This window comes from Lolium rigidum, chromosome 5 (genome assembly GCF_022539505.1).
Source record: "Lolium rigidum isolate FL_2022 chromosome 5, APGP_CSIRO_Lrig_0.1, whole genome shotgun sequence".
In the NCBI taxonomy this organism is placed as follows: Eukaryota; Viridiplantae; Streptophyta; class Magnoliopsida; order Poales; family Poaceae; genus Lolium; species Lolium rigidum.
Window position 1 is genome coordinate 34,818,437 of NC_061512.1, and position 72,089 is coordinate 34,890,525.

At 47.6% G+C, this 72,089-nt stretch overlaps 1 long non-coding RNA gene across 1 annotated transcript; it reads left to right on the forward strand.

Moving 5' to 3' along the window:
- The first annotated feature begins 16,587 nt into the window (after window positions 1-16,587).
- Window positions 16,588-17,698, forward strand: LOC124655473. The gene is made up of 2 exons (XR_006988696.1): window positions 16,588-16,631; window positions 16,758-17,698. It is a non-coding gene; the product is annotated as an uncharacterized LOC124655473 (long non-coding RNA).
- The last annotated feature ends 54,391 nt before the right edge of the window (window positions 17,699-72,089 follow it).

Genomic DNA, 72,089 nt, shown 5'->3' on the forward strand with positions numbered 1-72,089 from the left:
TGTTGCAACTTATGCTTAATGCTTGTCACTAGGGCCCGAGTGCCATGATCTCAGATCTGAACATGTTATTATTTCATCATGATATTCATTGTTTATGGTCTTACTCCGCAAGTTGTATACACATGTCGCTGTCCGGAACCAATGGCCCCGAAGTGACGAAATCGGGACAACCGGAGGGGATGGTAGTGATGTGAGGATCACATGTGTTCACGGAGTGTTAATGCTTTGCTCCGGTGCTCTATTAAAAGGAGTGCCTTAATATCCAAGAGATTCCCTTGAGGCCCAGCTGCCACCGACTGGTAGGACAAAAGATGTTGTGCAAGTTTCTCATTGCGAGCACGTACGACTATAATTGGAACACATGCCTATTGATTGCTTTGTACTTAGACACCGTTTTATTATTATCCGCAAATGCCCTGCTTGATTGTTACATGAGTTTCTCTCATCCATGCAACGCCCGTTATCCGTCCCCGTGCCTACGTATTTTAATCCTCGCCGTTTACTATAATCACTACCGCTGTTTCTGTTACTCGCTCGTCTGTTATTTCACTATCGCTATCGCTATAAAACTGTTACTATCGATAAACTCTTGCGAGCAAGTCCGTTTCCAGGTGTAGCTGAATTGACAACTCCGCTGTTAAGGCTTTCAAGTATTCTTTGTCTCCCCTTGTGTCGAATCAATAAATTGGGTTTTACTACCCACGAAGACTGCTGCGATCCCCTATACTTGTGGGTCATCAATGCACCGCTAGGTGACCCTCCTGCAGAAACTGAAACCGATGAAGTAAAGAATGTTTACGCGACTCGGAAAACTTGGTACTCTCAAGTTCAGTGTGCCATCCTGTGCAGTCTAGAAGCCGATCTTCAAAAACGTTTTGAGCAGCACGATCCACATGAGTTAGTCAATGAGTTGAAAACTATCTTTGAGACTCATGCGGCCGTGGAATGCTATGAAGCATCGAAAAACTTCTTCAGCTACATGATGGAAGAAGGCAGCTCCGTTAGTGAGCACATGCTCGCCATGACCGGGCATGCGAAGAAACTCAGTGATTTGGGAATAGTGATTCCTAACCGACTGGGGATTAATCGTGTCCTTCAATCACTGCCACCTAGTTACAAGAACTTTGTGATGAACTACAATATGCGTAACATGAACAAAGAGTTACCCGAACTCTTCTCCATGCTAAAATCTGCCGAGATTGAGATCAAGAAAGAGCACCAAGTGTTGATGGTCAACAAGACCACCGAGCTAAGAAACAGGGCAAGTCTAAGGGAAAATTCAAGAAGGGTGGCAAGAAAGCTGCCACGCCTCCCGTGAAACCTAAGACTGGCCCTAAGCCCGATGCTGAGTGCTATTACCGCAAGGAGAAGGGACACCGGAAGCGTAATTGCTCCAAGTATTTGGCGGATCTCGAAGAGCGGCCTTGTCAAGAAGAAGAAAGAAGGTATATCTGATATACATGTTATAGATGTTTATCTTATCGGTTCTCGCACTAGTACCGGGTATTTGATACTGGTTCGGTTGCTCATATTTGTAACTCGAAACAGGAACTAAAGAATAAACGAAGACTACTAAAGGATGAAGTGACCATGCGCGTTGGAAATGGATCCAAAGTCGATGTGATCGCCGTCGGCACACTTCCTCTACATCTACCTTCGGGATTAGTTTTAAGCCTCAATAATTGTTATTTTGTACCCGCGTTGAGCATGAACATTATATCTTGATCTTGTTTAATGCAAGACGGTTATTCATTCAAGTCTGAGAATAATGGTTGTTCTATTTTTATGAATAATATCTTTTATGGTCGAGCACCTGAAAAGAATGGCTTATTTCTGTTAGATCTCGATAGTAGTGATACACATATACATAACATTGATGCTAAGCGAATTAAATTGAATGATAATTCTACTTATATGTGGCACCGTCGTCTTGGTCATATTGGAGTGAAACGCATGAAGAAACTCCATACCGATGGATTACTTGAATCACTTGACTTTGAGTCACTTGATAGATGCGAAGCATGTCTAATGGGAAAAATGACTAAGACTCCATTCTCTGGTATTATGGAGCGAGCTACTGACTTATTGGAAATCATACATACCGATGTGTGCGGACCAATGAGTGTAGCATCGCGCAGTGGATATCGTTATGTTCTAACCTTCATAGATGATCTGAGTAGATATGGGTATATCTATTTCATGAAACATAAATCCGAAACTTTCGAGAAGTTTAAGGAATTCCAAAGTGAAGTAGAAAATCAACGTAACAAGAAGATTAAATTTCTACGATCTGATCGTGGAGGTGAATATCTGAGTTATGAGTTTGGCATGCATTTAAAGAAATGCGGAATACTTTCACAATTGACACCGCCGGGAACACCACAACGAAACGGTGTGTCCGAACGTCGTAATCGAACTCTCTTAGATATGGTTCGTTCTATGATGTCTCTTACTGATTTGCCGTTATCATTTTGGAGTTATGCATTAGAGACAGCCGCATTCACTTTAAATAGAGCACCATCAAAATCCTTTGAAACGACGCCGTATGAATTATGGTTTAATAAGAAACCTAAGTTGTCGTTCCTTAAAGTTTGGGGTTGCGAAGCCTATGTAAAAAGGTTACAACCGGACAAGCTAGAACCCAAAGCGGAGAAATGCGTCTTCATAAGATACCCTAAGGAAACTATAGGGTACACTTTCTATCACAGATCCGAAGGCAAGATCTTTGTTGCTAAGAACGGAACCTTTCTTGAGAAAGAATTTCTCACTAAAGAAGTGACTGGAAGAAAAGTAGAACTCGATGAGATTGAAGAATCTCTGCTCGTTGATCAGAGTAGCGCAGTACCGGAAGATGTTCCTGTGCCGCCTACACCGGCAACTTCAAATGATAATGATCATGAAACTTCAAATGAGATAGCTACTGAACCTCGCAGATCGACGAGGGAACGTGCCACTCCAGATTGGTATGATCCTTGTCTAAATGTCATGATTGTGGACAACAATGATGAAGACCCTGCGACGTATGAAGAAGCAATGATGAGCCCAGATTCCAACAAATGGCAAGAAGCCATGAAATCCGAAATGGGATCCATGTATGATAACAAAGTATGGACTTTGGTACACTTACCTGATAGCCGCAAGGCTGTCGAGAATAAATGGATCTTCAAGAGAAAAACAGGATGCCGATGGTAATATTACTCGTCTATAAAGCTCGACTTGTCGCAAAGGGTTTCGACAAATTCAAGGTGTTGACTACGATGAGACTTTCTCACCTGTAGCGAAGCTAAAATCTGTAAGGATTTTGTTAGCAATAGCTGCATTTTTCGATTATGAGATTTGGCAGATGGATGTCAAAACGGCGTTCCTTAATGGAGACATTGAGAAAGAGTTGTATATGGTACAACCCAAAGGTTTTGTTGACCCTAAAAATGCTAACAAAGTATGCAAACTTCAGCGTTCAATTTATTGACTGAAGCAAGCATCAAGAAGTTGGAACCGACGCTTTGATAAGGTGATCAAAGACTTCGGGTTTATACAGTGTCATGGAGAGGCCTGTATTTACAAGAAAGTGAGTGGGAGCTCTGTAGCATTTCTGATATTATATGTAGATGACATATTATTGATTGGGAATGATATAGAACTATTAAGAAGTGTAAAGGGTTATTTGAATAATAGTTTTTCAATGAAAGACCTTGGTGAAGCATCGTATATATTAGGCATCAAGATTTATAGAGATAGATCAAGACGTCTAATAGGGCTATCACAGAGTACATACCTGGACAAGATTCTAAAGTGTTTAGAATGAACGAAAGTAAGAAGGGATTCTTACCTATGTTACCAGGCAATGTCTTGAGTAAGACTCAAGGTCCGGCTACGGCAGAAGAAAGAGAAAGGATGAGTCAGATCCCCTATGCCTCGGCAGTAGGCTCTATCATGTATGCCATGCTATGTACAAGACCGGATATAGCACATGCTGTTAGTTTGACTAGCGGATATCAAAGTGATCCAGGAATGGAACACTGGACAGCGGTCAAGAATATCCTGAAGTACTTGAAAAGAACTAAGGATATGTTTCTTTGTTATGGAGGTGACCAAGAGCTCGTTGTAACAAGTTACACCGCTGCAAGTTGGAACACTGATCCTGATGACTCTAAGTCACAGTCTGGGTACGTGTTTATATTGAATGGTGCTGCAGTAAGCTGGGCAAGCTCGAAGCAGTGCACGGTGGCAAAATCCTCAACAGAATCGGAGTACATAGCGGCTTCAGAGGCTTCATCAGAAGCGGTATGGATGAAGAGGTTCATTGTAGAGCTCGGTGTGGTTCCTAGTGCATTGGACCCACTAGTAATCTACTGTGACAACATGGGTGCCATCGCCAATGCACAAGAACCAAGGTCACACAAGAGGCTGAAGCATATCAAGCTGCGTTATCATTCGATTCGCGAGTACATCGAAGATGGAGAAGTAAAGATTTGCAAAGTACACACTAATCTGAATGTAGCAGATCCGTTGACTAAAGCTCTCCCTAGGGCAAAGCATGACGAACACCGAATGCCATGGGTGTTAGGTACCTTACAATGTAATCTAGATTATTGACTCTAGTGCAAGTGGGAGATCGTTGGAGATATGCCCAAGAGGCAATAATAAAAGTGGTTATTATATATCTTTATGTTTATGATAAATGTTTATATACCATGCTATAATTGTATTAACCGAAACATTGATACATGTGTGTTATGTAAACAAACAAATGAGTCCCTAGTAAGCCTCTTTACTAGCTTGTTGATTAATAGATGATTAGTTTCATAATCATAAACATTGGATGTTATTAATGACAAGGTTATATCATTATATGAATGATGTAATGGACACACCCAATTAAGCGTAGCATAAGATCACGTCATTAAGTTATTTGCTATAAGCTTTCGATACATAGTTACCTAGTCCTTATGACCATGAGATCATATAAATCACTTATACCGGAAAGGTACTTTGATTACATCAAACGCCACCTGCGTAAATGGGTGGTTATAAAGGTGGTATTAAGTATCCGGAAAGTATGAGTTGAGGCATATGGATCAACAAGTGGGATTTATCCATCCCGATGACGGATAGATATACTCCGGGCCCTCTCGGTGGAATGTCGTCTAATGTCTTGCAAGCATATGAATAAGTTCATAAGAGACCACATACCACAAGTACGAGTAAAGAGTACTTGTCGGAGACGAGGTTGAACAAGGTATAGAGTGATACCGATGATCAAACCTCGGACAAGTAAAATATCGCGTGACAAAGGGAATTGGTATCGTATGTGAATGGTTCATTCGATCACTAAGTCATCGTTGAATATGTGGGAGCCATTATGGATCTCCCGGATCCCGCTATTGGTTATTGGTCGGAGTGAGTACTCAACCATGTCCGCATAGTTCGCGAACCGTAGGGTGACACACTTAAAGTTGGATATTGAAATGGTAGAACTTGAATATGGAATGGAGTTCGAATATTTGTTCAGAGTCCCGGATGAGATCCCGGACATCACGAGGAGTTCCGGAATGGTCCGGAGAATAAGATTCATATATAGGAAGTCATTTTATGTGATTTAAAATGATCCGGAAGTTTCTATGGAAGGTTCTAGAAGGTTCTAGAAAAGTCCGGAAGAAACCACTAAGGAAGGCGGAGTCCCGAAGGGACTCCACCTCCCATGGCCGGCCAACCCTAAGGGGGAGGAGTCCCAAGTGGACTCCCCAAAGGGGGCCGGCCACCCCCCCACATGGAAGGGGGGAATCCCACCCCAAGTGGGATTCCCACCTTGGGTAAGTTTCCCTATCACATGGAAGGTTTTGGGTTCGGGTCTTATTCGGAGACTTGTAGTCCAACACTTGGGGCTTCCACCTATATAATGAGGGGCCAAGGGGAGGGGGCCGGCCACCCAAACACCATAAGGTGGCCGCACCCCTAGATGGCCGGCGCCCTCTCCCCAAACCCTAGCCGCCCCACTACTCCTTCTTCCCCGCACGCTTAGCGAAGCTCCGCCGGGATTCTCCACCGCCACCGACACCACGCCGTCGTGCCGTCGGATTCAAGAGGAGCTACTACTTCCGCTGCCCGCCGGAACGGGGAGGTGGACGTCGTCTTCATCAACAACCGAACGTGTGACCGAGTACGGAGGTGCTGCCCGTTCGTGGCGCCGTGATCAAGATCTTCTACGCGCTTTTGCAAGCGGCAAGTGAACGTCTACCGCAGCAACAAGAGCCTCATCTTGTAGGCTTTGGAATCTCTTCAAGGGTGAGACTCGATAATCCCCTCGTTGCTACCGTCTTCTAGATTGCATCTTGGCTTGGATTGCGTGTTCGCGGTAGAAATTTTTTTGTTTTCTATGCAACATTATCCTACAGCGCAGGTGCGAGTGAGGGGTTAACCCCTCACTCGCAACCCTAGCTCCGTCGTGCGCCGCCGCCTTCTTGCTTAGCTACGGCGAGCAATTCTACCATGCGCGCCTCCGCATTTCCCCCGCCGCCCTACATGTCGTCTCGCCTCTCCACTTCCGCGTCGCTCGCGAGCGGATCGAAGCGATCCCGCTCGCCGGACAACCTCGTGGACGTGTGTCGGCGGCAGTGCAAGCTGTCCGCCGCCGGGAGCCGGCGCGCGGCGTGCAGGTACGGCGGCTCCCTGCACATGCCGGCGTCGCTCCGCGAGTTCGCGCCGGGCGGCCGCTGGTACAAGGCGGATGCACCGCTCAAGCCGATGAGCGGCCCCGCCTTCAACAAGTGGCATGCGGAGTGGGAGTTCAACCGCCGGTCGAAGGCGGCGTGGGTGGCGAGCACCAGCGGCGGATTCGCGCCGCCAGCCGGCGAGCAGGCGGAGCAGGCGGAGGAGGGGGAAGACACCCTCTTCTTGCAGGCGCTGGCTGCGTCCCTCAAGGACGATGCCGAGAAGAAGGCAGCGGAGGAAGAAGAGAAGGTGCAGGCCATCGCCGTCGTGAAGGAGATGGAGGCGCGGGAGGCGGAGGCGAACTACATCATCGACCTCTCCGACTAGAAGTCGAGATCCATGTAGGATCGTGCAATTCTGTATGTATATATGTTAATCCGTATGTATGAATGACTTGTTAACTTTGGAGGAAACGATCATACCCCTTTGGGGGCATCGGTTGCATGTTATATAGGAGATGGAAAAGCCCTATCTGTGGCATATACAAGGAAGGTGATTACATATGGAAAGGCAAAGGAAGGAAAGGAGACAATCATGTATGTGACCGTTGGAATATAGGCGTTGGTGTACTACACCATACGTTGTACCTGGTCCATACATAATGTGTACAATATTTGATCTAACACCCCCTTAATCTAAACCGCGGAAGAAATGGAGAGGTTGAGATTACGCTTGAACTCCTCAAAGGTCTTCACGGGAAGGGCTTTTGTAAAGCCATCTGCCAACTGATCTTTGCTGGATATAAATTTGATCTCAAGTAACTTTCGTGCAACTCTTTCTCGAACGAAATGAAAATCAATTTCAATATGTTTAGTGCGAGCAGGGAAGACTGGAGTTGCATATAGGTAGGTGGCTCCAAGGTTGTCACACCATAGGCATGGAGTGACATGGAGAGATATTCCAAGCTCACGGAGGAGAGCTTCGACCCAAATTAATTCAGCGGTGGCATTGGCCATGGCCTTATATTCAGCTTCGGTGCTGGAGCGAGAGACGGTGGCTTGTTTGCGAGCACTCCAAGAAATGAGGTTGGGGCGGAAAAATATTGCAAAGCCACCTGTGGAGCGTCTGTCATCAAGACAGCCGGCCCAATCTGCATCTGAAAAGGCACTAAGGAGAGTAGCATTAGATTTTTGAAATGTAATACCAACGTTGAGCGTACCTTGAACATAGCGTAGTATCCGTTTTGCTGCTGTCCAGTGAGTGGTAGTGGGGGCATGAAGAAATTGGCAAATCTTGTTGACCGCGAAGCACAAGTCTCGACGTGTAAGGGTCAAATATTGAAGGGCCCCAACAATACTCCGGTACTGCGTGCTATCCTCGGCTTCAAGAGGTGTACCATCGGTGAGAGACAATTTATCAGTGCTTGAGAGGGGTGTGGGACATGTAGTGCATTTGGTCATGCCAACACGAGAGAGTAAATCAGTTGCATATTTTTGCTGAGATAAATGTAAGCCTTCGGATGTTTTCTTGACTTCAATGCCCAAGAAGAAATGGAGATCACCAAGGTCTTTGAGAGCGAAATCCCCACTCAAATCACGTAGTAGGGCCGAAACAGCCTGATCTGCAGAGCTAGCAACAATTATATCATCAACATAAATTAAGACAAATATGGTTATACCTGACTTCTTGTAGATGAAGAGAGAGGTCTCGGCCTTTGAGGGAATAAAGCCAAGATCATGCAGCTTAGAGCTGAGCTTCGAGAACCATGCACGCGGTGCTTGTTTTAGACCATAGAGCGCCTTGTCAAGTTTGCAAATGTGGTGCGGAAAAGTGGGATTTTCAAACCCAGGTGGTTGCTTCATATAAACTTCCTCTTCCAGAACGCCATGAAGAAACGCGTTCTTGACATCCAATTGGCGAAGACTCCACCCACGAGATACCGAGAGCGCCAAGACAAGGCGAATAGTAGCGGCTTTGACAACGGGACTGAAGGTGTCTTCATAGTCAACACCGTACCGTTGTTTGAAGCCTTTTGCAACAAGACGTGCTTTATACCGTTCAATGGTGCCATCTGCATTTTTCTTGATGCGGTAGACCCACTTGCAATCGATCAAATTTTTGTTGGAGCTAGGGGGTACAAGATGCCATGTCTTGTTTTGGATTAATGCGTCATACTCTTCTTGCATTGCATTGTGCCATTTTGTATCACCCAATGCTTCTGAGATATTTCTTGGTTCTCCTGTAGAGGTTAGCAGGCCATAGCGAATAGTACCATCGGTGTAAATTTTCGGATTAGATATACCTTTTTGTAGTCGTGTACGAGGTCCGGGTGCAGAAGGTGGTGCAGGATCCGGCTGCACAGAGGATCCTGAGGAGATTTGCCCATTTGCATGCCCAGATCCCGGTGGTGCAGAGGATCCCGTGGACCCGGCTGACACAGAGTTTGCAGCAGCCGCAGGCGATCCAGTGGCCGTCTGTGTGGTTGTTGGCGTAGAAGAGGTTGCCGCAGAAGATCCCGGAGAATTTGCCGCAGTTGCCGCAGAAGATCCTGGAGTCCTTGATGCGGCCGTTGGGGAGGCGATGGAGGCCGCAGAGAATCCTGGAGAACCCTCCGCGTGGGCCTCCAGGTCGAGCCGTTGGCGCGGAGACCGAGCGGGGACCGCGTCCTCCTCCGTGATTTGCTGGGCGTGATCGACGCGGGATGGATCCGAGGCAGGCTGGGCCACCACTACAGCTGGGGGCGGCGACGTGGCGAACGCGGGATCGCCTAGGCGCGGATCACGCGTGGTGACCGTTGGGCGCGCCGAGCGAGACTGCCGCGCGTCCAGGTGATCTGATGGCGCGTGATCCGAGGCGGTTGCGTGATCCGAGGCAGATTCTGCCGCAGAAAAATCAGCCCCGTGATCTGTGCAGATGTTTTCCGTTGCAGTTTCTGAATTTGCACCGTTTGAGTCCGTTGTAGCTCCGTTTTCGGTGAAATCTTTACCTGTAGGTCTGGAATTTGGTGCTGGAGCGGCTCCTCTGGTTGGCATGTCCTGCATAGGGTCAGTAGATGGCACAATGTACATATGATCATGATTAGGCACACCCGCACTAGGAGACGATGGGGATGAATTATTTTGCGAAATAAGTAAGATTTCTTCGCGAAGTCTAGCGCCGGAATTTGGATTGAGTGAAGCAAAAGGGAATATATTTTCATCAAAAACGACGTCACGAGAAATGTAGACTCTCCCAGTGGAAATGTCGAGACACTTGACGCCTTTGTGAAGAGGACTATAGCCGAGAAAAACGCATTGCTTGGAGCGAAAAGAAAGTTTGCGCTTATTGTAGGGGCGAAGATTAGGCCAGCAAGCGCAGCCAAAAATGCGAAGAGATGTATAGTTGGGTTTGATATTGAGAAGTTTTTCCGTGGGTGTAGCAAAGTTGAGAACTTTGGTGGGTAATAAATTGATAAGAAATGTCGCCGTGAGGAATGCTTCATCCCAAAATTTGAGAGGCATTGATGCATTTGCAAGTAAGGATAGGCCTACTTCAACAATGTGGCGATTCTTGCGTTCTGCGGAGCCATTTTGTTGGTGTGCATGAGGACACGAAACATGGTGAGTAATACCAACTTTTTGAAAGAAAGAGTTGAGTTTTTCATATTCACCACCCCAATCAGTCTGCATAGTGATGATTTTTCGATTAAATTTGCGTTCAACTAATTGTTGGAAATTGAGAAAGGCTTGATAAACATCAGAACGTTTCTTGAGCAAATAAATCCATGTGAATTTGCTAAAATCATCAATAAAGCTTACATAGTACGAATGTTTTCCAACAGAGGTAGGTGCCGGTCCCCATACATCGGAGAAAATTTGTTCCAATGGAACGGTAGAAATACTAGTGGAGGTGGGATAAGGCAATTGATGACTTTTGGCCTGTTGGCATGGATCACAAACATAAGGATTTATTTCATGTGAATGAGGAAGATTATTACGACGAAGAATTTGTTGAACAACAAACGAAGATGGATGTCCTAGTCGGCGATGCCATGTAGAGGAGGATGGCTTGATGGTGACGAAGGCTTGCTTGGGAGACCCCGCGAAGATAGGCATGAGAGGATATAAGCCATCATGACATGGTTCTTTAAAGACGATTTGCTTCGTGGCCCGATCCTTAATCAAAAAGAAGAATGGGTGAATTTCAACAAAGGCATTATTGTCAAGAGCAATTTTGTGAGCAGAGAGTAAATTTTTGGAGGCACTAGGCACATGTAGAATATTGCGAAGATGAATGGAACTATGCGGGGTGTGCAAAATCGAATGACCAATATGTTTAATTGCCATACCTTGACCACTAGCATTGTAGACTTGATCATGTCCCTTGTATGGTTCATGAGTAGAGAGCTTGCTCAATTCACTAGTCAAGTGATTTGTGGCGCCTGTATCCATGTACCAATTTGTGTCAACACCATATGAAGCCATGTGCGCACCTTTGTTGTCGGTGTGGGTGTCATCATCATCATCATCATTATCACCATAGCGCCACCAGCACTCGGATGCGGGGTGCCCGTCTTTCTTGCAAATTTGGCATTGGACGTCTTGATATGGCGAGGGCTTGCGGTAGCCACGACCACGGCCGCGACCCCCCTGGGTGGCGGACGGCGACCACCATCCTGAGTGTCATGGCGACGTGGAGGGTGACCACGCTGCTGGTTGCGGCCACCACCATAGTTGTTGTGGCCGCCACCATAGGAGACGTGGCGGTAACCACCTCCATGCCCAGGGCGCGTGCCACGGCCACGAGCCACAGCGTTTGCCGATGAGGTGAAGGTGCCAGAGGGCTGCTCGGACTCGGAGAGCATGGTTTGGTGATAGTCGTAGGCCATGAGCTGATTGCACACATCAGCGGAGGTGGTGGAGGGGTTGGCGTTGACGGCGGCGACGATGGCGTTGTAGTCCGATCCCAAACCGGCGAGGATGTACTCCTTGAGTTCGACGTCGGAGATGACTCTGCCCGCAGCAGCAAGCTCCGAGGAGAATCCCTTCATCTTGGTGATGTACACGCCAGCAGTGAGGGTTCTTGGTGTTGGTGAGGCCGGCACGAAGCATCCCGACACGAGCCTGGGATTGTGCGGAGAACATGTCTCCGAGGGTCTTCCATATCTCTGCGGCATGCTCGAAACCAAGAACATCGGCGAGTATATCAGGGGACAAAGTTTTGAGCAGGTAACTTACGACCTGCTGATCCCGCGAAATCCAAACGCCATAGGCTGGATTGGGGATGGTGATCTTCTTCTGGGCCTCATCTTCAACCTCCAGAGTTTTTGGAGGCGCCGGGTCGGAGCCGTCAAGCAGCCCCATGACCTGCGCTCCTCGCAAGGCGGGCAGCACTTGCGCCTTCCACAGGAGATGATTCTCCCGCGAGAGCTTGTCGGATGGTGGTGCTCCAAGGGCCGCCGCCAAAGAGGTCGTGGACGAGGAGGACGCCATCGGGAGGGAGGGAGGCAGCGAGCGCGTCGCTGTTCTTTTCTTCGTCCGTGTCGAGGAAGAAGTCCTCGCTCGAGGGGACACCGATCGGGAGGAGATCGATCGGTTTTTTTTTTCGGTGGAGTCTAGAGGGATGAGGGAAGAGGTTGGTCTGATACCATGTTAACTTTGGAGGAAACGATCATACCTCTTTGGGGGCATCGGTTGCATATTATATAGGAGATGGAAAAGCCCCATCTGTGGCATATACAAGGAAGGTGATTACATATGGAAAGGCAAAGGAAGGAAAGAAGACAATCATGTATGTGACCGTTGGAATATAGCCGTTGGTGTACTACACCATACGTTGTACCTGGTCCATACATATATGTACAATATTTGATCTAACATGACTATCTATGAACTATAAATATGAACAAGTTTTCTGGGATTTTAAAATTTTCAAATTTACGGGGTGAAATATGGGGTCTGCTAGATGGAACGATCTAGCTAGGAGCAATTTTTTTATAAATGACGAAATACTCGCGTTTTACGGGGCAGAAAAGTAGGGGGCTGCTAGACATGCTCTTAGCGAAGCACGTGATCTGAACAGGCAGCCAGCTCGAATCACATCTGGTACGGAGTTGCTGCTAGAGTTTGATCTGCCCGGCTCCAAGGATCTAAGGCCTTGTTCTCGGTTAGGTTAAACCTGTTCGTTTGCGTTAAAACGAACACGCGAGACTATGGGGTAATTTCTCTACCGAGCAGCTCTAGCTCCCCGCCGACGGACGACCATGAGAAGGTGGGGGAGGCTGTCATCGGCGACGGCATGGACGAGGAGGGGAATGCCATTGTTGACGACGGCCATGACGAGGAGGAGGAAGAGGAAGAGGATGGATATGCCAGAAGGAGATGGCTGGAGGCGAAGGAGGCGGCGGTGGTAAAGAAGGAGGCAAGGGCCCAGACAAAGCCGAAGGCGGAGACGCAGCAGGCGTGCACTGACGATGATGAAGACACCAATGACTACTCGTCGGAGGGGCATGGACGGACACACATGGTGGGCCGTGGCCTACCCCAAAATTTTAAGGATTTTTTGTACTACCCCAAAAAAAGAGCTTGGCCCAACTGCCTAAGTGACTTTTTTTTTGTTTTGCATCGAAAGCAAAACGCCCAAGTCACTTTTTTTTGTGAGTGGAGGCCAATCCGCACCAACTGACTATGTCCAATGCATTTGCTTGTTCTCTAATCTAATAAAAAAACATGAGAAGATAAATCAGGTGCCTTCATGGTGATCCAAAAAAATCCTGAAGATTGGTCATCATAAAGGAAGGAGATTTGTAAGAAAAAAAAGCCAGAATCTTATTAGCTCAATTTATTTCTATTTAAATAAGCATGTAAAAAATTACCAGTACCAAGATTTGACCTCCAGTCTGATTTTACAAATATTGGCTATGTATACTGTTTTACTCATTGCAAACTTTTAACACAGTTACGGGAGTGCAAAAAAAATTAAAATTGTGCCCACCTCCAATTTTTTTCTACGTCCGCCACTGCGGAGGGGGACCTAGGCTCATCGAATGCCATAAGCGTCTCTGTAAGGATGACGAGACACGGGGCCTTCAAAGATGAAGCAGCTAGTTTATAAGTTAGTTGGAACATATATTTTTTCAGGCAGTTTCTATGTTTAATTTATTTCAACATGTTGCACTTCTTTTAAAATCTCGATTCTACCTAGAAATGTGAATATCTCAATAGTGTTTACCATGATGAAGATTCTTTTTCCTCTATTTTCAAAATAGAGCACATGCCGCCCTCGCCGGACGAAATGCACCAGGCCACTGGGGCTGCTCCCCACGCAAACGGACAATCTTGGCCTGGCGACAATTTCGATGTTCGTGAGGCGACGCAAATGGACAATCTTGGCCTGGCGACAATTTCAATGTTCGCGAGGCGAAGCAAATAGACGCAGCCGGTCGATTTTAACGTCCGATTTGCATCGCCCCGTTGGAGATGCCCTAAGATATGCTATGTATAAAGCTATGTTATCTTCTCTGATTTTCTATTTGCAAGGTAGACATTGTTATGGGCATCAGCAGAAGGACTCGACAAGCTAAACTTTGCACGTAATATCGACTTATAGTACAAGAAAAAGAACTCTAGAATAACTTAAACTCTAGCCTGGATGTCGTATATACAGCTAGGTAGGGGCAATTGCTGGGCCGAACCTAACTCTTTCGGTCAGTTGGTCTTCTTTTTGTTTCCTTTTCCTTTTATTCTTATCTTTTCCAGAATTTGTATTAGGCATCTAAATTGACTCAAATAAATTTCTAAATTTTTTAAAAATTCAGATCATGGTTTTAGGACATTATGGAATACTTTTCCATTCCAAGAAAAAAAATACAAGAATATATTCTATACACTTGTTGGCCTTATAGGCCATTAACAAGATTGTAATAGGAATTTAGGTTTATGCAACGAAAACATTAAAATCTTTTAAAACCGAAACTTTTACATGCATGAATTTGAAAATTCCCAGATTTTGGGATGTTACAATATTTGCTCCGTTTAAGCTCAGCTGAAATACGGCATGTAAGCAATTAATTATGCATAGCAAGATCGAGCTCAAAGCATACAAGATACTACGTGAACGATTACTCGAGATCAAATTAACTCTTCCTCTCTCTGAAAAAAGTAAAGGACAAGTAATTGCGTTGGGCTGGACAAGTCGAAGCGACCAAATTAACATGAAATACTGAAAAACTACTTTAAGTCGATAACGAAGTGGATGGAGTCCCCGTCTTGGATGTTATAGTCGGCGAGGGTGCCGTCATCCTGCAGCAGTTGATTGGCGAAGATGAGGAGCTGCATGTGCAATGGAACATCCCGTATCTGTGCCTTCACACTGCCTATGGTGTCGGAGCTCTCAACATCGAGCGTACAGGTGGGCGGGGTCATCATCCTCTTGACGTGGATTTTCATCTGTCGAACAGCAAATCCCAACATGAGCGATATTCCTAGCTAGTAGTAATACTGGTAGACACTAATTAGTGATCATGCAGCTGGCCGGGTAGCTTACCTTGAACAGAACCAAAGTCGTACCGCGGCGCGCCGGCGATTCGTGGGCGGCGGTTGGCCTCTGCGCCTTTTTTTTTTTTTTGGCTCCGTCAAAGTTGGAGATCGATCGGTCGGGTTGCGTTGGTGGGGGCAAAGCAGCCCGTCGATCGATATATATACAGGCTACAGCGCCACCATGGAGCGAGCGTCCGACTCCGACTCCGACTCCTTGGCGAAGTACGTGCCGCTTTCCGGAACCGGCACAGAGCTCGTGATCTGAACAGGCAACTAGCTGGAACAACATCTGGTAGACTGGTACGGAGTTTGATATCGTTTTCCGTTAATTTCTCTCAGCGCACTCTGCAATCACATCAATAGTTTGTTGTTAACTAGCCGCCGCTGGTGCAGGTTGTTGTTTGCAGCCCATCTTCTTTTTGAACCTCCCTAACTGCTACTTCTCTCAACAGCTAGCAATGGAGACACGAGCAGTTTTGGTACCGGCTGCCTCTCACAGCCAGCTTTTCTCTTCTTTATTTCTCTCCTCCTGCAATAAACTCGCTTGTTACTACCTCCGTCTCAAGGAATAAGGCGCACACGTATTTCAAAACGAACTTTGACCATAAAAATTGAGCAACAAAATCGTGGTTATATTATGTGTAAATAGTATCGTTGGATTCATATTGAAAAGCACTTTCTAATGATGCTAATTTTATAGAAACAATCTTTATATATTTGAAGTAATTCTTGGTCAAATGAAAAGCACGTAAAACGAGAGCGCCTTATTCCTTTAATCGGAGGTAGTATTAGTTAACAGTAAAACTCAACTACCTACGCCCATCCACAGAGATTTGGTGCCCTGAGCCATCCGATCAAGCGGATGAACGTTCCAGATCAGTTGGTCATCCACTTCAGCGACCTCGCAACCCTCTCGCTGTTTTACTGTGCCGGCCCGTGCGTTCTGGAAGAGCCAACATCTCTGGGCCGCTACTCCATCGACTGAGCTGGACACCTTGTCGTTAACCGGGCCGAGATTCTGGTTAACTGGACCCCAAAAGCCTGCAGAATGCTTAGTGCAACACCGAAACAACACCGTAGCCGTAGTGGCATAGTCTATCGTTTCGGTGGAAAAAAAACAGAGAACGTGATGTGGCGAGCGAGGGCAGGGGAATACGGCGATGCGGCCCGTCCCTGCAATCCGATGCTGGTTGGACGAAAGGGAAGCGGAGAAGGCGGGTCATCGAACAGGCGCCGACTTGCCCGCCGGCCACGGCACCAGCAGCCGCTTCCGCTTCCATGTAACGGGAGATTGATGACCCGGTGGGCGTTCACCGTCCTTCCATTAATTCGTGTGCAGGAAGCTCGCCCCTTCCTCTCCTTCAGTTCCGCTATAAAATCTTTCGTATGGTGTGTACTTTCTGCACCCGTATATTCTTCATATTGATTGGGTTTCTCTTGTCCTATGGCTGATTCATCACAAAGGTAAGGATTGGATTTCTGGATTGCTGCACCGACGAAGCTGATACCCCTTCTTACCACTAATTATGTTCTTATTAGTGTTTATTTACATGGTTAGTTCCTAACCTTAGAAGGTACTCGTGGTGTTAGCAGGTACATTCGGGATTGTGGGGATTGTTTCCTGGTACAACTATGTTCAGTTTCCATTCGTAGCCTCTTTCTCCCGCCTTTCCGACAACATTGCAACTCCATTTTCCACGAGCAGAGCCAAATTCCCACTCGGAAGGAGTGTCACCGTAGCAGCTTTATATTTGCATTCTTCCAATTGTGAATAATCTGGATAGTAGATGGTTCATTATTTTGTCGACCTGAGGTTGCCACTAGGTTTCTTTAAATTTTTATTATTTCAACATGCTATAAAGTTTTTGAGCAAACATTTTCAGATATGCTGAATTTGATAGACATGGATTTTAGGTTATTTCTTCACTGGTTTTTCACTTTGGCAGGGACATCCTCCTCTTGGACTGCACCTTCCGTCGCTAATTTAGGGCTACCCTAAATTTCAAGTTGTTTGAAATAAACATTTTCATCATCTTTAAGCTTGGCTTAATTTTATATGTAAATTAGCTTGTAGATATCAACTCGCTAATTGTAAGCATGATGAAGAGTTGCAAACCAGGGATTTTCCTCTGCTCAAAATAGTTTTCAGGGCATCTCTTCTATTTTTCTTGGGTTGTATTCTGATGGGTCAGGGTTATAGATTGCTACATTCATTGAGTGCACGTGTTCTTCTGGTGCATTTGAATATAATACTATCTTTTTTCATAGCTGTCGCTTTACAGGGGCAGCAAGCAGGATTACCTGCAAGGGTCCTGATATTGTAACTTTGGAGAAGACAGGTCCTGAAGAACACTGATTTTCTGCTTCCATGGTTATCAAGCACCTATATATGCCTCAATAAAGGAAGGTTCTAATGTCTGCACAGATTCGACATGAAGTAGTCAAGCTTAGCATAACATAAAAAAATGGCGTCACTGTATGTTGATCCTTTCTACTGACATTTGTTATGTGCACTACCCTGTCTTAGCCAAGGTCTGCAGTCTATTGCTCGGTGCTAAATTGCTAATATATTCGGACAAAAGGACATGTAATTTATGTTTTATGCAAACTGCATAGTTCTTCTAATCATATATTTTACTTAATAATATTTTTAACTTTCGATTTGAACTGTCTAGATGGGCTCCAAGCCATAGTTTTTTAATTGCTTGATATCATTGAAGTTACTATAAAACGAATCATTAGATGTACTTCCTACTCACGGAAATACAAGCAGCATTTTCGTGTTTCTTTGTTGGAGGTTAATTTATTTTTGACATGAAAGCAGCATACAGTATTTGGTTTCCTCATCAATAGCAACGACCCAAACTCAGTTCATCTTCTAGATCATGCCCTAGCTCGCTGCAGCCGTTTCCAGCGCCACCGCTGCAAACTGCCGGTCGTTCCCACTGTGAACGTCTTCCGACTAATTGGCACTAAACTCTTGATGCTGTCAAACATTCTGACAAATGATTTTCCAATGTTTATGCGGCATCAAGTGACTGGATTATAATATATATGATTTGTATTTGAAGTTACTGTGCATATCCAACAACCAAACCTGCAAAAGAAATTATAAATGCAAAGTACTATGTGTCATCATATCAAGTAGTCAAAGAGGTTACAGGTTCATTTTGGGGAATACCAGTAGCATCATTGTGCGTAGATATTATAGTTGATAGTGTTAATCCCATCCATTGTGTTGGGCCTTGCATATAACTGCTGATTTATGCAGCTATAGATTGTGGTGGTAACAAAGTTTATATCGAGTTTTCGCATTTTCGTATTGCAACAAATATGATAGTGCTCCTTCGGTAAAGATTGTTAGAAGGTTCCCAAACATTCCATTTCTCTACCAAACATCTTTTCCTCATCATTGTGTTTACCACCAAGTTGCACTTTTCATGATCTGAATATCATTATGCACTTGAAGCATGAATCGCTGGGTACTGAAATGGCAATAATAGATTATTGATAGGATTTTCCATTTATTGCTACCTCTTTTCCTTGATGTTATTACGGATATAGACTTTGCAATTCACCTCTATTTCCTTGTGGTTCTTTTGTTTGTAGGTACCATTTAGACATAAATATTTTTGGGGAAGGTGTTATTCCTGTTTTTTCATGAAAAAATAATAATATTGAGGCACACGAGTCACAGGTGGCATTGAAGTAATTGGCTTCAGTCATGCTGCATAATATGGTTGTCCACCTCCATTTTGATGTAAAACTTATCTGACGAAGGTATGCATGCCTCTGCCATTTTGCTTTCCTAAACCTTAAAGTCTTTCACGATTGTCGTATTGCCAGTTGGTGCCACCTTTCATTTTGTTGCAAGATGGTACTGTTGATGCATCATCAACACAATGAGATGTGTGTGTGTTTGAGATACACAAAGTAGGATAGCATGCCAGGTTAAGGTCCTTAAAGATCACTGATTGATGACCAAGGAGTGTCTTGTGTCTTCAGTAGCTCAGTGCTAAAAGCGCATTTCTTGCTGCTATAGAATGCTAACATGATCTTCGAATGGTCATTTTCATCCCAACTAAGTGTAATGATTTGTGCAGAATACTTTAGTTTTGAATTACATAGTATTGCTCAAGCAACTGCTGCGCGTACACTCTACCACGGTCCTCCTGGTTTCACAGAAAATGCGACACCACCACCTCCTGATCTTGAAAAGTTATGAACCTCTGTTTTGAATCCGAACGCTCGACTGGGCGAAAAAAAATGCAAACCAATTTCTCTCTTCAAGGATGCACTTTACCAGTCTCTATGGCAACTTCATCGGGGAAAAACATACTTTTGAACATTTGTATAAATTTAGTTTTTTGGCTGCCCCGGTGTAGTTAAGTGTTATCTAGGATAACACCACATGGTCTATAATAACATGTGAACCAATTTTTGCTGTGTATTTTCCAAAAACTATAAAAGTTCCATGTTTTTTCTTTGAACCGTCAAAATTACATACTTTCTATTGAAACAAAGGGGGTCTAATCGCCACTAATAGGTCTGAAAATTTCCTTTACTGCCGGTTTTGTGTCAGATTCTTGAATAAATTGACACGGATGATCGTTGCCGCATCTAATAAAATGATCTGATCTGGGTCGCTGTCTGCACTATATGTGGATTATCCTTTTTATAAAAAGGTTAAAATTTCTCATTTAGATTACTAACTGGCGCATTTCATGATTTCGTAGATGATATCCTTACGAGAAATGGACGGGCGCAACAACGTGCGCCATCATGGTCTAGTAATACTTTAAGTAGACTCACTCAAAGCATCTCTAGCATATCCCCTACTCCCAAACCCCATATGCACCGATCTAGACTACCCCAAACGATATATACAGGTTGACATTTGGGAGCGCAGCTCAGAAATGCCATAAACAAACTGCATAATTGAAACATTCATTCGCGACAGGTACATAGAGGAGATAAACCGCAGAGCCTAGTGCTCCGCTTCTCTATGTTAATGGCGCCGCTGCGGCCGGTAAACAAAATGGAGCTCACCGGAGAGCTACGTGCTGCCGCGGTGGAGTCGGCAGCCTTGTTGATGTCAAGCTCGATGTTCGCGGAGCCACTCCGCCTTCTTCTTGGCGTAGTCCTCCGTGCATTCGCCGGGGTCGAACCGCCGTGCCGGGGACGGGGCGCTTGAACTCGGTTCAGAGAAGGTGAGGCGACGCGGCGTCGAGGAGCTCGATGCCAACATATCGCAGGAGCTTGAGCGGCGGATCTCGCGACCTCGACGCCTCGAGCTCGCTGTAGTACTGTGACTCGCGCCGCGCGAACGCGCGCGGCAGCTTGAGTCCCTTGTTGAAGCCAGCGGTACGACCCGCGTATGCGGGTGGCGTCGGAGGCGCACCGCTGGTGCTCAAGCTCCTCGGCAGTGAGCTTGCATGCGGGGCGGATCCAGCGCCGCCCACCCTCCCTCAGCCCGCAGCCTCCTCGACCACCGCCGGACACCATGGCTTGCAGATTTCTCGTCGGCCCGCGTGGATTGCTCATCGACGGAAGCGGAGCGGGCAGAGAGACGGATGGGGTTCGGCCCCCATTCGCGGCCACCGAGTGCCATATATAGCTACTAGTGGAAAATAGGGAATCAATCCCGGTGCATTTGGGCTTTAGTCCCGGTTTTGAAACAGGGACTAACCTTCGGGATTAAAGATTTTTCCCTATAGTTCCATTTCAAAGATAAATCGGGGCTAAAGGGTGCTCCACATGGTGCGGCCAGGGGGCTCGTGGTGGAGGACCTTTGGTCCCGGTTCATCATACGAACCATGATTAAAGGGTCTCTGCAGCGACAGAGGAAATGACCGTTTCTCTGCCGCGGCAGAGGTTTCGGGTGAGCAGCGTTTCTCTGTCGCGGCAGAATTTCATGGTTTTATGTTAATCATTCAAATCTGCAATGCATACATCATTGAAGAAAGCACAACATCGTCATGAATATATAAACATCGTCATGAAATACAATACATGTAATGCATATTTACAATATAAAGTCGATCCTCTTTACCACATCTCTATTTTCTATCCCTAATGTCATATATGATCTTCCGATGGTACGCGATCCAGTTGAAGCTATGATCTCCCTAATAAAGAATCCCGCAATTTCCTGTTGAATTGCTCGTATGCCCCCTACTGGTCCCGGTTCGTCGATATATACAGGTTGACATTTGGGAGCGCAGCTTAGAAATGCCATAAACAAACTGCATAATTGAAACATTCATTTGCGACAGGTACATAGAGGAGATAAACCGCAGAGCCTATTGCTCCGCTTCTCTATGTTAATGGCGCCGCTGCGGCCGGTAAACAAAATGGAGCTTACCGGAGAGCTAACGTGCTTCCGCGGTGGAGTCGGCAGCCTTGTTGATGTCAAGCTCGATGTTCGCGGAGCCACTCCGCCATCTTCTTGGCGTAGTCCTCCGTGCATTCGCCGGGGTCGAACCGCCGTGCCGGGGACGGGGCGCTTGAACTCGGTTCGGAGAAGGTGAGGCAACGCGGCGTCGAGGAGCTCGATGCCAACATATCGCAAGAGCTTGAGCAGCGGATCTCGCGACCTCGACGCCTCGAGCTCGCTGTAGTACTGTGACTCGCGCCGCGCGAACGCGCACGGCAGCTTGAGCCCCTTGTTGAAGCCAGCGGTACGACCCGCGTATGCGGGTGGCGTCGGAGGCGCACCGCTGGTGCTCAAGCTCCTCGGCAGTGAGCTTGCATGCGAGGCAGATCCAGCGCCGCCCACCCTCCCTCAGCCAGCAGCCTCCTCGACCACCGCCGGACACCATGGCTTGCAGATTTCTCGTCGGCCCGCGTGGATTGCTCATCGACGGAAGCGGAGCGGGCAGAGAGACGGATGGGGTTCGGCCCCCATTCGCAGCCACCGAATGCCATATATAGCTACTAGTCGAAAATAGGGAATCAATCCCGGTGCATTTGGGCTTTAGTCCCGGTTTTGAAACAGGGACTAACCTTCGGGATTAAAGATTTTTCCCTATAGTTCCAATTCAAAGATAAATCGGGGCTAAAGGGTGCTCCACATGGTGCGGCCAGGGGGCTCGTGGTGGAGGACCTTTGGTCCCGGTTCATCATACGAACCATGATTAAAGGGTCTCTGCAGCGGCAGAGGAAATGGCCGTTTCTCTACCGCGGCAGAGGTTTCGGGTGAGCAGCGTTTCTCTGTCGCGGTAGAATTTCATGGTTTTATGTTAATCATTCAAATCTGCAATGCATACATCATTCAAGAAAGCACAACATCGTCATGAATATATAAACATCGTCATGAAATACAATACATGTAATGCATATTTACAATATAAAGTCGATCCTCTTTACCACATCTCTATTTTCTATCCCTAATGTCATATATGATCTTCCGATGGTACGCGTTCCAGTTGAAGCTATGATCTCCCTAACAAAGAATCCCGCAATTTCCTATTGAATTGCTCGTATGCCCCCTACTGGTCCCGGTTCGTTTTAAAACCGAGACTAAAGCTTTCAGGGGCATTGGACAAAAACCCTATCTCGCAGAGACGCTGCGCGCCTCCGCGTTGGAGGAGGCGGCCAGGAAGGCCCGTGAGAACGCCCAGGCGGAGGCTTGGGCCTTCCTCGAGATGGCGCGCCGGCAGGAGGAGGCCACGCGCCAGGCGGCGCTCCGGGAGGAGGAGCGCCGGGCCGCGCGCCTGGCGGACACGGAGCGTCGGGCCGCGCTCCGGCTAGAGGCGGAGCTGCAGGCTGTGATACGTCTCAAACGTATCTATAATTTCTTATGTTCCATGCTAGTTTTATGACAATACTCACATGTTTTATACACACTTTACATCATTTATATGCATTTTCCGGCACTAACCTATTAACGAGATGCCGAAGCGCCAGTTCCTATTTTGTGCTGTTTTTGGTTTCAGAAATCCTACACAGGAAATATTCTCGGAATTGGACAAAACGAACGCCCAGGGTCTTATTTTTCGACGGAGCTTCCAGAAGACCGAAGGATATACGAAGTGGGGCCACGAGGTGGCGACACCACAAGGCGGCGCGGCCAAGGAGGGGCCCGCGCCGCCCTATGGTGTGGGCCCCTCGTGCCTCCTCCGACTCTGCCCTTCCGCCTACTTAAACTCTCCATCGCGAAAACCCTATTACCGAGAGCCACGATACGGAAAAAGTTCCAGAGACGCCGCCGCCAATCCCATCTCGGGGGATTCAGGAGGTCGCCTCCGGCACCCTGTCGGAGAGGGGAATCATCACCGGAGGACTCTACATCACCATGCCCGCCTCCGGACTGATGCGTGAGTAGTTCATCCTTGGACTATGGGTCCATAGCAGTAGCTAGATGGTTGTCTTCTCCTCATTGTGCTAACATGTTAGATCTCGCGACCTCGACGCCTCGAGCTCGCTGTAGTACTGTGACTCGCGCCGCGCGAACGCGCGCGGCAGCTTGAGCCCCTTGTTGAAGCCAGCGGTACGACCCGCGTATGCGGGTGGCGTCGGAGGCGCACCGCTGGTGCTCAAGCTCCTCGGCAATGAGCTTGCATGCGGGGCGGATCCAGCGCCGCCCACCCTCCCTCAGCCCGCAGCCTCCTCGACCACCGTCGGACACCATGGCTTGCAGATTTCTCGTCGGCCCGCGTGGATTGCTCATCGACGGAAGCGGAGCGGGCAGAGAGACGGATGGGGTTCGGCCCCCATTCGCGGCCACCGAATGCCATATATAGTTACTAGTGGAAAATAGGGAATCAATCCCGGTGCATTTGGGCTTTAGTCCCGGTTTTGAAACAGGGACTAACCTTCGGGATTAAAGATTTTTCCCTATAGTTCCAATTCAAAGATAAATCGGGGCTAAAGGGTGCTCCACATGGTGCGGCCAGGGGGCTCGTGGTGGAGGACCTTTGGTCCCGGTTCATCATACAAACCATGATTAAAGGGTCTCTGCAGCGGCAGAGGAAATGACCGTTTCTCTGCCGCGGCAGAGGTTTCGGGTGAGCAGCGTTTCTCTGTCGCGACAGAATTTCATGATTTTATGTTAATCATTGAAATCTGCAATGCATACATCATTGAAGAAAGCACAACATCGTCATGAATATATAAACATCGTCATGAAATACAATACATGTAATGCATATTTACAATATAAAGTCGATCCTCTTTACCACATCTCTATTTTCTATCCCTAATGTCATATATGATCTTCCGATGGTACGCGTTCCAGTTGAAGCTATGATCTCCCTAACAAAGAATCCCGCAATTTCCTATTGAATTGCTCGTATGCCCCCCTACTGGTCCCGATTCGTCGATATATACAGGTTGACATTTGGGAGCGCAGCTCAGAAATGCCATAAACAAACTGCATAATTGAAACATTCATTCGCGACAGGTACATAGAGGAGATAAACCGCAGAGCCTAGTGCTCCGCTTCTCTATGTTAATGGCGCCGCTGCAGCCGGTAAACAAAATGGAGCTCACCGGAGAGCTACGTGCTGCCGCGGTGGAGTCGGCAGCATTCTTGATGTCAAGCTCGATGTTCGCGGAGCCACTCCGCCTTCTTCTTGGCGTAGTCCTCCATGCATTCGCCGGGGTCGAACCGCCGTGCCGGGGACGGGGCGCTTGAACTCGGTTCGGAGAAGGTAAGGCGACGCGGAGTCGAGGAGCTCGATGCCAACATATCGCAGGAGCTTGAGCGGCGGATCTCGCGACCTCGACGCCTCGAGCTCGCTGTAGTACTGTGACTCGCGCCGCGCGAACGCGCGCGGCGGCTTGAGCCCCTTGTTGAAGCCAGCGGTATGACCCGCGTATGCGGGTGGCGTCGGAGGCGCACCGTGATGTCTACGGGTGCTTCTATTCTTGTAGACAGTGTTGGGCCTCCAAGAGCAGAGGTTTGTAGAACAGCAGCAAGTTTCCCTTAAGTGGATCACCCAAGGTTTATCGAACTCAGGGAGGAAGAGGACAAAGATATCCCTCTCAAGCAACCCTGCAATCACGATACAAGAAGTCTCTTGTGTCCCCAACACACCTAATACACTTGTCAGATGTATAAGTGCACTAGTTCGGCGAAGAGATAGTGAAATACAAGTGGTATGAATGAATATGAGCAGTAGTAACGGCGTCAGAAAAGTGCTTGCTGGCGTGCAGATGATGGTAGTAATATTGCAGGAAGTAAAGATGCAGTAAAACAGTAAACAAGCGATGATTGTAGTATTTGGAAACAAGGCCTAGGGATCATACTTTCACTAGTGGACACTCTCAACATTGATCACATAAATAAATAAGTTCTCTTCCTTTGTGCTACATATACTCTTGTTTGATAATGAACACCATTCGTTGTGTAGGGCTACAAGAGCACCTCAATGCCGGAGTTAACAAGCTCCACAACATTCGACATTCATATTTAAGTAACCTTTAGAGCATAATAGATCTTTGCAATTTAAACCGAGTACTAACATAGCATGCACACTGTCACCATCACACTACGAAGGGGGAATAAATCACATTAATACTATCATAGTAATAATTAACTCCATAACCTACAAGAGATTATGATCATAACCTACGCCAAGTACTACACGATGCACACACTATCACCGTTACACCGTGAAGGAGGAATAGACTACTTTAATAACATCACAAGAGTAGCACATAAACTAATAGTGATACAAAACTCATATGAATCTCAATCATGTAAAGCAGCTCATGAGATCATTGTATTGAAGTACATAGGAGAGAGATTAACCACATAGCTACCGGTACAGCCCCGAGCCTCGATGGAGAACTACTCCCTCCTCATGGGAGACAGCAGCATTGATGAAGATGGCGGTGGTGTTGATGGAGAAGCCTTCCGGAGGCACTTCCCCGTCCCGGCGGCGTGCCGGAACAGAGACTCCTGTCCCCCAGATCTTGGCTTCGCGATGGCGGCGGCTCTGGAAGGTTTCTCGTACCGTGGCTTTTTCGTATCGAGGTTTTAGGTCAGGGACCTTTAAATAGGCGAAGAGGCGGAGTCGGAGGGCTGACGGGGCGATGACACAACAGGGGGGCGCGGCCCAGGCCTTGGCCGCGCCGCCCTATCATCTGGGCCCACCAGGGCTCCCCTCTGGTGGCTCTCGGGTGTTCTAGAAGCTTCGTGGAAAAATAGGATGTTGGGCATTGATTTCGTCCGATTCCGAGAATATTTCCTTACTAGGATTTCTGAAACCAAAAACAGCAGAAAACAGGAACTGGCCCTTCGGCATCTCGTCAATAAGTTAGTTCCGGAAAACGCATAAATATGACATATAATGTGTATAAAACATGTGAGTATAATCATAAAACAAGCATGGAACATAAGAAATTATCGATACGTTGGAGACGTATCAGCATCCCCAAGCTTAGTTCCTACATGCCCTCGAGTAGGTAAACGATAACAAAGATAATTTCTGAAGTGACATGCTATCATAATCTTGATCAATACTATTGTAAAGCATATGAGATGAATGCAGCGATTCGAAGCAATGATGAAGATAATGAGTAAACAAATGAATCATATAGCAAAGACTTTTCATGAATAATACTTTCAAGACAAGCATCAATAAGACTTGCATAAGAGTTACACATAAAGCAATAAATTCTTAGTAGAATGCTTTGAAGCAACACAAAGGAAGATATAAGTTTCAGCAATTGCTTTCAACTTGTAACATGTATATCTCATGGATAATTGTCAACATAAAGCAATATAACAAGTGCAATAGGTAAACATGTAAGAATCAATGCACACAGTTTACACAAGTGTTTGCTTCTAAGATAGAAAGAAGTAGGTAAACTGACTCAACAATAAAATAAAAGAATGGCCCTTCGCAGAGGGAAGCAGGGAGTAAATCATGTGCTAGAGCTTTTTAAGTTTTGAAATCATATAGAGAGCATAAAAGTAAAGTTTTGAGAGGTGTTTGTTGTTGTCAACGAATGGTAGCGGGTACTCTAACTACCTTATCAACCGAGACTTTCAAGAGCGGCTCCCATGAAGGACGTTATCTCTACCAGCAAGGTAGATCATCCCTCTTCTCTTTTGTTTACACATGTATTTTAGTTTCATTATTGATGGGTGACACTCCTCCCAACCTTTTGCTTACACAAGCCATGGCTAACCGAATCCTCGGGTGCCTTCCAACATTCACATACCATGGAGGAGTGTCTATTTGCAAAATTAAGTTGCTTACTGATAGATCAGGGCAAAACATGTGATGAGAATTATTAATGCAAGTTAATTAATTGGGACTGGGAACCCCATTGCCAGCTCTTTTTGCAAAATTATTGGATAAGCGGATGTAGCCACTAGTCCATTGTGAAAGTCTGTCAAAAGTAAATGACAAGATCGAAAGATAAAACACCACATACTTCCTCATGAGCTATAAAACATTGACACAAATAAGAGATAATAGCTTTTGAATTGTTTAAAGGTAGCACATGAAGTATTTGCTTGGAATGGCGAGAGAAATACCATGTGGTAGGTAGGTATGGTGGACACAAATGGCATGGATTTGGCTCAAGGATTTGGATGCACGAGAAGAATTCCTCTCAATACAGGGCTAGGCTAGCAAGGTTGTTTGAAGCAAACTCAAGTATAAAACGGTGCAGCAAGACTCACATATGAACATATTGTAGCTATTATAAGACTTTACATTGTCTCCTTGTTGTTCAAACACCTCAACCAGAAAATATCTAGACTCTAGAGATCAATCATGCAAACCAAATTTTAACAAGCTCTATGTAGTTATTCATTAATGAGTACAAGGTACATGATGCAAGAGCTTAAACATGATCTATATGAGCACAACAATTGCCAAGTATCACATTATTCAAGTCATTAACCATTTACCACATGCGGCATTTTCCGTTTCCAACCATATAACGATGAATGAAATAGTCCAACTTTCGCAATGAACATTAAAGATAGAACTAAGAACACATGTGTTTATATGCAACAGCGGAGCGTGTCTCTCTCCCACACAAGCATGTATTTATTCAGAGAATGAAAATAACAAAACGAAAATAAAAGCACACAGACGCTCCAAGTAAAGTACATAAGATGTGACCGAATAAAAATATAGTTTCAAGAGAAGAAACCTGATAAGTTGTCGATGAAGAAGGGGATGCCTTGGGCATCCCCAAGCTTAGATGCTTGAGTCTTCTTGAAATATGCAGGGATGATCCACGGGGGCATCCCCAAGCTTAGACTTTTCACTCTTCTTGATCATATTGTATCATCCTCCTCTCTTGACCCTTGAAAACTTCCTCCACACCAAACTCAAAACAAACTCATTAGAGGGTTAGTGCATAATCAAAAATTCACATGTTCAGAGGTGACACAATCATTCTTAACACTTCTGGACATTGCACAAAGCTACTGGATATTAATGGAACAAAGAAATCCATCCAACATAGCAAAAGAGGCAATGCGAAATAAAAGGCAGAATCTGTCAAAACAGAACAGTCCGTAAAGACGAATTTTATTGAGGCACCAGACTTGCTCAAATGAAAATGCCCAAATTGAATGAAAGTTGAGTACATATCTGGGGATCACACACGTAAATTGGCAGATTTTTCTGAGTTACCTACAGAGAGGCAGATCGAAATTCGTGACAGCAAGAAATCTGTTTTTGCGCAGTAATCCAAATCTAGTATTGACTTTACTATCAAAGACTTTACTTGGCACAACAATGCAATAAAATAAAGATAAGGAGAGGTTGCTACAGTAGTAGCAACTTCCAAGACAAAAATATAAGACAAAATTGCTGTAGTAAAATAAAGACATGGGTTATCTCCCAAGAAGTGCTTTCTTTATAGCCATTAAGATGGGCTCAGCAGTTTTAATGATGCACTCGCAAGAAATAAGAGTTAAAGAAAAAGAGAGCATCAAGAAGCAAATTCAAAACAAATTTAAGCCTAACATGCTTCCTATGCATAGTAATCTTGTAAATAAACAAATTCATGAAGCATGATGCAACAAGCATAGAAAGATAAAACAAGTGTAACTTCAAAAATTTCAGCATATAGAGAGGTGTTTTAGTAACATGAAAACTTGTACAACCATATTTTCCTCTCTCATAATAACTTTCAGTAGCATCATGAACAAATTCAACAATATAACTATCACATAAAGCATTCTTATCATTAGTCTCATGCATAAAAGTATCATTACTCTCCACATAAGCATAATCAATTTTATTAGTTGTAGTGGGAGCAAATTTAACAAAGTAGCTATCATTATTATTGTTATCATCAAATATAGGAGGTATAGTATCATCATAATAAGCTTTACTCTCCATAGTAGGCGGCACCAAAAGACCACTATCATTATAATCATCATATATGGGAGGCATATCATAATCAACATAAACTTTCTCCTCAATACCCGGAGGGCTAAAGAGATCATTTTCATCAAAACCAGCTTCCCCAAGCTTAGAATTTTCCATATCATTAGCAACAATGGTGTTCAAAGTGTTCATACTAATATCATTGCTACTAGCATGCAAATAAGATTGCATAGGTTTTTTAATTTTCGCATTAAACCATTCATGTCTTGACTCAGGAAATAGTACAAAAAGCTCACAGATGTTTTCCATTATGCCTTACTAGTGTAAAACAAGAAACAAAAAGATGCAATTGCAGGATCTAAAGGAAATAGCTTCGAACACACACACAACAACAACAGAAAAGTACTTAGTTACACGGGACCGAAGTATGAGTGCCTTTTACCTTTCCTCCCGGCAACGGCGCCGAGAAAAGTGCTTGATGTCTACGGGTGCTTCTATTCTTGTAGACAGGTGTTGGGCCTCCAAGAGCAGAGGTTTGTAGAACAGCAGCAAGTTTCCCTTAAGTGGATCACCCAAGGTTTATCGAACTCAGGGAGGAAGAGGACAAAGATATCCCTCTCAAGCAACCCTGCAATCACGATACAAGAAATCTCTTGTGTCCCCAACACACCTAATACACTTGTCAGATGTATAGGTGCACTAGTTCGGCGAAGAGATAGTGAAATACAAGTGGTATGAATGAATATGAGCGTGAGTAACGGCGTCGAGAAAAGTGCTTGCTGGCGTGCGAGATGATGGTAGTAATATTGCAGGAAGTAAAGATGCAGTAAAACAGTAAACAAGCGATGATTGCGGTATTTGGAAACAAGGCCTAGGGATCATACTTTCACTAGTGGACACTCTCAACATTGATCACATAAATAAATAAGTTCTCTTCCTTTGTGCTACATATACTCTTGTTTGATAATGAACAACATTCGTTGTGTAGGGCTACAAGAGCACCTCAATGCCGGAGTTAACAAGCTCCACAACATTCGACATTCATATTTAAGTAACCTTTAGAGCATAATAGATCTTTGCAATTTAAACCGAGTACTAACATAGCATGCACACTGTCACCATCACACTACGAAGGGGGAATAAATCACATCAATACTATCATAGTAATAATTAACTCCATAACCTACAAGAGATTATGATCATAACCTACGCCAAGTACTACACGATGCACACACTATCACCGTTACACCGTGAAGGAGGAATAGACTACTTTAATAACATCACAAGAGTAGCACATAAACTAATAGTGATGCAAAACTCATATGAATCTCAATCATGTAAAGCAGCTCATGAGATCATTGTATTGAAGTACATAGGAGAGAGATTAACCACATAACTACCGGTACAGCCCCGAGCCTCGATGGAGAACTACTCCCTCCTCATGGGAGACAGCAGCATTGATGAAGATGGCGGTGGTGTTGATGGAGAAGCCTTCCGGGGGCACTTCCCCATCCCGGCGGCGTGCCGGAACAGAGACTCCTGTCCCCCAGATCTTGGCTTCGCGATGGCGGCGGCTCTGGAAGGTTTCTCGTACCGTGGCTTTTTTGTATAGAGGTTTTAGGTCAGGGACCTTTAAATAGGCGAAGAGGCGGAGTCGGAGGGCTGACGGGGCGATGACACAACAGGGGGGGCGCGGCCCAGGCCCTGGCCGCGCCGCCCTATCATCTGGGCCCACCGGGGCTCCCCTACGGTGGCTCTCGGGTGTTCCGGAAGCTTCGTGGAAAAATAGGATGTCTGGGCATTGATTTTGTCCGATTCCGAGAATATTTCCTTACTAGGATTTCGAAACCAAAAACAGCAGAAAACAGGAACTGGCCCTTCGGCATCTCGTCAATAGGTTAGTTCCGGAAAACGCATAAATATGACATATAATGTGTATAAAACATGTGAGTATAATCATAAAACAAGCATGGAACATAAGAAATTATCGATACGTTGAAGACGTATCACACCGCTGGTGCTCAAGCTCCTCGGCAGTGAGCTTGCATGCGGGGCGGATCCAGCGCCGCCCACCCTCCCTCAGCCCGCAGCCTCCTCGACCACCGCCGGACACCATGGCTTGCAGATTTCTCGTCGGCCCGCGTGGATTGCTCATCGATGGAAGCGGAGCGGGCAGAGAGACGGATGGGGTTCGGCCCCCATTCGCGGCCACCGAATGCCATATATAGCTACTAGTGGAAAATAGGGAATCAATCCCGGTGCATTTGGGCTTTAGTCCCGGTTTTGAAACAGGGACTAACCTTCGGGATTAAAGATTTTCCCTATAGTTCCAATTCAAAGATAAATCGGGGCTAAAGGGTGCTCCACATGGTGCGGCCGGGGGCTCGTGGTGGAGGACCTTTGGTCCCGGTTCATCATACGAACCATGATTAAAGGGTCTCTGCGCGGCGAGAGGAAATGCCCGTTTCTGCCGCGGCGGAGGTTTCGGGTGAGCGACGTTTCTCTGTCGCGGCGAGAATTTCATGGTTTTATGTTAATCATTCAAATCTGCAATGCATACATCATTCAAGAAAGCACAACATCGTCATGAATATATAAACATCGTCATGAAATACAATACATGTAATGCATATTTACAATATAAAGTCGATCCTCTTTACCACATCTCTATTTTCTATCCCTAATGTCATATATGATCTTCCGATGGTACGCGTTCCAGTTGAAGCTATGATCTCCCTAACAAAGAATCCCGCAATTTCCTATTGAATTGCTCGTATGCCCCCTACCGGTCCCGGTTCGTTTTAAAACCGAGACTAAAGCTTTCAGGGGCATTGGACAAAAACCCTATTTTATACTAGTGTTCCAGATCATAATACTAATCTCTAAATCTCTAATGTGTGATTACACAATAACTCCTTTCTCTCTCTCTCTCTCTCTCTAAAAACGACTAAATGTGTCGTGCAATGTGCGCAACGCGAAGCCACGAAACATGAACCTATCATCAAACTAACTAGACCATGAGAGCGCGCGTTGCCGCGCCCGTCCATATTAAAAGAAAGAATATCAACATTATATAAGAAAAAGGATAGTACAGATATATAAGATGGGTCAATATTGTGCTGGAACTTAAAATCTAGAAGAGTATAACATAAAGAATGAATAGTTGACTATCTCAATTATGAACATGCCTTCTCAGTGGGTCTACAGATATTGTTATTTATAGCGTTAATCGTACCATCGAGTTAAGGAAATGATCATATAATACACATTTCAAAATGAGATGAAAAATGATAAACAATGGCAAAGAAAGTGCTTACACAAGTCCTGATCATGTATGCATACTTGCGTTGTCTAAACTATTCGAGACATGGAGGCATGCTAACAACAACCATTGTGTTCCATCTGATGAGATAAAACAAGTTTATTATCACCAGAACCACGCCACTCCTTTTTCAGCTAGCCATGAGCATTGCCTTTATTAACCTGCAATGAACATAAAGCAAATAAATGTAACAACAACAAAGGAGGCTAAGCATGATGAATGGTACAAATAACATGAGTAAAAAACCCGGCATGGAGCATAGAAATAAAAAAAAAAGTGTGAAGTTCTGCCATTAGGTGAATGATTGCATGTTTATAGATGGCAAAAGCAGAATCAATGAAAGTTTGAATTAAAGAACATAGTTACATAATCCAAAGGTAAAGGCAAACTGCATAATTGGTTTTTTTAACATTCAGTTCATGAGTTGTATTACCAAGATGGGACTGGGGTTATTGCCTCCTAATTCAAAATAAGTAATCACTAACACAAGAATAATTAAATAATGGGACAATAGCACCAAGGAATCATGGCACGACCATGCGGCTAGTCCATATAACTCAAAATCATGTCACATGATGATAAGTGAAAAAATGATTTCAAGTATAGGCACGTATGACTCTTGGATGATGTTGGTCTCAGATTTATGCACTTGTGTACTAATCTCACAGTTGAAATAAGTGAGGTGATATGTGTATTTATCTACAAAGAGATATTAGTGAACAATAATTTATTCTCCTTAGACTATACATATTGTTAGATTAGCCATGTTTGCAACAATAATCAAGATGAGTGCAGTGCATACATGAAAAGATACTATCTGATTAGTCCCTAAAGTACCAAGTTCCCACCTGATAATGTAGGCAAAGGTCACAAAGCATAATGGGCTGCCCCCCAAATAACATTTGCAAAGCAGGAAGCAATAACATGCAATCATGTAAGGCTATAGCATGAGAAAATGTGTACTCAAACGGTATGAAACATCTCTTACTTGTCCAATAGACCATTAGCTTTACAACCCAACTCTTCGTGTACAAGTGGTGAAGGTATTTTACAATAAATAGTATCATCAACAAATTATATAGATGAAATACAAGAATGTCAAGTCACTCTAGAAATTAGAAACCAAGGTTAAGTTCTAGCAAGGTTTTGATACCGTGGTCATGAAATAGAATATCAAGGCAACGCACACCCATCCATTATAGAATTAGACTGATAGATATATCTGATAGAATTCGCAATGCACATATATTTATCAAATAGACTAATGCTCAATGTAATAAATATCTTTACAGTGCCTCAAATATGAAGCTAAACTAATAAAGAAATATTTCGTAGGCAGAAAAATAATTGGATATGAAGCATAGTAGTATGCTAACATTTTCAACAAAGCTTTACTATTCTTATGTATAATGCCCTGCTTTGGTGTCTTGGGTATTCTTTCTGTGTCATGGCAAAAGCTTCGGAAGCAAACAGGTGATAAGGATGTAAATTAACTTCAAATTTTAATTACGTGCAATGGAAGTTGATATTAGTATATACTTTTATGAAACAATACAATTTCATAGTCTATCTTTTAACACCTGAAGGGAACAATAACCACATAAGATGAGATCATGATGCCATGTTAAATGTCAGTTTCATGAACACTTCGTATTGACTACACATCAGAAACCCTCAAAGTTAAAGTTGAAATGACAACATAAAATATACAGATGATGTCCCATTTATATAAGCAGTGTACTTTGGGGTTAAATTCGACTGATGTGTTTTACATAATAGAAAAAAAAGACAGGAAAAGAGAAAAATGAATTCCTAAAACCTCAGTCAATTTTTTTTATCAAAGGTAATTAAAGAGTGGAACCTGAACAACAAAGGATCTTAGTTCGAATTCCAAAGCAGGCAATTCAATGATGTAGTTCACTTAATAAAGTGTAGAGGTAATTTCAAGGATATGATTTGAAGCATAAAGTTGAAAAATATGAAGTTACCTAGCTTAACCGAGCCGATCAGACACTTCTTTATTGCAGTTCTTAAATATAGTCAACTGAATTTTAAGTCTTTTTACATTTAAACGTCAAATGCCATCGAACAAAGCTAAGTAAAATTAACCTTCAACCGATACAGAGTAGCTCACATCAGTAAATGACTTTCTTGTCTTACCTTTTGTAGTTCACGTTTGCTATTACTGGCTGATAAAAGTTGGAGCCTGAATTCTGTGAAAAGTCTACCAGCTTCAATGGAATTCTCAAAATCAGAAAACATTAAAATATTCTGCAAATGTAGCATCACAGAATAAGTGTGTCCAACAAGAGCTGATTATAGATTCATGCAGATTGACTTTGAAAGCAGAACATAACCTTGCTGTCAACAGTGAGCTCATCCAATGGCTTGAACATCCTAGTTAATGGCATCTACGCTAATTATGTCCATGGCCTAGCTGTTAAATTAAATCAAGAATGTTTAGTGTACACAAGCATGACATTCACCCGAACAAAACTGGATGTCAGATAATCTTTTAGGCGACATACGCATTTAAACAAATAGACAATAAAAAGTTCAAACTTCTTACAAAAGTGACAATCTGGTTGCTAAATATCAAAGGGTACTCTTCAAGGAACACATTAACAAAGAAAATGGACATGCAACTTCCCAATCTTCTGAACTAATTAAACTTCTTAGTTGGGCCCTTATAACACAAGCCAATCCCTAAGAGCCCACCTTTCAGGAATGGGGTTTAGAGTCAAGAAACCTGCCAACAGTACAACAACTGTTCCGGCTACATCCTGCCGAGATGTCCATCGGGCACCGGCACAACAACTAAGCAATGTCATCTTCCCTTGGTATTATCAGTTCTAGAAAAGTAATTGGTAATCAACAATAAAAACAGAGATCATAGATATGAAAAGGGATTTCGAGGGGAGATATATATGAACTTGGGAGGACAGAGAAACAACAAGATCATATAATCTCTACAGTGATCATCGCTAGGACGATTTCACAGAAATACCTTTGACATCAGCGAGCTTGTTGAGGAACATGATGAAAGTGGCGGAGCCGTAGCCGGACAAGCTAGCTCATCGTGGTGGCCGCCACCGCTCGAAGTAGAGTTCGGCGGAGCACTAGGGTTTCCTTTCGCAGCCTCCTACCCTTTTATGGAATTCTGCAGCTGTAATTTTTTTCGTAATATTTGCTGCCTTTTTATTTGATCTTCAGTGTTGTCAATGGACTCCTACCTTAAAATTTACCACACGATTTAGAGAAGGATAATCTACATGCTGAGCAAAAGTAATTTATGGATGCTGATTAACATTCAACATAAATTTCAGATGCTTAAAGTTTCTAGTGTATAGCAAATGGTTTACTTTCAGTCACTTAATCCGCAGAAGAGAGAAAGGAATGATAAATTGTAAAAGGACATGAGAAATAATACTTAGGGGTCAAAGTGTAATATTACTAAAGCTTGTAGCTAAGGGAAACCAGAATCATGTACTTTATGCTGGAACTTAGTTGGTGCTTTGTTGCTACATTAGCATCCCTTGTAAAATCAATAGAGTGTACATATTTAAGTTATTTGATTTATAGCATGGAAAAAATTGTTAAATTTGGAGTTCAGACTTATGAGATAACCATTGAGATTTAGAATAATAAGTACTCCGTATAAAATAAGTGATTACCTTTACACTTAAAATTAAAATATTCAGTGTAACAGATTTACGATATGTACGATCTGTCAACCAGAATATTCAAAACCTTTTTCATTATCTATCTACGTAGCCTTTTGTTTTCAAAAGCATATAAGTGGAAAACGAAACCTGCTGATTACCTATTAGTTCATCCATATGCAAACGAAGTGAAGTCATTAGGAGTCTAGAAAACCAACAATGTAATCTTCTGGTTTCTTTTTGCCATTATTCCCGAGGCAACCCACACTCATGGTCCCCTTTTAGTGCGAGATGAGGCGTAGCGAGACACTGATCCTGATAGACATTGCCGTGACATTGTGGAATTTAATTTTCATCCTAGATAATCCAATAAAAGGAAAAGGAAGAATACTAAACACATAAGACATTGTCTATTTTATCCAAATATATGATAAATTTAAACCTTGGTGTAAATTTATTTATAAAACTGGTAAACCTATGACCCACATAGATGGCTACGATCTTAAGAAACAGAAGCATGGAAGCATCACCAAAAAATTATCCCAACGATCTTTACACTTCCTTAATTTTCTAGTTGGTTCCTTTAACACATACAAACGGACATGAACATAATCAAGAGAAGTGCAGAACACATCTATGAGGATGATTGCACGATGTACCTAAAACTAAATAGATCATACAATCATCATTTTTGTAGCAATCATTTACCCAATTAACATGACGCAACTGAAAAGTTGTGAGAAAGCTCTGTCATACCTGAATATGCATTCCCGCACAGCATTTTGACAGAGGGGGGAAACAGAGATAAAGTCGATGAAACCTGATGTCTGGTTGCCATGGAGGAGGGTAGATTGCAATAAGTGGCAAGCTGAGTTCGTGGGAAGAGGATTTGACATCAACGACCACAAGAGGAGATGCGAGCACCAGCCAGCCAAACCTGCAGATCAGCGCCCAAACCAATAAATCCCTTGCCGCTGACCGCGTGGCCCATTAGGAAGGCCACCCTCCGCCACCTGACATGCTGTTGGAGCCCCTCTCAACTGTGCCAGCGGAAGAAAGGTCAGGAGGGCAGCGGCGGCGTTGTTCCGCCTTGAACGACTGGCTTCGATCAAGAAGGGCATGGACAGAAAGGGGTAGTCTCTCAACGTCGACGACCGAAACAGCGGCGTCGCACCTAGTTTTGCCTTACGCTGGTATCGGGAGGAGTGGGGTCTGGCGTGCGGCCGTGCGGGGAGATCGCCGTCCTGAAGGAAGATGGGGCTGGTCCACTCATACGAGTGTTGCGGGGAGTGGAAGACGAGGCTGGCTGTTTCACTCGACAGACGAATCGTCTACCAAGCCTCATCTACCAAAGCTTCGGTGGGCCGTCGAGCAAAGCCGCAAGACCCATATAAGCGGCCCGATTAACCAGGAGCGTCCTAAGTTGATCTGTGGAGAAGCGGCCTGGTTAATGTGCACGAGTGGTACCACAATTTGCAATGCGGACTGGTTTTGGTCTTGAGTCGTTGTGCCTCTGACACGCGTCACACTACAGTGGTTGACGGAAATAGAAATAGAAATGAATCCCCCGTTCAACCCTAAGCTACCTGGGCAGGCGACGGTGATCGTCGACGGCGGGGGACGGAGGAGGAGACGTAGACGGAGGCGGGAGAGGTTAGGAAGGAGGAGGCAGAGGCAGTCCTTATTGGATCGACTGAAGGTTGGGTGGCTCGAATCAGAGGTCAGCATCTGGGCGGAAGGCGACGGCTGGGCGACGGTTACCGGCGAAATTTATTGGAATCAGACGGCGACGCCGACGGCACCAATTTGGTCTGATGTTGGTCCACAGGTAGCACTTGTTCTGCATTTCTTTAGTTAGAGCTTCATTTGTTTCGTTTTGCATTTGTTCAGTTTGAGGACAGAAGTCTGTAATCCGTTGTTGAGTACACTACCTAGTCTGTAAGGGGTTTGGGTTCAGGACGGTACCTGAAAAATAATGGTACACCTAGGCTCCATTGTTTGAGTTTACACTTTGCAGATCACTGTTTGATTCTGTCCATGGCATCAATTGTATGGACACTCGTCGACAACAACTTTAGCAGCTTGCTTTTAGGTACATGTACATGTACATGAAACTGAAAACTTGTTTGTGTTGAAAAATTCGCAGAACCAGTACCAGTTCATCAGGGGAAGATACCAAACAGAAGTAGAAGATGACAGTGTAAAACTGGTGAGGAAGGAAGCATGAGATACAGGAACTGAAGGCAGAGAAGAAGAAAATGCTTAGAAATCACAGAGCAGAGATGAGAAATAGAGGTAAGAAGGAAATGTTGATTGTGTCTGTAGTAGCAACTCCTCTGTATGACTCTGTTGCTTTGGTCACCAGGTTTTTTGTGTGACCAAGCACAAGAATGTATCAGCTTTGTGTGCTATTGTATCCATGTACACGATGTTAACTGGAATAAGAATATGAGCTTTTATCTGAATACTTGCTTGCACTTTCTGCCTGTGTACAAAAAGACTGCAATAATAAAATTAGTTCGAATAAGAAACCTTGCACAATCGTTGGAATATGAAATTTGCACCATCCATATCAGAACTTTGGACGCAGAGAAAATCAAAGAAAAGTTTCTGCACCCTTCCAATTGAGTGAAATCTTCCCCCTCCTCGCGCCACCGGTGGCCATCTCGGCCACGACGTTGCCGCGCCCACTGCCCATGACTGTCGCCCGTCGCACCCCGCCGCGGGGCCCCACCGGTCATGGTTCTCCGGGAGGAGCCTCCCCAGCCTCGCGGCTCTGCTTCTCTGGCACATCGGATGCTTCCTGGGGCTTCAATGCGCACGCCTCCTACGCTAGCTTGGCAGCTTGCCAGCCTACGCCGCCATCAAGCGCCTCTGCCCGATCTGCGCCGGCCTCGCATGCCCATGCCCCTACCGCTCCTCCGCCTGGACCCTCGGTCCGTAGCATCGTGTTGGTGCCTGAGTCTGCACGCCATGCTGCGGACTCGCAGGATTCACAAGGTTGGCAACTGGTGCTCTGCAGGCACGCAAAGCGCTCTTCAACCTCGCCAACCTCGGAGGCCGGTGTCAATGCGTGCCAACCACCGTCGAGCTGCTCCCTCGCATCCGCCGTCTTTAAAGAGGAGCTACGCGGCCGGTGTTTTCGCTGCTTCGACCACCAACACCACGTGAGCCAGTGCAAGAACGACACTCGCCGTCTCCACTGCCTGGACACCGGCCACATCTCCAAGAGCTGCCCTACGGCTACGAGCCACCTGCCGCGAGTCCCTCTCCCACCGCTGCCCGCAGATCGCCGCCGGCCGCAGAAGCCCCCGGTCCACTCCAGGCTCGTGTTCCCGCCAGACCACCCCAACTCGCTCCGGCAGCCGGTCCACACCCGCCTTCGACCGGCCTCTTCCGCCGCTCCACGACGTTCGCCGTCACCACCACCTCCTCCACCGGTGCAGCCCTCGTCAACGATGGCCGGCAACAACAGCTTCATCAGGCAGCCGCTTCGCACCAAGGTAGTGCTCGACCGCTTCGCAACCTTGACAATCTCGCACCCGACCTGTACAAGGCATGTACCATGTGCAACCTGTCAAGTGGCTGCGGCATTTCAAGCAAAACCTCACAGCGGCAGCTCTTAACCAATTCCTGGAGTCGGTGTCGCCGGCGGACGCTTACTTTATTGGGGGAAATAGGCTCAAGAGCTTTGCGGAGAAACCCGCTGTGGGCACGAGGGGCGGTATTTTGCTTCGTTGGGACGAGACGGTTGTTCGCATCTCTAATATACATGTCTCCGAGTTCTCCCTGTCGGCCACCGTGTTTGTGATCAACTCTGAAGAAGAATTCAAGCTCACTACTGTTTACGGGCCCTCCACCTCCGCTAGAAAGGATGAATTCTTCAATGAGCTCCGCGGGTTAAAACCCTTAGGAGGTGTAAAATGGGTTGCCCTTGGAGACTTCAACCAAATCTACCGGGCGCGTGATAAGAACAAAGCCAATGTCAACCGGGGACGCATCAATCGCTTCCGTGCGGCTTTACATGATTGCGAGCTCAAAGAGATTCCTCTCCAAAACCGTAGATTCACTTGGAGCAATGAGAGGACCAACCCTACTCTTTGCAAACTTGATGCCTTCTTCTGCAACTCCGAATGGGACCTCGCCTTCGACTCTCATGTCCTTTTCGCGTTATCTTCGTCCCTCTCGGACCATTGCCCGTTGCTTCTTGCCGATGATAGGGGCCCTTGCCGCCCTCGGTCCTTCAAATTTGAAAACTTTTGGTTGCGGGTCCCCGGCTTCAAGGACGAGGTCTCAAAAGCTTGGACGGCTCCTTCCCCACATGTGGAACCTTGCCAAATCCTTTTCCATAAGCTCCAACAAACCGGAAAACATCTCTCTTCTTGGAGCCGGACCCTTTTCTCCTCCAACAAGGTGTTGCATCATGCCGCCCTTCTTATCATTCTTAATCTCGACATGGCGCAAGAGTGGAGGTCTCTCTCTTATGAGGAAAGGGCTTTGAGGGCCGAGCTCAAGAGAAAAGTGGTGAGCCTTGCGGTCATTGAGCGAGCTCGTAAGAGGCAATGCTCGAGGATCACTAACATTAGAGAGGGTGACGCAAATACCAAATTCTTTCATAGGAAGGTTAATGGGAGGAGGAGGAAGAACCATATCCACCGCCTTAAGCACAACAACGGGTGGATTACCGACCACAACCACAAGGAGAAGATCATTTCCGACCATTTTGGAGATGTCATGGGTAGGGGGCAAAATCGACACAAGGACTTCAATTGGGCCGGACTAAACTTTGAGGCCCCGGATTTGGCGTCTCTCGATGACCCCTTCACGGAGGAGGAGGTTAAGCATGCCATCAATCTTATTCCGGGTGACAAAGCCCCCGGTCCGGACGGTTTTACGGGTGCATTCTACAAGCATTGTTGGGATATTATCCGCCACGACGTTATGCGAGCTATCGATCTCTTCGGGAATCTACATGTGGCCAACTTCCATTGGTTAAACTCCGCTAACATTGCCCTCTTGCCCAAGAAGGATGGGGCGGAGGAGATCTCCGACTTCCGGCCTATTAGCCTTATTCATGGCATTGCCAAGATCATCGCCAAAATGCTCTCCCTAAGGCTTGCTCCACATATGGATGACCTTGTCTCCAAGGCGCAAAGTGCTTTCATCAAGAAAAGAAGTATCCATGACAACTTCTTATACGTAAAGAATCTTGCTGCGAGGCTCCACAAGAGGAAACTTCCGGCCCTTCTCTTCAAGCTCGACATTCGAAAGGCGTTCGATTCCGTGCGTTGGGATTACATTATTGACCTATTACAAAAACGAGGATTCCCTCCACGCTTCCGGAATTGGGTGGTCGCCTTGCTTGTCACCGCCTCATCGCGGGTCTTCCTTAATGGGGTGGCCGGCCAACCTATCAAGCATGGCCGGGGGCTACGTCAAGGGGACCCTTTGTCACCTCTCCTTTTTGTCCTTGCTATAGACCCCATCACCCAAATCCTCGAGCTTGCCTCCACCCATGGGTTGCTTCACAAGCTTGCTAGGCGGACCGCCATTTTGAGGACCTCCCTCTACGCCGATGATGCGGCAATCTTCATTGCGCCCTTTAAGCATGATGTGCAAAACCTCACCGCCATCCTTCATGCCTTCGGCGAAGTTACCGGTCTATGCACCAACTTCCACAAGAGCTCCGTCGTACCTATTTGTTGCCACAACATCGACCTTGACGATATCCTCCATGGCACCCCGGTTCTTAGGGATACTTTCCCGTTGAAGTATCTTGGGCTACCCCTCTCCCCTTGGTGTCTACGTAGAGCGGACTTTCAATCTCTTGAGGACAAAGCGGCCCGGAAAATCCCCACTTGGAATGGGAAACTTGTTAACTTCGCGGGTCGCACCGCTCTTGTCAAATCCGTCCTTTCCTCTCAAGCTATATACCACTTCACATCTCTCAATGTCCCGAATGGCACTATGGACAACATGAAGAAAATTGAAAGAGCCTTCTTATGGGCGGGCACCGATAAGGTCTCCGGTGGACAATGTAAGGTCAATTGGGATATCGTTTGTAGGCCCAAAAATCTTGGTGGCCTTGGGGTTCTTAATGCCGACTTCTTCTCCCGTGCCCTTCGCTTGCGGTGGCCTTGGAAGGAATGGAAAGAGCCGTCCAAAATTTGGGTGGGTCTTGGCAACCCTTGCAATGACACGGACATGGACCTTTTCTACGCGTCAACTACCATTGTGGTGGGCAATGGGAAGAAGACTCCTTTTTGGAAGGCGCCGTGGCTTAATGGCATAAAGCCCATCGACATCGCCCCTCTCATATACAAAATCTCCACTAGAAAGAATTGGAAAGTCAAGAAGGCCATGTCCAATCATGGTTGGATCTCCAAGATTAACTTGGACGCGGTTTTCACCATACAACATATACGCCAATACATCTCCCTTTGGGTCAAACTCTCTGAGGTCTCTCTTAATGAGGACGTGGAGGACGAGATTTCTTGGAACCTCACCGATAATGGCATCTACTCTTCTACCTCCGCCTACCATGCTCAATTCTTCGGAGCCACGCTTTCCCCGGTAGCCTCCTCGGTGTGGAAGTTTTGGGCACCGCCCAAGTATAAGCTCTTTATGTGGCTTGCGCTTCAAAATAGGCTTTGGACTAATGACCGCTTGGAGAAGAGGGGTTGGCCTAATGGTCGGGATTGTCCTCTTTGCAAACATGCTTTAGAATCCGTTGATCATCTTCTTGTCAATTGTCGTTTCACCATTCGCCTTTGGGGCCTCTTGAACACTTGGCTTGGCATCCAACCCCTTGACCCCAATCTTTGGCCGACCACTTCTCTCCACCCTTGGTGGGGCAAGATGACCAAGCGCAAGGATGTCGCATCGTTAACCTTCCTCGTGTCTTGGGAACTTTGGAATGAAAGAAACGCTCGGGTATTTAAAGGCAAGCAAGCGCCACCCTCCGTGCTCTTCAATAAGATCAAGCAAGAGGCTAAACTATGGATTTTGGCGGGTGATAAATGTATGAGTAACTTGATGCCGCGAGAGTAGGTCCTTCTTTTGTTTCAAGGGTGTAATCAGGTGCCTTGTAAAACTTATTCTACTTCTCCTTAATTAATGGAATAGGGCAAAGCTTTTGCCCTCTTTTCAAAAAAAAAAAAAAAAAAAACCAATTCCTGATCGTCCATGCCAAGCTCGAAAATGCGCAGCTTCGGCCCGTCACGGCTGACACGGTGGCCTGGCGATGGAGTGCGGATGGTTCCTATTCAGCTACCACAGCCTACAGGTTGCAATTCGAGGGATTGATACGGACTAACTTCGAAGACAACATTTGGAATAGCGGGTCGCCTCTCAAATGTCGGGTGTTCGCCTGGCTTGCGATCCTCGGCAAGTGCCACACTGCGGATTGCCTGGAGAAGAAGGGTTGGCCTCATAACGCCGCTTGCGCACTTTGCCTGAGCGAGCCTGAGATGGCGCTACACCTTCTAGCAACGTGCTCGGTGACCATCAGGCTTTGGGAGAGGCTACTCTCGGACGCACGCCTGCCTGCCCACCTTGCGCCCAATGTTACCACACCAAGCCTGGATGGATGGATCTCTCAAACTCGGCTTTCGCTGCCCCCACCCCGACGCAGGAGCTGGACGACGCTAGTTCAGTTAACTTGGTGGACACTATGGAAGGAACGCAACACCCGCATATTCCAGAACAAGGCGTCTTCGGTAACAAGGATTCGAAGCTGCATTGCTCAGGAGGCCAAAGCTTGGAAGGACGCTGGCAAACCAGCAGCAGACGAGCTACTGAGCAGACCCAGGGAGCCAGATTAGTTGCTCCTTGATGTGTTTTTTTCTTTCTTTTCTCTTTCGTGTTCGTTGCCTCCTCTTTGAGGTTTTTTCCTCTTCTTTTTCCCTTTACCCTTGTACATCTTGTACCATCTCCTAATTGAAATGAAAAGCAGGCCAGGCTGCCTTTTCGTCAAAAAAAAATATCAGAACTTTAAAAACATCCATATCTAATCCCATAAGAGAACTGTAATATCCAATGTGGAAATAGTAGTCGGCCATGGCTGTAAATCAAGCCTAAGACCCACCCTCAAACATTGCGTGGGTCGACCTTACGTGGAAAAATATTGAGGCTTACCTTACTAGCTAACCAGCTTAATTAGTTAGTCTGGACATAGTGTGTACAAGATGTTACTTTCTCTCTCCCTTTATCATGGACAGGCAGATTTGGCCTTGCTTCTTGAATTCTGCAACTTGATATCCTGACTGCCTTTGCGTCGTGGGCTCCATGTCATGGGTCAAAGCAAGATTTAAGAATTGAGAGGTTTTTGGTTTGCTATAGCGGATGAGGTGTGTTAGATCGTACGATCCTCTTTAGTTTTAAGCATTGGAGACACAGACACCCCATATATATAGGATTAGTGTTCCGGTGACGAAATGCTCTCGCGAGGAACCAGGCCTTCATCTAGTTTTCTTTTCTTTTTTTGTTTGGTTTGGTTGTTAAACCTTTATTTTTTTCTCATCATAACCAAACTAAAACTAATCAAGTTATGGGAATCCACATAGTCAAATTCAGTCCTTGTTTGTTTAATAGTAACATATATGGTTATATGTATCAAAACAATAGTACTGTAAGATATATCTGCTACCTACTAGTTTCAGCTCGTAATACTAACTTCTAGTATGCGTGATTAGACAATGTGTGCTCCTCCCCCTCTGACTAAAACAAATGATTAATCTTGTCCTGCCTGCTGCATAACGCGCGCTCAACACTCAAACCAATCATCAAACTCGGAAATTTTCCGTGGGGTCCTTTTTCGAAAAAAGATTGTGTGTGAGGTAGATGGAGGAGCGCCGTCCTGGATGTTGTAGCTCGCGAGGGTGCGGTCGTTGTCCAGCAGTTTATTGGCCAAGATGAGGAGCATCAGTTGCGGTGGGCCTTCTCCCACTATATTCGCTAGCTTCTCCTTGACACTGCCGATGGTGTCCGTGCTCTCGACCTCCAGAGCGCGGCTGAGCGGCAAGCACATCTTCTTGACGTGGATTATCATCTGTCGAACAAGCACTCAAAACATCAGTAATATTCCTTGCTAGCCAGTAGTAGACATTAGTTTGTGATCATGCAACAGGGGTAGCATACCTTGAAGTCTGACGACGACCACTGGTGGAAAAAGGGGCTTTGGTCGCGGTTGGCAACTGCCATTAGTCGCGGTGGCGCAACCGCGACCAAAGTAGCGCGACTAAAGGCCCCCCCCTTTAGTCGCGGTTCCTTAGGAACCGCGACTAAAGGCCCGTCCACGTGGGCCGCAGGCGGCGCCAGGGCGGAGGACCTTTAGTCGCGGTTCTTCCGGCCAACCGCGACTAAAGGCCTCCGCAGGGTTTAGGGTTTAGCCCCCCCTCCCCCTAAATCTGGTTTCTTTTTAATTTGTATTATTTTATTTCTTTTGGGTTTTAATTTTGAAGGAGTTTCACATATTCTACGGTACTACATACATGCATATGAATGTACAATTTCAAACAAATTTGAAATTAGAACCAAAAAGAATTCAAGAGGAATATACAATATATATTCAATATCGGATGACCATATACAATATATATTCAATATCGGATGACCATATACAATTTTGAACAAGTTAGTTACAAATTCTGGTGCATATAAAGTTCTACGTCATCGTAATGGTGTTCTCCTCTAGGATCGATGACTTCCCTCGCCAACCATCCAGCTAGTTCCTCTTGAAGTGGTCGGAAGCGAGCTTCGGACTAAGCGTCTTCCGGAGGTTATTCCTCGGGATGTTGTTCTCACACTTACTGGTCCCGCTCATTGCGGTATCTCCGGATCCTCTCACAAACATAGTATCCACATAGATTGGTCCCCGGTGGCTGAATATCCCCGGTCGTCCGCACTGCCATTTTAAAATGTAGCTCTTTTTTGAATTCACCGACCTTGGTATCTACGAACCGTCTCCAAACCCTACGAGGCAAAGAAAATTAAATAAACAAGAGAGTTATTAATTAGTTACTTGATATTAGGAAATGATGAACGAAATAGGCCGATCGATATAGAGCGCAAATGAATGAAAATAATTACTTTTGCATCATTTTTCTCATGTCGCCCCAAAGCGCCGGATCCATATTCAGAGAGTCGTGGACGAGAACCGAGGAGGTCTGAACTTTAATTACCATAAGAATCCGGTGGAACCTGCGGACACGATACATGCACGATCATGCATAACTCATCGATTAGCCACATACCATGCATGGAGTAAACAAAAGAGAATGTGCTCAAGACAGAAACACTCACCCAAAATGGTAAGGAAATAGAATATCACTTTTCTGTTGCTGTTTTCTAATAAACCGCCACAGGTCATCCTCCACGTCGGCGGGGTGGTGTTCTAACACATGTGAATTAACGATGTGTGGGTCAATGAACCCAACATCATGGATGTTCCTTATTCGCATTTCCCGCTTCTTCATTCTGCATAATAGCGTACACAACAAGATAGTTAGGACAATATATATATATATAGTGCAGACAATGAACGAGATGGGGTAGAAATTAATAAATCACTTACAGAACGTAGCAACTGATGATAGATTTGTCGAGGTCGCGCAGATTGAACAGCTGGAACAATTCACTCAGATGAATTTGTACCCAGTAATGTTTGAAGTGATGCTCATATCTAACTTCCGCATAGATATAGTCTTTGGCGTTTTTATGTTTTATGTAACCCTTGTACCAATTTAGCAGACCTTTCATTTGTCGAGGTAGATCCTCTTCCTGCGCAGGCTCGATGAGAGGGCCATTCTTCACATATGTAAATACTACGTCCTTCATTGGCGCCTCATCAAGGCCTAGCAGTGCACGAAGAGTGATACCTAAGTCGGCCGCTTGTTCTCTGGCACTCGTTACAGTCAATCCATGTGCTGCCGCAGCTGCTATGATATCGGGGGCATCCGGATCGGCGGCTTGCACTATGAGCGGGGCGATCGATTGTTTACTTTGTTCCCGAGCTGGGCAACTTCTTTCCCCCTTTCTAATTTTGTCTCGGCCTCGTCCTCCAAGGCTTTCTTCTCCGCCAACTCTTGGTTCCTCTTGAACGCGAGTGCTTGCCTACGAAGTTCACGTAAATAGTCGCCGAGCAGATTCTTCGCGGCTTGGGATGGTGTGTTCAAAAATGACTTAGCCCACTTGCTTTTGCTTGTCGGAATATACTGGCTTGGGCTCGCCCTCTCTTTTCTTCTTGCACTCCTCCTTCCATTTCTCATGCTTGAGCAGCCACGGCCGCTGCATTTTCCTCGACACTAAGTTCCCAAGGCCTCGGGATGAGAGGCTTCGGTGATGGCTCAGGTATCTTTGTGGTTCTAGGTACATAAGGGTCCGGGTTAATAACCCAGGACTGCTTACGCTTCTTCGCCGGAGGTGGATTGGGGGGCGGTGTCTGCTGATCACCCGCCGGACGAGGACTGGGGGGCGGCGTCTGCTTACCCGCCGGAGGTGAATTGGGGGGCGGCGTCGGGCGGACGTGAAGGAGGTGTAGGTGAAGCACCACCACCACCGCCGCCACCGCCACCGTCACCGCCACCGCCACCGCCACCACCACCACCACCGTAGGGGGTGGACTTGTTGGCGCCTCGCCCGGAAACTTGATAAATTTCTTCGCCATAGAATGAGCTGGCGCTTGACATCTCCAAGTCTTTTCACCCCTTCGGTGTAGCAATGTCAATGTCCGGGTCCTCAAACCCTTGGACTATCTCCTCCACCGTCACACGAGCATAGCCATCTTGAATGGGGTTGTTGTGGTGGAGTGCTCCGAGTGGCAAAGCACTGCCGATGGCTACCTTCATGGACATGTTCCCGATAGGATAATACAGAAGACATGCTTTCATCTCCTTTATATCGTCCACGGGGTAGCGAGGAGGCTCCGGTGCAGTAATTTCGACCACCAGAGGCTCCGGTGCAGTAACTTCTATCGTCGGTGCACCAGCCGGTGAGGCCTCCGTGGAAGCCACGCTGCTTCTTCTCCGCCTGCGGCTTCCGAGATCCATTGGATGATCTTCATGCTGCGCCCGAGCTGCATCTCTTTCGGCGACTAGTACACTCACGGTTTTCTTCATCACATCCATTTCCGTTACTAACTTCGCCACAACATCCGCATCCCGATCCATCTTTCTCTTACGGCTTACGTAACCGTACGGGTCATCGTTACGGGGAACCCTACTTTCCACGGAATGGGCCCCATGCCTCGTACACGTCCTCCGTGTTCAGGATTCCCGAGGGCTTTTGTCAGGGCGTCGTTCTCTCCGTTGAACTTGATCCTCCCTCTTGAGCTTCCCTCATTGCCTCAATAAGCTTTTGGGTGGGTGTAATTATTTTGCCCTGATAAACACACTCCCCTGTCTCCGGGTTCGAGCGATCCCCCATGCCCGTACCACCAGCTTTTGGCCCTTGGGTCCCATCCCTCCGTACCTGGACGGATTTCTCGCGCCCTCAGCTCGTTCTCCATCTTCTCCCACTTAGGCTGCCAAAAGCGATACCCTCCTGGCCCCATGATATGATTGTACTCCTTCTTGGCCGCATTCTCCTTATTTTTTTCGATATTTCAAGGAACTGCTCCGATTTCTTTTGCTTCACAAATTCTGGCCAATCATGTTGCAGTTTCTCATATTGTCCTGTGAAATCCGGAGTCTTGCCCGGCTTGACAAAGTCATGGGCTAGATTTTGCTTGTATTTCCGAATGCGTTGGCCATCCTAGAAAGAGCGAAGCTGTTTGACTAGCTTGCACCTCTCCTTGTTTTCCTGAATCTTGTTACCCGCCTCATCGTATCTGCGGTATTCCGGAGGTAGAACGAAATGTTCCATAAGCTTCTTGAAGCAATCTTTTTTTGTTCTCTTATCGACAAAAGTGAAACCAAGACGTGCCTTCTTTGGCTCATTCCACTCCTGGACGGTGATCGAGACGTTGTCTCTAACAACGGCTCCGCATTGGCTGACAAACTTGGTGGCGTTCTTGCTGGGCTCCAGCGGCCTGCCGGTTTGTTCATCGACAATATCGATGGTGCATGTTTCGTTTGGTTTCATCGTCTTGGTTGCGCCACGCTTTGACGACGTACTCGATTTTTTCGACGATCCGGCCGAGGGCTAAAATAAGAAAGAGAGTCGCGCGCGTTAGTACACACACATTTATTCAAATCAGTTAGTTTGTATCACCAGACGCTCAATATGTATATATATATACCTCGGCGCCGGAGGTGGTTGCTACTTCCAATTGAAGATCGTCGTTTATCGACGTTTCTTCGGCATCATCTCGCTTGTCGACGGCGCCCTTCATCTTCACCCTCAAGGTTCGGATAAGAAGAGATATCATCTTCTTCTTCTCCGGTCGGCACATATAGAATATCGCCTTTTATGATGCCGAACATATGGTCTTCGGCGTCCGGATCATAGTTGTCCAGAATCGGGTCAGCTCTATCGTCCGCCATATGTCGAGTCCCGAAAACATGTAGTCAAAACAAATTAATTAAGTGAAGAAGGGGGCGGTGGCGGTGGCGAAAGGGCGGTGGCAAAAGGAGGGGCGAGGAAGGGGTGCGCGCGGAGTCGGAGTCGAGACACAACACATGCATATATGGGGGGGCGCGGTGGCGAAGGGGGGGGGCGGAAGGTGGGCGCGCGGTGGCGGTGGCGAAAGGGGGGCGGCGGTGGCGCCGCCCCCTCGCCGCGAACACCGGCGGCCGGCGCGTATAAGGAGGGGGAGGCGAGGGCCTCGCCGCCCCCTCCGTATACACACGGGGTCGGTGACGAAAGGGCGGTGGCGAAAGGGCGGCGGTGGCGAAAAGGCAGTGGTGGTGCCGCCCCCTCTCGACCCAAAAAAAAACACCGCTCGTATACGGACGGGGCGACGAGGGGCTCGCTGCCCCCTCCGTATACGCGCGGTGGTTAGTTTTTTTTACACAATCTTTTTAAGTAAAATTTTAGTTTTTTTACACAATCTTTTTAAAGTCAATTTTAATTTTTTTAAGTCAAATTTTAGTTTTCTTTACACAATCTTTTTTTAAGTCAAATTTTAGTGTACAATTTTAATTAACAAATTGTGAGATAATTAATAAAAACAAAAAAAACAAAAAAAAGGGGGCCGGCGGCCACGGCCCCTTCGTCTCTCCGGCCTCTCATCTCTCTCTGTACATGGCCGGCCGCGCGCGCGTGGGCGAGCGAGGCGGCGCCGTTGAGGGCCGGCGGGCGAGCGAGGCGCGGCGGGCGCGGTGGGCGAGGGCGGCGCGCGGTGATAGCGGCCGGCGCGCGGGCGGCGGCGTGGGCGAGATCGAGGGCGGCGCGCGCGTGGGCCGGGGGCGGGGCGGTGACGACACGTACGGCGAGGAATTCGAAGGACGACGGGCGGCCGGGCGCGCGGAGGACGACGACGGGCGGCGGGCGACGGGCCGACGGCGGGCGGCGTTGTCGAGGGCGAGGGCGACACGGCGCGCGCGGAGCCTTCGGCGCGGAAGAGGCGAAGAGGCGACGAGTCGATCTGCGAAGAAGATGAAGTGCGCGGGCGAGGGCGCGAGTATTTATACCAAATGGGCTTTAGTCGCGGTTGGGGACACCAACCGCGACTAAAGGTCACCCTTTAGTCGCGGTTGGTGACCCCAACCGCGACTAAAGCCCATTTTTCGCCCCATTTGCGGTTCCCGCGGAAAACGACCTTTAGTCGCGGTTGGCCAGGCCAACCGCGACTAAAGGCCTTTTTCGAAATTATTTCGAAATTAAATGTGAAAAATACAACTAATTCAATTCAAGATCTTAAAAATACAAATAATATATCAAAAAATTTAGAAAAATAAAACTAATTCATTTCAAAACCTTAAAAATACAAATAATATATCAAAAAATTCAGAAAAATAAAACTAATTCAATTCAAAATCTTGAAAATACAAATAATATATCAAAAAAAAATTAGGAAAATAAAACTAATTCAATTCAAAATATTAAAAATACAAATTATATATCAAAAAAATCAGAAAAATAAAACTAATTCATTTCAATATGTTAAAAATACAAATAATATATCAAAAAATTAAGAAAAATAAAACTAATTCAATTCAAAATGTTTAAAATACATATAATATATCAAAAAATTCATAAAAATAAAACTAATTCAATTCAAAATTTTAAAAATACAAATATTATATCAAAAAATTCAGAAAATTAAAACTAATTCATTTCTAAATGTTAAAAATACAAATAATGTATGAAAAAATTCAGGAAAATAAAACTAATTCAATTCAAAATTTTAAAAATACAAATATTATATCAAAAAATTCAGAAAATTAAAACTAATTCATTTCTAAATGTTAAAAATACAAATAATGTATGAAAAAATTCAGGAAAATAAAACTAATTCATTTCAATATGTTAAAAATATAAATAATATATCAAAAAATTAAGAAAAATAAAACTAATTCAATTCAAAATGTTTAAAATACATATAATATATCAAAAAATTCATAAAAATAAAACTAATTCAATTCAAAATTTTAGAAATACAAATTATCAAAAATTCATAAAAATAAAACTAATTCAATTCAAAAGTTCGTTGGCCCCCTCTTCCCTCCTCTTTCCGCCGACCCCCTCTTCCCTCCTCGTCTTCCCGCCATTTCTTCCCTGTCTTCCCGCCTCTTTCTTCCCTCCAATTGTTTCCCGCCAATTTCTTCAGGCCTCTTTCTTCCCGCCAATTTTTTCCGCCAATTTCTTCCCGCCACTTTCTCCCCGCCTCTTTCTTCCCGCCTCTGTCTTCCCGCTCCCATTTTTCCCGCCATTTGTCACTACATATAGGTAGCCCGGCTTGGCCGACATTATCATCTCTACAATCTCTCATCACTCTCTCATGGCTTCCACCGCACCCACTCTAACCTACCGGCGAGGTGGAGGAGCTTTGCGCCTCGAACTACCCTTGCCCTCCGAGACTACCGCGTCCCCCACGGCTGGAGCCTAAGCGCCGGCGGCGTGTCGGTCCCTCCCGTCCCTCGAGTGCGCGCGCGCCGGGCGGCCATCACGAACCACTACTACCTCGACCTCACGCCGGAGCAGCGGATGAATCCCCGGCCGGCATCCCGATAACCAAGCATACTTGGGACGCCTTCTTCATCAATCGGCGTGAGAGGGCGCTCGCCGGGTATGAGGAGGACGGTCTGCCTCCCGGAAACTTCCACGAGGCCGGCCGTCGGCTATGGTGGTACGGCCGGACTCGCAGAGCGTCATGGACTACATCACGGCCGGCGATATCCCCCGCCCGCGCTACCCTCGATTCGAGCCACGAGCGCCGCCCGACGACGGCGGCACGACGGCGACGACGACGACGCCGGCAACTTAGAAGGCGACGACTACCGAGTACAACGGCGGCGGCTATGAAGACTACGAGTATGCATATTATACGCCTAGGCAGGAGTATGACTAAATCACTCCAAATTTCATGTATGCGGGAGTATGACTTAGTCACTCCAAATTTCATGTATGCAGGAGTATGACTTAGTCACTCCAAATTTCATGTATGCGGGAGTATGACTTAGTCACTCCAAATTTCATGTATGCAGGAGTATGACTTAGTCACTCCAAATTTCATGTATCATCAGTGCTATCTCGAGTCAATTGAATCATTCGAAAATGGACACCAAACACATCACGGGTAATATAATTCACATGATTCATTCAACAAAGTTTGGTACAATAAATTATTACACATCATTTCTTCCCTTGTGTCCCCGCTTGCTTACGATTGTGCCGTATCCATGGAGCATCCTCATCATTTAACTTAATGCTTGGGTCGGTGTTCACTTTGAAGGGCGGAATTTCAGCAAACATATTATAATCTTCGACATGTCTGTCTTGTCCTCCACTCCCACGATGTTTCTTTTCCACGAAAGAACAATGTGGCGCTTTGGATCATCGCATGATGTACTGATCGTTTTCTTATCTTTCCGTTTCCTCGGTTTGCTACTCATGTCCTTCACATAGAAAACCTGAGCGACATCTTTCGCTAGGACGAATGGTTCGTCAAGGTAACCAAGATTGTTGAAATCCACCATTGTCATTCCGTATTGCTGGTCCACCTTTACCCCACCTCCTGTTAGCTTGAACCATTTGCACCGGAACAAAGGGACCCTAAAGGAGGGTCCATAGTCAAGTTCCCATATCTCCTCTATGTAACCATAATATGTGACCTTTTGCCCATTCTCGGTTGTCTGCATCAAAGCGGACACCACTGTTTTGGTTGGTGCTCTTTTTATCTTGGGCGATCGTGTAAAATGTATTCCCATTTATCTCGTACCCTTGGAAAGTCGTTATAGTCGAAGATGGTGTCTTGGCCAACATGTACAGACTGATCTACAACCTTATTGTCACTCATTAAATGTTTTCTCAACCAATCGCCGAAAGTCTCCATGTGGGCCTTCCTAATCCAGGATTCGAGCTTCCCGGGGTTGTCCGAGCGTAAAATATTCTTGTGTTTCTCAAAGTACGGAGCCACCAAGCTGGAATTGGTCAGAACCGTGTGGTGTGCTTCGGTCGGAAAATGGCCGTCCATACATATCATTGATTTCCTTCCGATCGTGCCTTTTCCACTTAGTCTCCCCCTCGTGCCGCGATTGAGGAAGACCAATCGGCTTAAGGTCGGGAACAAAGTCAACACAAAACTCAATTACCTCCTCATTTCCATAGCCCTTGGCGATGCTTCCTTCTGGCCTAGCACGGTTACGAACATATTTCTTTAATACTCCCATGAACCTCTCGAAGGGGAACATATTGTGTAGAAATACAGGACCGAGAATGGAAATCTCATCGACTAGGTGAACCAGGAGGTGCGTCATAATATTGAAGAAGAATGGCGGGAACACCAACTCGAAACTGACAAGACATTGGATCACATCGTTCGTAACCGTGGTAGAACTTCCGGATTGATTACCTTCCGAGAGATTGCATTGAGGAATGCACATAGCTTCACAATGGCTACTCGAACATTTTCCGGCAGAGCCCCTCAAAGCAATCGGAAGCAATTGCGTCATAATCACGTGGCGGTCGTGAGACTTCGAGGTTTTGGAACTTTTTCTCCGCCATGTTGATTATTCCCTTTATATTGGACGAGAATCCTGACGGGACCTTCATACCTGCTCAGGCATTCAAAAAAGATGACCTTCTCTTCTTTGGTCGGAGCGTAGCCGGCACGACCTTGAAACCATTCCGGATACTCGGTCATCGGGGTCTTTCAAACTTTGCTGGTCCTGCCGTGCTTCCTTTGTATCATTTGACTTCCCATACACGCCCAAGAAGCTTAGGATGTTCACGCAAATATTCTTCGTAACGTGCATCACGTCGATTGCAGAGCGGACTTCTAGGACTTTCCAATATTCTAGCTCCCAGAATATAGATTTCTTCTTCCACATGGCTACGTGCCCGTCGGCTCCCTTCGGAACCGATTGTCCGCCAGGACCCTTTCCAAAGATGACTTTCAAATCCTTGACCATATCAAATACCTCAGCACCAGTGTGTTCCGCAGGCTTCGGCCGGTGATCTGCCTTGCCGTTGTAATGCTTGCCTTTCTTTCTTACTCGGATGACCTTTCGGAAGAAATCGACGATGCCCAAGGTACACGTTCTTCTTACAATTTGGCAAATGTACACTTTCGGTCTCATGTAAGCAGTGCGTGCATGCATTGTATCCCTTATTTGACAGTCCCGAAAGGTTACTAAGAGCAGAGCCAATCGTTGATGGTTACGAAAAGCAACGCTCGTAGGTCAAATTCCTCTTCTTTGTGCTCATCCCACACACGGACACCGGGTCTGCCCCACAGCTGTAAAAGTTCATCAACTAATGGCCTTAGGTACACATCGATGTCGTTGCCGGGTTGCTTCGGACCTTGGATGAGCACCGGCATCATAATGAACTTCCGCTTCATGCACAACCAAGGAGGAAGGTTGTAGATGCATAGAGTCACGGGCCAGGTACTATGGCTGGAGCTCTGCTCGCCAAAAGGATTCATGCCATCCGTACTTAGACCAAATCTTATGTTCCTTGCGTCAGCTGCAAAATCTTTGAACTCTCCGTCGATCTTTCTCCATTGCGTTCCATCTGCGGGGTATCTCAACTCCCCGTCCGACTTACGGTCCTCTTTGTGCCATCGCAACAACTTGGCATGCTCTTTGTTCCCGAACGGACGTTTCAACCGTGGTATTATAGGAGCATACCACATCACCTTGGCGGGAACCCTCTTCCCGGGTTTCTGGCCCTCAACATCGTCGTCACCGGGGTCATCGCCTCGATCTTATAACGCAATGCAGTGCATACCGGGCATTCATTCAAATTCTCGTATTCACCGCGGTAGAGGATGCAGTCGTTGATGCATGCATGTATCTTCAGAACCTCTAAACCTAGAGGGCAGACAACCTTCTTTGCTTCGTACGTACTGGCGGGCAACTCGTTATTCTTTGGAAACATATTCTTCAACATTTTCAGCAAGTTTTCAAATGCCGAGTCAGCTACACCTGCCTGTGCCTTCCATCTCAGCAAATCCAGTGTGCAGCCCAGCTTTTTCAGACCATCATCGCATCCGGGGTACAGCGCCTTCCTGTGATCCTCTAACATGCGATCCAAATTCTCCCTCTCTTTTTCAGTTTCGCAGCGTCTCCGTGCATCAGCAATGGTCCGACCAAGATCATCAACGGGGTCATCATCACGTGCCTCTTCTTCACCTTCCCCTTCACCTTCCCCTTCACCTTCAGCATCCTCCATGAAAGTATCACCGAAATGAGCAAGATAGCTTTCATCGATGAAATCATCCCCTTCTTCATCTTCTTCCATTATAACCCCTCTTTCTCCATGCTTGGTCCAACAATTATAGCTTGGCATGAAACCGTGCCGAAGCAGGTGCATGTGAACATCTCTTGAGGAAGAGTAACCCTTCGATTCTTACGGTTAACACATGGACAGATAACAAAACCCCCTGCTTGTTCGCATTAGCCACTACGAGGAAATCTTTCAAACCCGCACTGAACTCGCCGGAGAGTCGGTTACCGTACATCCATTGTCGATTCATCTGCATTATTATAATATAAAATATATAATTAACCATCATGCATTTGTTAAACTAACTAGCTACAAACAATATAAATTAAACAATGAACTACACACACATGCACATTTTATCAACGACACATCAAAGGTTCAAGTTGGTAACCGCGATCGAGGAGGAAAAAATAAATGAGAAAGCTCAAGTGTGGCTCCAACACTTCATATCATGTTTGTTTCATGCTCTTGGGGCATTTCATCAAACACCTTATGTGCATAAGAGGAACCAAAAGCAAACCTAACACCCACTTGTGAAGTTTGTGAAGAGAATGGCACCAAATGGCTAAGTGTTGGCTGCTGGGTGGTATATATAGGGGAGGGGCTTTAGTCCCGGTTGGCCTGGCCAACCGCGACTAAAGGCCTTCGGGCACCTTTAGTCGCGGTTGGCCTGGCCAACCGCGACTAAGACCCCCCACGTGCACCGGCTGGCCACCGAGCGCCCTGGGCCCAGGCCTTTGGTCGCGGTTCGCCTCCCGAACCGCGACTAAAGGTACCATTAGTCGCGGTTTCTGCAGCATCGCGACTTATGGGGCTCACCCGAAGCCTGTTTTTCCACCAGTGGACGTACGGCAGGTCACCGGTGCTGCAATCGATCGGTTGCTAGGCGGCGGGTTTGGCGTGCGCCTTCTTGCTTCGCTAAATCTCGAGGTCGATTGATCGGGTTGGGGTTTGTATGACGAAGCTGCTCTGGGTACCGATGTATATAAAGCGCTCTGCCATCCGACTCCGAGTCCGAGTCCGACTCCCTGCGGAAGTAACCGGCTATCCGGAAATAGCACCGAGTCGGTGCTCTACTACACGATGAGTCAGTGCAGGCGCGGTCTCGCATGGGGTGCTCCACCCGTCTGCCTATAATAACGGCTTTGACGGCCAACGGCAGCGCAAACTGTACCTACAGCACCGCCCGCCCAGCACGCGCCTGCCCGCCGTCTTTGCCCCGCGTGATCGATTCGTTCGCCCAAAACATGTATGTACTACGTCTTTATCTGATGCTCAACGAATATATCAAGATACGTACATGTGTCTCAACAAAACATGTACTACGTCTTTGATCGATTGTGTTAGACATATCTGAATTTAGATAAATCTTTAACATCTTTTTATGGATGGAGGGAATAGTTCATTTAGCCGCTACATCGCTTCTCATAGCTAGCCAAACATATATGTACCGCAAAACTACGATGTGCGAATCTTCGAGCAGGATCTTTTTTGCCGGCGCGCCGGCGCTCATCCTCGATCCGGTCCATGCCGGCGCTCGTCCTCGAGCTGGTCCACGCCAGGGCTAGCTCGTCCTTGATCTGGTCCACACCGGCGCTCGTTCGCGTTTGAACGGCTGTTGCTCATCTGGACGTGGTACCCTGCGTCGTAGTGGCCGCCGACGAGGTCCACCACATGCTCCAGGCCGTCGGCGAGGACCGAATGACAGCGTTGACGCCCACGAGCTGCTCCTCAATCTGGTGCTCGGGAGGAGCGCTCGGCCACCGCCGCGAGTACCCGTTGAAGCCGCCGCGTTCGGCCATCGTCGCGAGTACTCGTTGAGGCCGCTGCGAGCTCGGCCGCCGCCGCGAGTACCGAGCACGCTGCGGTGGAGAGGACGAGAGCGGCGCCGAAACGGGAGGAGCCGCTCGGCTGCCGGCGCGAGTAGTCGTTGAGGACGCCGCGAGCTTGTCAGTCGGCGCGAGTACCAAATCTTAGCACACCGCGATGGAGAGAGCAGTGCCAAAAGGGGAGTGGAAGGGAGCACGAGGCGGAGAGCTGGGTGTTGGGGGAGGAGCGAGCGCTGGGGTGCTAGCGGAGGGGAAGGCCGGCCGGTGATGGTGGTGGCGGCGAAACCTAGTTGCGTGTGCGCGGGTGGTTGGTGGTGCGGTGCGTGCGTGGCGGTTCGGGGATGTGGTCACATGGGGAGGGGAGGAGAGTGTGATTTTGGCCAGCACAGTGGCGCACTACGCGAAGATACGTCATTGGGGGTGAGATTTTGGCCACCACATATAGGTGCGCCATTGTTACCTATGGCTAGGTCTTTTTCTAGTAGTGGGGTCACTAGTGGAAAACGTACATTTAATCCTGCTGTGTTTGGGTCTTTAGTCCCGATTTTACAACCTGGACTAGACATTCAGGATTAAAGGTCTCGACCGACCTTTAATCCTGGTTCAAATATATACCGGGCCTAAAGGGTCCTCCACGGGGTGCGGCCACGGGGTTCGTGGTGAAGGATCTTTGGTCCCGGTTCGTAAGACGAACTGAGATTAGAGGGTCTCTGCCACGGCAGAGAAAATGGTTGTTTCTCTGTCGCGGCAGAGTTTCAAGGTTTTATGTTATTCATTCAATTCTATAATGCTTACATCATTCAAGAAATCACAAACATCGTCATGAATATATAGACATCGTCATGAAATATAGTACACGTAATGCATGTTTACAATATAAAGTCGGACCTATTTACCATATCTATCTTATATGCCTAACATCAAATATGTACTCTCGATGGTATTCTCCAATTAGAGCTATGACCTCCCTAACTAAGAATCCCGCAAATTCCTCTTGGATTGCTCGGATCTGATCCACCGTTAGGAGAGAGTCCCGCATGCGTTCTATCTAATTTTAAAAAAGGAGATCAATATAGATGAATGGAACTCAATACAATTGATGGTAATAAAATAAGATTGTGAAAAAAAATCACATACTTTAAGGGCATGTATAACCGTCTCCGGCTCCCAGTGATGGGCCATCTCGCAAATGAACTCGCGTACATATTAACCACAAAAGTTATTCCCAGTTCCTGCTTCAAACACTTTATGAAAAAAGAATTCGATCAAACTAATAATCAAGCATGGTATTGAAACAAAATATCAAGGAGATTCGCGGACATAGCTATATAATACTATTTACAGGGCGATCCTGAAATGTAAGCTCCGATTTCCATCGACCCGGAGCAGTGTTCATGAACCGTTTCTGAGCCCTGCCCGGGAATGAGTTATTAATTACTTGATATCAGGAAATGAGGACATAAGATGTCGATGCAGGAGATATTGATTAAAATTACCTCTGGAGCATGGCAGCCATGTTCGCCCATTGCACAGGCTCTTTACGTTTCGAGTCCATGACAAGTACTACCCGCTCGCTTTCCCCGTTCAGGACACCCCCCTGCCCCAAGCCCCAAGCCACCCTCTTTCTTACCCCTGCCACCTCCCCCCCCCCCCGTGTTGCTCCCGGCGGTAATGCCGCGTCCCCCACCTTGCCGTCAAGGTGAGCAGCTCCGCTCTCAACTAGATCCGGAGGAGGGTGGAGCTTCGTGTCGTTGCCTAATCGACGGTACCCCGGAGGAGGGATCCTCACGAGGGGGGAGAAGAAGTAGGGGCCATAGGGCGGAGTGCACACGGGATGGTGGTACGCGAGTTACCCAGCTTCGGAACACCTGCACGATGACAGGGCCTACTGCTGCTTGTCTGGAATTATCTGGGCGCTTTCGCGTTGTTACAATGAGTTGTGGTTGTGCCTCTAGGGCTCCCGGGATCCGGCTTATATAGGCGCTCGGATCTAGGGTTTACACGGAGAGTCCTAGCCGGAATACAAGTTGCCTAACTACGGTACAAAGTCTTGCCGTGTACGTCAAGGATCCGCCTTCCTTCTAGGTCACGCCGGATCCGGATACTTCATGGGCCTTCACGGATCCGGCCTCCTTCGTAGGTCGGTTAGGATCCGGCTCCTCGTTCTCGGGCTGGACTTCATCCTTCATGATCTACAGCAACTGGGCCGCCCGATGGGCCACATGCCTCACCACCAACTATGGGCCACCCGGGCTTGCCGGATCTAGGCCATGCCGTTGATATACCCATAAAGTATACCCACAATAGTAGCCCCCGAAGTTCTCCGAGATTCATCATTCCTCCGACCTCATTCAACTCGGAAACGAAGAGAATCTTGAAGAGCTTCAAACCTTCTTACTTGATTCCGGGTTCGCTCCTCCGGAAATCCTTCATCTTCAGATCATGCACAACAACGGAAAGTCCACTTTTCCCGCGCACAACTTCCTCATTTCCCGCGCTAAATTTTCGCAGATGCAAATCTTTAACCGGAATTTTCGGGAGTGCATGATTAAGTTACCTCCACGTCATTTTACCGCACTTGACCTAAAACACGTGTCATCCATCCAACGGTGCGACCGTTCCGTTTCCACCGTCGGATCCGGATCCCGAATCTCTGCGCGCGGCCTATAAATATCCCGCAGCTCGGTAAATTCTCATTCTTTCACCTCTCCTCACCACCTCGTCTTCCTCCTCGCGCCGCGCCGCCCAACGGATCTTGATTTCGGCGAACTTTCGCCACGGTGATCTTCGCGCGCCGCCAAACCAAGACTCCCCTCGCGCCAAGATTCCTGCGTTTGAACGGGATTTTCTCTCCCCCGCCGATTCATGGTCGCGCGGGACGGTTTTCTTCAAGTTCGGCGACCTCATCTTCACCGGAGCTCCGTCGAGCCACCGCGCCATTAGCGGTAAGTGCGCCGGCCTCGTAGCAGATAACCTAGTGTAGAAGATAGACTTAGTGATCCGGGTACTCAAACACTTTGTATGGGCGCAGCCGGAAGCATGCCACTCGATTCGTCGCACTGTAGTGGTAGCTCTCCGAGTAGCCCGGATCCCAATCAAATAGAACCCATATGCCCGGATCCCATATCATTCCTGCCACCATATGTTTCCGACATTAGACTAGCTCAACCTTTTTCCGCATCTTCCAGCACCGCTCCAGGCCGGATCCCCTCCCTCCAAGAGCTCCAAGAAGAACTCGAGGGACAAGCTCGGATGGCAGCAAAGGTGCAGGAGGTGGAAAACAAGAGGGCGTCCAAGGCCCGGATCCGCGAAGGAGAGCGGGGTCAGTGGTGGCCCTGCGCAACTACTGATGTGGAACTCAGAGAGCTCCAGAACGAGGGCATGATCTCCACACATTGGAGTTTCACTCGTGATTCCGACGTCCCCAAGCCAGAAGCCGGAGAAATTGTTATGACCAAGGCTTGGGTGGAACGCGGACTTTCACTTCCCTGTTCGGAGTTTTTTCTCTCCGTCCTCAACACATACGGGCTCCAGCCCCACAACATCTGCCCAAATTCATATCTCCTCCTGTCCAACTTCGTGACTCTCTGCGAAGGGCATCTTGGGATCCGGCCAGATGTCAAGTTATGGCAATTCTTTTTCCGGGTGAAGAAAGAAACCAAGGACAAAGCAATGGTGAACTGCGGAAGCATGACGTTTATGCTCCGCCCTAGCCGCATGTATCCTCCCCACGACTCGCACGAATCCGTCCGGTACTGGAACGCCGGATGGTTCTATGAGAAGAACGCTTCAGTTCCGGATGTCCACGAAGGCCTGCCCCAGTTCATCAACGAGCCTCCGGAAGAGCTCGCAAGCTGGAGCTTCGTTCCTTCGCTCGCCCAGACCCCGATCTTGGAGAAGGCAGCGCGGAGAATCTCCTGGCTAGTCCACGACGGACTGACCGGAGCCCAGCTCACACTTAGCTGGTTCTCCCGGAGAATCCAGCCTCTACGCTACAACGCGCGCCTGATGTGCGCTTATACCGGGGCGGACGATCTTCTCCGGGTTACCCGCCACGATCTTCCGGCCGACTCTCTGAAGAGAAGGTTCAAGACGCTGGTGAAGATTCCGAGGGGCCAACAGGTCCCGGAATTGATCAAGGACATTTACACGAACGACCAGTGTCCTCCGGTAAGCTTTGTTCTTTTCGTTGCTTCAAACTTCGCAAGTTTTTTGATGTTAACTCTAACTCTTGTTCATTTCCCTCCAGCTCAACACTTTGGCGGAGGAAAACTTCCGCACCATTCTTCGTGTCCCCGTCAGTGGCGACGCGGCGGAGGAGGCTCCGGAAGACGACGAGGAGGAAGAGGAACAGGCACCCCGCAAGGCGGCCCCTCGACCTACAAAGCGTCCCCGCGCCAAGGCTTCCGGCACTGAAGCCGGAACTAGCGGCGAGGCCTCCGCCAAGAAGCCCAAGACGACAAAACCACCTCCGCTAGACTCGAGGAAAGCGGAGCGCTCGCGCCTAAGGATGCTTTCAACAGCTGGCCAGCGCACGCGCCCCATCATCCCCGGCGCCCCGTAAGTTTCCGAACATGATGCAACTTTATCTTGGCGAAATTATCTCTCGTCTAAACCCTTTCACTTGTTTGCAGGAATCCGAGTGCCGCTGCCATGCGGACCACCTGCCAGGAACCCATCACGAAATATATGAAAAAATCTCCGGCTGTTGGACCTTCTACTCCAGTTCCACCAAGTGCCTCCCACCCAACTCCTCAACCGTCTCCCCCTCAGGCTGATCCATCTCCCCCTCCTGCCGCAAATACTCCACCGGAAATAATTCCGGTTAGCAGCGAGCATGCGGGCGGAGAAGATCCTAAGGCCAAGGGCCCTGCCCAAGAAGACGCGGAAGTACAAGGCCAAGGAGAGGCTGAAGTCACTTCTTCCGAGAAGGCTGAAGAGGGCGCTGGCGACATGGTCGTTTTTCCGAAGAACTTTGGAGATCCGGCTGACACCACTTCCACCCCCAAGGCGTATGCTACCAAGTTTTTCAACAAGCTGTCCGAGGCGGAGAAGTGGGAACTTGAACAAGACCTGCTCAACGCCATGCTGAACAACGCCTGGGGGAAACCTGACTCCAGGACATCGGAAATCCAAGACTTCAAGAAGAACGTCGGCCAGTTCTTTGACCAGCTCATCTGCAAGCAAAAGGTACTCCCCAGTAGCCCCCAAGCATGTAGGCGGAAACTCAAAAAGTAGTTAGCGCTTAGATGCTTAGAGAAAGATTACTTCCGGGAAAGTTGTTAAATTGGATCAGTAGCCCCCAAGCATTATGGCGGAAATGTTCCGGCAATAATGCTTTGGAGAAAACCATTTTACAGGCGGAATTTTTACTCTTACTCTGTCTATGTTTTACAGGAACAGCAGGCGCTGCACTATGAGCTGCACAAGAACATTGCGCTTCAGCGCCGCGTTACTCTGAATCAGGCGGAAAATATCCGGACTCTGAAGGATGAGAATGCGGAACTGACCAAGCAACTGGCGGACGCCCAAGGTTGGTTTCCGGCCTGTTCGTCATTAGTCATATTCCGACTTAGAACTTGTTGTTAACTTATGTTATTATAGGCGCATCCTCTTCTCTTGCTACAGCCTCATCTGAACTCGAGAACCTGCGCTCCTCGTACCAAGATTTGGAAACGAAATTAAAGGAGGCGGAACTAAAGAGGGAGCAGGCCGAGAAACAGCTGGCGGAGAAAAACTCCGAACATATCAGGGAAAAGGGCGAGCTGTTGCTGAAGAAAAATGCTGACAGCGAAACCATCAAGAGGCAGCAAAAAGAGCTCAATGGTCTCCGGAAATACATGGAGACCGCAGAGCATCACTGGGACTTGCTCAACGAGAACATCTTGGGTACGATACCGGAACCTTGTCCAGATATTTGCTCCGTCTTTTTACTTTGCGCTCAAACTGCATGCTTATACCCTGATTATCTTTATGCAGAGCCGCTTGGGTATCCGGAGCAGCGCCGGAATTTGTTCCCACGGGATGACCTTCTTCAACTCGCAGGCGACGATTGCAAAGATCTCATCTCCGCCTCCCGCAAGATATGCTATAACTTATCCATCAAGAGGAGTCGCACATGCAACGTTCGCAAGCTTGTTGGAAAGATGGATGTTCTGCCGGAGCTCGTGACGGATCTGCAAGCATCATCAGCTCGAGGCGCAGCTGCAATGACGTTGGCTATGTGCTTAGCACATAACCCGGATCTTGATCTTGATGTGGTAACCACGGGCGTTCCTCCGGATGCAAATGTTGACGCGCTCCTGGATGCAGTGAGCGGCTACGACACCCGCATTGCGCGCAGGATCCAGCATGAGGAATTCTACGACAAGGTCGTTCTTCCGGCAGACGAACCCTTGGAAGAGGAACTTCAGAAGGAGCTCGCCGCGAAGGCGCGACCTGCGGAATCCGGAACCCAATATACCTGGACCAGCTCCAAGGACGCTCCCCAAGAAGAACCCAAGACCAGCACTGCAGCTTCCGATGAAGAAAAAGAAAGCGACGAAGACGTGTCATCTCCGGCCGAAGACGCCGAGAAAAAAGATTCAGAGGGCAAGACTTCTCCGGCTAAGGGGGAGTGAAAACTTTTATTCCTGCGGGAAAGACAATGCATCATTTTGGCCCCAGCGAGGGTTTGTAATATAACTTTAAATTCTTAAGTATCTAGGGACGAAACAATTATGCATGGGCGGAAAACTTATCCTACTATCCTTTTGAATTATTTGCATGTTTCGTTTGTAAAAAGCAAGTGCTGGTTTGGTAATTTTCCGGCTTACTCATTTGACCTTCCACGAGCCAGAAAACCTTTGGCCGGAAACGCTCGCCTGCGGCGACGAAGCCCAATGGCGTCCGTCCATAACCGCGGAAACAAGCCCCCAGCCTAGGTGCCGGAAATCGCTACCAGGAATCCACAAGTTCGCAACGAAAAAAATTTCCACCAGAAAACTTAAGCTCACGTCCTAAAGGACGATTTTGAAAATCACAACTTTCATACACGCCTAGGCGGAAACATCCAGCTCTGCGGTTTTAGTCGGAAAAAACATACACGATCTAAAATGAACACGTAAAGGAGGTAAAAGACTCAAAGAGTGAACCAGAAGCTTTATTTCATTGATCATGTATAACTATTACAGAGTTTGTAACTCGGAAAAAATATGCTAAGTGTAGAAAGGACGTAGCTGTGCGATATTCCAAGGGCGATCTGTTTCGTCGTAGATGTCATCCGGATCCTCACGCTTGCGTTTCCGGTGCCAGTTGGCAGGTCTATCCCTCAGCTCGCGGAAATCAATAAGGTAGTACGACCCGTTATGAAGCACTTTGCTAACGACGAAGGGTCCTTCCCATGGAGATTGCAGCTTATGGTCTTTCACCTGTCGAAGGCGGAGGACCAGGTCTCCTGCCATGAAGGAGCGTTTCCGAACTCGACGACCGTGATAGCGTCGGAGCTTCGCCGGTAGATGGCGGAGCGCTGGTCAGCTAAGTTCCGAGCTTCCTCGATCAGGTCCACGAGATAGCTGTCCGGCCTCGTCGACTGTTTCTTTATTGTAGGCGGAAACTCGCGGTGAATCGTGGATGATGTCGGAGGGAAGCACGGCTTCGGATCCGTATACCAGGAAAAATGGGGTAAACCCTGTTGATCTGTTAGGGGTAGTTCGTAAACTCCACAGAACAGCTTCCAACTCATCAGCCCAAGCTCCAGCTGCTCGTCGCAGCGGTCCTTCAAGGCGTGGTTTAATTCCTGTTAATATGAGGCCGTTAGCCCTTTCAACCTGACCATTGGATTGTGGGTGAGCCACAGATGCAAGGTCCAGCCGTATCCCCATCGTTTCACAATAATCCCTCAACTCTCCTTGAGCGAAGTTTGTGCCATTATCTGTGATTATGCTGTGTGGGATGCCGAATCTCATCACGAGGCTGCAGACGAATTTTAGTGCCGTAGCACCATCGGCTTTTCTCACTGGCTTAGCCTCGATCCATTTGCTGAACTTGTCAACAGCGACCAGGAGGTACTCAAAACCGCCAGGAGATGATCTTTTTAACTTACCAACCATATCGAGCCCCCAGACCGCAAATGGCCAGGTGATAGATATGGTCTTCAGCTCTTGGGCTAGAGCGTTTGGTTGAGTAGCGTAATACTGACAACCTCGGCAGGTCTTGACTATTTTGTCAGCGTCTTCTTTAGCTGTGAGCCAGTAGAAACCTAACCGAAAAGCTTTTGCAACGAGCGATCTGGTGGCGGCATGATGCCCGCAGTCCCCTGCGTGGATCTCTCTGAGGATTTCAATGCCATCTTGATTGGAGACGCATTTGAGAAATACCCCTGCTGCACTTCATTTGTAGAGCTGTCCATCAACAATTGTGTAGGATCTTGCTCGTCTGACGATCTGTCTTGCGAGGACCTCGTCCTCAGGCAACTTCTGATCGATGAGGTAGTCCAGGAAAGGTTGTGTCCAAGCCGGAATGATAGCCATCACTTCCCTAGCCGGAGATACAGCCACTTCTGGGTTTTCCGGGTGAGCGCCCTTTACCGAGGGTATCCGGAGATGCTCCAGGAAAATGCCAGGCGGAATTTGCTTCCTGCCGGATCCGAGCTTGGACAGCATGTCTGCCGCTGTGTTATCGTCTCTCCTGACGTACTTGACTTCGTATCCGAGGAAGCACTTGGCGATCTCATCAACTTCGTCTCTGTAGGCCGCCATGACGGAGTTTCTGGCGTTCCAGGTTCCGGCTACTTGTTGTGCCACCAGGTCGGAATCTCCACAACATATGATGTGCTTGATCCCAATTTCCTTAGCGATGCGTAGACCGTGTAGTAGAGCCTCGTATTCCGCCATGTTATTTGTAGCTTCGAAGTGGATCTGCAGAACATACTGCAGTTCTTCTCCGGTAGGGGACTTCAGGGTGACTCCGGCTCCTGAGCCTTGATGCTGCTTGGATCCATCGAAGTGCATGACCCAAGTCTCTGGTTCCGGCTTCAGACTTGCATCCGGAGCCTCTGTCCAATCTGCAACGAAATCTGCCAAGACTTGGGATTTTACCGCAGTCCTGGGCTTGTAAGTGATGTCGAAGGCAGATAATTCGATGCCCCATTTAGCCGTACGTCCTGTTGCGTCAGCGTTGTTGAGAATTGTTGATAGCGGAGCCTTGCTCACAACTGTTACTGGGTGCTCTTGGAAATAGTGCCTCAACTTCCGGCTGCCCAGGAATACTCCATAAGCTAGCTTCTGAAAGTGAGGGTATCTTTGTTTTGATTCCGTCAGCACCTCGCTAATGTAGTAGACAGGTCTTTGGACGTCATATTCATGACCTTCTTCCTTTCGTTCCACCACGATGATGAGGCTGATGACTTTGTTGGTAGCTGCCAGATAAAGGAGCATTGGCTCTGACTCTGCAGGGCTGCCAAGATAGGTGGGGAGGTGAGTATTTCCTTCAACCCCGAAGAGCTGCGTCAGCTGCGTCGTCCCAGACAAATTTGTCTGTTTTCTTCAGCAGCTTGTACAGAGGTAGCGCCTTCTCGCCAAGACGGCTAACAAACCTACTGATTGCTGCGACGCAACCAGTTAGTCGTTGCACATCTTTGAGACAAGTTGGTCGTTTGATACACAGGATTGCCTTGATCTTTTCCGGGTTAACCTCAATGCCTCTGTGAGAGACTATGAAGCCAAGGAGTTTTCCGGCTGGCACGCCAAAGACGCACTTCAGCGGATTCAACATCATCTTGTACCTACGGAGGTTGTCGAAGGTTTCTGTGAGGTCGCTGATCAGGTCGGATCCTTTCCGGGTCATGACCGCGATGTCGTCGACGTAAGCGTGCACGTTCCGGCCAATTTGGTCCTTCAGGCACCGCTGCATCGTACGTTGGTAAGTAGCACCTGCATTTTTTAAACCAAAAGGCATAGTAACATAGCAGTAAGTACCAAACGGGGTAATGAATGAAGTCGCCTTTTGGTCGGATTCCTTCATCCGGATCCGATGATACCCGGAATACGCATCAAGAAAACACGAAGTTCCGCCCCGCCGTCGAATCAATGACTTGGTCAATGCGCGGCAAGGGGAACGGATCCTTCGGGCAATGCTTGTTCAAGCCGGAGTAATCGATGCACATTCTTAGTATTTCAGTGTTCTTTTTGGGTACAAGGACGGGATTCGCGACCCAATCGGTGTGGATAACTTCTATTACAAAACCTGCTTCTAGTAACTTTGCTAGTTCCATTCCTATGGCGCAGCGCTTCTTATCTCCAAAGCGTCGCATAGCTTGCTTCACTGGTTTAGCCCCCGGATTTATGTTGAGGTAGTGCTCGGCGAGTTCCCTAGGTACCCCGGACATGTCAGAAGGTTGCCATGCGAAGATATCCATGTTAGCGCGGAGGAACTCGACGAGCGCGTCTTCCTATTTGGGGTCCATGTTGGCTCCGACTGAAACCTGCTTGGAAGAGTCACCTTTGATGAGGTCGTGCTTCTTGGTTTCTATCGCGGCCTTGAAGGAGGTTTTCCGCTCGGAGATCCGCTTCTTGGTGGTCTGCATCTCGGTCGGATCCACCGCGGCTCGTAGCCTTTCGGCTCTTCTCCGGATATCACGGACTCGCGAAGGCGGCTTCGCCTAACTCGCACTCATGAGCCTTTTTGTAGTCTCCGGATACGGTAATCATACCTTTAGGACCCGGAATCTTGAGCTTGTTGTAGATGTAGCACGCTCTTGCGTGGAACTTGTGGTAGGTGGGCCTGCCGAAGATGACGTGGTAGGAGCTCTTGAAGGGCACAACTTCAAACGTGATCTTCTCTTCGCGGAAATTATGAACATCGCCAAAAGCCACGGGAAGTGTGATGCTGCCGAGGGAGTTCGCCTTCTTACCCGGAACCACGCCATGAAACTCAGTGTTGCTGTGCTTCAGCTGCTCCTTGGTGAGGTTCATCCGCTCTAGAGTCTCCAGGTACATGATGTTCAAGCTGGCTCCGCCATCCATGAGGCACTTGGAGAAGTCATACCCATCTATGTGGGGACTTACAACCAAGGCGTAGCATTCTTTTGGCACAATTGCGGGGTGATCCTTCCTATCAAATGTGCAAGGGATTTCCGACCACCTGACGTACTGCGGCACAGCCGGAACTATGGCGTTCAGGATCCGGGTAGCTGACTTGGAGGCGCGTACTGTTGGAGTCCCGAGGAAAGTGTGGTAAGCCCCCACGCTCTTTTTGTCGAATGGGTTGGATTTTCCTGCGGATCCTGCCTTGGGATCCGGCGAGTTATCATCCTCATCCATCGCCTCGGAACTATCATCCTCTTTGTCCTTGTTCTTTCCCTTGCCACCTTTGCCACGTGGGCGGTATTTCCGGGCGCGCTTGTATCCTGCCTCCGGGTCGTTCTTTAGATCATTGACCCACTTGCAGTTGCGGTTGGTGTGAGTGGACTTCCCTGTAACCGGATCCAGATGGGCCAGGCAGGGCATGTCTCTGTACTCCTTGTAGGTTTGCGGAGCGCGGGATCCGCCGGCGGTGACCTCGGAGGTATGCTCGCTGACCCCTGCCGGCTCCGCCTCCACGTCCGCGTCCTCTTCCGCCTCCTGGACCTCCGCGTTGAAACGCCATGGCGACCATCTCGGATCCGCCACTCTTCTGGTCATCAGGGTTCTTGCGCTTATGGCTGCTGCTGCTACCGTTGTCACGGTTCTTCTTTTGTTGGTGCAGGGGGATTGCTGTAGCTGCGAGATCACCGCCTGCGTCATCATCGGCGGCAGTGTGATCGCTGGCGATTGTGATCATGTCATCCAACGTCAGTTTGTTTGCATTGACCAAGCAAGTTAGCTTGTGTCGTAGCAATCCTCCTCGCTGCAAGCCCCCAATGAAAGCGTGCATTGCTGTGCGGTTGTCGACGTTCTCGCACTCGTTTCTGCATGCCAACCATCGGGTGAGGAAATTCCTCGATGTTTCGCCCTTCTTCTGGATACAAGCCTGCAGGTCACTTGTTGTGGCAGGTCTCTTGTAGGTGCCCCTGAAGTGTTTCTCGAAAGCGTTCTTCAGGTCAAACCAGCAAAAGATGGAATTCTTCTCGAGGTCGCTGAGCCAGATCCGGGCTGGACCTACAAGGTACAGCTGAAGCATGCGGCAGGCGATGTTAGGGGTTCCTCCGGCGAAGGTTACAGCATTATAGTAATCCTCAATCCAGGTATCCGGCCTTTCTGTGCCATCATAATTCTTCAGATTTCCGGGTAGCTTGAGATTCATCCTTGGCTTTGGTTCCTCTCGAATCATCCTGCCAAAGCACTTTGGACCAATGTAGTCGGTTCTGTACTCGTTAAGGCGATCCCGTGCGTCGCGCGGGTCATGGCGGGGGGATTGTGAGCGAGAGCGAGATCTCCGGCCACTGCCTCCACCTCCACCTCCACCGCTACCGCTAGGTGGTGGTGAGGGAGACCTGCGAGGTGGGCGGTCCGATTTCTTGCTTCCGCCGTCTGATTCTCCTCTGCCTTCCTGGTGCTGGCTCCGGCTCCTGTGGCTGCCTTCGCCCTGGCGCTGGCTGCCCTGGTCATTCCGGCGCGGCTCCGGGTCACGGCTCCGGCGAGGCTCTGGGTCACGGCTCCGACGAGGCTCTGGGTCGCGGCTCCGGCGAGGCTCTGGGTCGCGGTTCCGGCGTGGCTCTGGGCCGCGGTCTTCATTCCGACCCCTCCTGGGCTCGGGCTCCCGAACATTGTTCTGGTTCCGGCGTGGTTCCGGCGAGCGCTCCCTGTTTCTGTTTCTTGGCAGCACGTTGTCGCGGATAATAATCCCACCATGCCCTGGGGGCCTGGTGTTTCCGGCTGGACTACGGCGGCGAGGGGGTCGCGGGTAACCATTGGGTGGAGGGGAGGGGTTGCGATATTTGTCTCGCCCAGAGTACATCGCGTCCTTTCCCTTTCTTGGATCTGACGAAGGCGTTTTTGACGAAACTGGGATCGGATTTGGGTGTTCCCTGACTCTTCTTCTGCGCTCCGAGGATCCGGTGTGTGATTCATCATCGGGATGCCGATCGGCGCGGGCGTCCTTCTGCGCGGTGGATACACAGTTATCCGGATTGGATTCCAGCCTGCGCGAAGTATCCGCCTTGCTTTGCTGCTGCATTGCTGAAGCGACGCAGTAATCTCGCGATCCTGTCTGTCGAAATCTTCCGCCAAACCTGCAGCTCGTTCCCTTTCTTCCCTTAACGCGGCTTCGGTCTCAGCGAGCTTCTTGGCAGTGGCCAGCATCTCCTGTCTAGTGGCTTCTAGAGCCTCCAGATCCGCGGCGTCGCCCGGGGTTATAGGTGTGTTGAGAACTGCTCGCGCAACCATCTCTTCAGCCGGCAGGATTTCCTCCGAGGAAGAATCCCTGCGAGGTCGCTCCCGTGACATTGGAGATCCTTGGTGGGATGGCTGGGGGTCAGATTGGCTGGCTGGCTCTTCAGATCCAGTTTGCCCCAGCGCTGCTATAGTTGCGAGAACCTGCTTAGGCTGGGTGGAGTCGACCTCAGGCTGATCACCGAAACCGTACTCCCCTAGCTTGCGGTTAAACTCGTCAGTATCCATGGAGGGGGTATCTCCGGAAATTGGGCTCAGATTGCCCAAAATCGACTCTTCAACCGGAGTTTCACTTTCTCCGACAGGCTCAGCCTGATCCGGATCTGCGCCGTTTTCCGGTGCCTCTACCTGCTCAGGACCAGCTCCGACTTCTTGAGGGGCGGTTCCGGCGGTATGGGCAAAGAAGTGTACGAAGTGGCACCTTTGCTTTTCTAACACCTGGGAGACCCAGGCGGATCTGCATTGGTCTTCCACCGTTGTTTCCTGCTCAGGGGCGGATTGGGTGGGCTTTGAAATTTCCAGATCCAAGGCGGAATCTTCCTTGGGAAGTTCCTGCATCTCAGATCGGATCCTCGCGACGGCGTCCAGCTCTGTGGCGGTCGCGTCTGCGTTACTTACCAG